This window comes from Suncus etruscus, chromosome 3 (assembly GCF_024139225.1).
Source record: "Suncus etruscus isolate mSunEtr1 chromosome 3, mSunEtr1.pri.cur, whole genome shotgun sequence".
NCBI classification, from domain to species: Eukaryota; Metazoa; Chordata; class Mammalia; order Eulipotyphla; family Soricidae; genus Suncus; species Suncus etruscus.
This window is the reverse complement of record NC_064850.1, coordinates 70,047,789-70,102,410: the sequence shown is the minus strand read 5'-3', so window position 1 is coordinate 70,102,410 and position 54,622 is coordinate 70,047,789. Positions and strand designations below refer to the sequence as shown.

General features: G+C 40.4%; 1 protein-coding gene across 2 annotated transcripts; it reads left to right on the top strand.

Annotated features, from left to right (window-relative positions):
- Positions 1–6,561: 6,561 nt before the first annotated feature.
- On the top strand, positions 6,562–52,502 carry UBQLN1 (ubiquilin 1). Of its 2 annotated transcripts, XM_049770635.1 has the most exons (11): positions 6,562–6,781; positions 15,915–16,066; positions 19,167–19,279; positions 25,428–25,690; positions 29,227–29,385; positions 29,520–29,754; positions 41,611–41,753; positions 46,248–46,331; positions 47,413–47,528; positions 47,787–47,955; positions 50,860–52,502. In XM_049770635.1, exons 1-11 carry the CDS (start codon positions 6,602–6,604, stop codon positions 51,010–51,012), a joined length of 1,767 nt encoding a protein of 588 aa, XP_049626592.1. In that variant the 5' UTR covers positions 6,562–6,601; the 3' UTR covers positions 51,013–52,502. The 2 variants fall into 2 exon arrangements, with proteins under 2 accessions (XP_049626592.1, XP_049626594.1); XM_049770637.1 differs by lacking the exon at positions 46,248–46,331.
- Positions 52,503–54,622: the final 2,120 nt, after the last annotated feature.

The following is a 54,622-nucleotide window of genomic DNA, read 5'->3' as shown; positions in this document are numbered from 1 at the left end:
CTGCTTTGTCCAAGCTAGCCTAGGACGGACTGCAGTTCGATTCCCCGCCGTCCTGTATGGTCCCCCAAGCCAGGAGCGATTTCTGAGCACATAGCCAGGAGTAACCCCTAAGCGTCACTGAGTGTGGCCCAAAAAAACAAACAAAAATAAATGAAGAGGAAGTGAAAAGGCATTTCTCTGAGCAAGACAAATGGATTGCCATTAGACATGAAAAAGTGCTCAGCTATTACTATTAGGTGTTATAGTATTACTATAGCTATTATTATTATTAGGTATTATAGTAACTCAGCTATTACTATTAGGGAAATCCTCATCAAGACAATGAGATAGGGCTGGAGCTATAGCACAATAGTAGGGTGTTTGCCTTGTACACGGTAGACGTGGGATGCACTTGAGTTCAATCCCTGGTATCCCATATGGTCCCCCAAGCTTTCCAGGAGGTGCGATTTCTGAGCACAGAGCCAAGAGTACCCTACCACCACGAGGTGTGGCCCAAAAATCCCCATCCCAAAAAAGAGATAACATCTCACACCAGTTCAAATTGCACATATCAAAAATAACAGGAACAATCTGTACTGGCAGGGATGTGTTGAAAAAACTGATCCACTGCTGGTGAGAAGTTGTCTAGTTCAACCTCTATGAAAATAATATGGCAATTCCTCATTAACCTCAGAATTGAGCTGCCATGTAACTCAGCAACTTCACCCCCAAGACTTAAAAATATTCATTCAAAAGGGTGCATGCACACCATTATTCATTGCTGTACTTAGTATGATAACTAAGATATGACTCAACCTAGTGTCGAATTATAGGTAAATGGATTATGAATTTATATACACAACAGAGTACTATGAAGCATCAAGGAACCATGAAACCATGCAATCTGTTGCAACCTGGTTGGAGCTGGAAGATATGTTGTGTAAAGTAGGCTAGAAGAAAGACAAACACACAGTAATCTCACTTATCTGTGGTATATAGAACTGGATAAGGGAATGTAATGTAGCAAAGGGGAAATGTCAAGATCACCCTTGACTCCGGAGATTAAGGAGAAAAAAGACATTGAAGGAAAAAAACCAAAGTGGGAAGGAAGAAGATGAGGGAAGTAATGGGGGTGGGGGGCATAGGGCTTTGATTATATTCTGATGTGAGAAAGTGGTATAGCTATAAACCTAAAGCAGATTCAACAACACTGAGTGCATGAATCTAAGCAGCAACCACCAAACTTTAACATACCTATCAAAGTGACAGGAAAGTAGGCAGTCAGGGTGGTTATAAAGTTAAGGAGTATGGGAAACTTGTGATGGGAGTTGAAACTAGTGGTGAGATTTGTGATAAAATATATGCTTAAAAAGCAACTATCTATAACTTCGCAAATCATTGTTCTTTAAAAATTTTACTTTTTATTTTTATTTTTATTTGACACCATGACTTACCAAAATGTTCATAATAGTCATTTTAGGCATTAAATGTTCAAACACTAATCCCACCACCAGTCTGACCTTCCTTCAACAATGTCCCCAATCTCCTATCCACCACCATAGCCTGTCTCCAGGCTGGCACAAACTTACTTCATGTTGTTACAACACAAAGACAAATGAAATTATCAAAGCTTTGATCAAGAAGCATCAGTTTTTTTTCCTGCCTTCCACTCCCAAGAAGCATCAATTTTAAATGATAGATCTCCAAGGTGTTACTTTAGTCAGCTTTTAAAGATTTACTGAGCTGCAGTTAAATGCTATTGAAGACTTCTGTGTTACTGTTTAGGCTCAATGAGTTTGGTAGATTCTATAACTTTTCTATCAGATATTCTGTGATATTACTAGATTGACACTACTAAAAATATTGAGGTGTCAGGATTTATAAATCTAAAAATAATTGACAGCATTTTGATAGAGCTGAACTGTTTCTTTCAGAGAGCTTAGGGGGTGCCTTTTCAGCTGCTGTTCATGCAGAAACGTAACGTAAATCTGCCCTTCCCTCCTTTCTGAGAATGCCACACATGTATCAGCCCAACTTTTCCAGTTACCTGGAAAGTATCCATGGCCATTATATCTTTTTTTTTTGGGTTTTGGGCCAAACCGAGTGGCACTCAGGCACTTAGAGATTACTCCTGGCAGGCTTGGGGAAACATGCAATGCTGTGAATGGAACCTTGATTGGCCGTGTGTGAGGCCTTTGTGCTATAGCTGGCTCCGATTATTTTCTTTTGGAGCTTAGTGAAGGAGCGTGGCCATTTTTCTGCTGGGTTTCCAGTGATGGGTGGGTGTGGTGGTGCTTGATCTGTTTCTCCTTTCAAAACTAAAATTCCCAGAGCTGTAAGCCCTGTATTCCAAACTCACCTCCGATTTAGCAGCTCGCATTTTATTTAATTTAGAGCTGAGTGGTTTCTATCAGAGGTTATAAGGTAAGGCAATGGCCTGCTGAAGTTCATGCAGAAAGGGGAATCTGACCCTGTCCCCCATTTCTGAGAATGTCAGAGTTATCAGTCCACTAAGTAAAACAAACAAACAAACAAAAACAAAACTGAGGCTAGAGATAGTTTTCTATCTTAACTATAATGTGTTATGAGTCTATATATAGGATGTCAGAGAACCCCATACATGCATACATATGTACAAATGACTGTATGTTAAAAATAAGAAAACTATATAAGGTTTGTGATTAACATGTCATTTTCCCTTGCTTAATATTACACAACTATTTGTCACCATGGGGGGGGGAATTGAGGGAATCTGAGTAAAGGGCACAAGGAACTCTACAACTTTGGTAGCTTTCAAAGCTGAAGGAATTAGTAGACTTGTAGTCTCGCAGACTGCTTTAGTGCACTGCTGGCCCTTTAACTACACTTAATTACTATGTAGTGCGTGGCCTCAAAGGGTTCATCTTAGCAGCTCCTACTCAAAAGTGTGATTGCATAGGTACATTTACCTGTTCTTCAAGTTTTTTTTGTTTTTGGGCCACACCTGTTGGAGTTCAGGGATGACTCTTGGCTCTGTGCTCAGAAATTACTCCTGGTATGATCGGGGGATCATATGGGACGTTGGGGATTAAACTCAGGTAGGCTTCGTGTAAGGCAAAGGCCCTATCTGCAGTACTATCGCTTTGGCCTCCCGCTCACAAGTTTTAGCTGGAAATTAATTAAAACTGCCTCTTTAGGGCCGGAGAGATAGCATGGAGGTAAGGCGTTTGCCTTTCATGCAGGAGGTCATCAGTTCGAATCCCGGCGTCCCATATGGTCCCCCGTGCCTGCCAGGAGCAATTTCTGAGCCTGGAGCCAGGAATAACCCCTGAGCACTGCCGGGTGTGACCCAAAAACCCAAAACCCCCCCCCAAAAAAAAAACAAAAACAAAAAAAAAAACTGCCTCTTTACCACAACCTCTTCAGTCCCTAGGCAAGAAATTTAACATTTAACCCCCATCCTTTGATCTTGAAGTAGTCTTAAGAGATAACTGTGAATAGTTCTTGAACTCAGGATCAGTCAGATCTTGGTGTGCCAGTTCTTATTTCCCACCACAACATGCTTTCATGACACTGACTCCCTTGACATATTTTTTTCTACAGGTCTGGTTGAAATTACTGCATTCAAAAAGATTTTATGGGTTTGGAGTGATAGATCATGGCACAGGCAATGGCCTCTTGCACTCAGCTGGGAGAGTGTTCCAAAAATGAGTCAAAAAGCTTCACTTTCTAGGTCCCAAGAAGGGAATGTTTTCTTCCCCTGACCATGCATTACAAAGAAAGTCATTTTTAAAGTATGCAATTATGTGTGCACACATGAATGTTAGGAAAGGCAAAGGAGCATAAGATACACTGTTACGCTAAAATAATTCCCTCAGTGAAAAACATGGCAGTTCTGTTCAGCGACAGATACTCTCATGTTAAGAAATTACCTTGGGGGGGGGGGTGGAGAGATAGTATGGAGGTAAGGTGTTTACCTTTCATGCAGAAGGTCGGTGGTTCAAATCCCGGCATCCCAAAGGGTCCCCCGAGTAACCCCTGAGCATTACTGGGTGTGGCCCAAAAACAAAAAAACAAATAAACAAAATAAAAAACAAACAAAAAAAAGAAATTACCTTAGGGGGCCGGAGAGATAGCATGGGGGTAGGGTGTTTGCCTTGCATGCAGAAAGACGGTAGTTCGAATCCCGCGAACCCATATGATCCCCAAGCCTGCCACGATTTCTGAGTGCAGAGCCAGGAGTAACCCGAGTACTGCTGGGTGTGACCCCCCCAAAAAAACCCCCAAAATGAAATTACCTTAGGTGATCAATAGGTAAGACTACTACTCTGCCATTGAAAAATATTAAATCAACGGGGACAAAATGAATGGAATCTGTGGTGAAATTCAGGAAAAAATACTTCAAAGATACTCAGCCTCCTTGGATTGAAAAAAAATCTAAGCATGTTTTTCAAGTTCGAGTTTTTTTTTTGGGGGGGTTTTGGGGCCACACCCGGCGGTGCTCAGGGGTTACTCCTGGCTGTCTGCTCAGAAATAGCTCCTGGCAGGCACGGGGGACCATATGGGACACCGGGATTTGAACCAACCACCTTTGGTCCTGGATTGGCTGCTTGCAAGGCAAACGCCGCTGTGCTATCTCTCCGGGCCCTCAAGTTCAAGTTTTATTGGAGTTTTACTCATGTATTATATATGGTTTTCCTTTACTAAGATAGGGAACTAAATTGCCTATACTTGCCAATAAATTATGTTTCAGGTACTGCGTCATATAAACCAGACTTTTCAAGAAAAATAATATAGACTAGAGCAATTTTATAAGTGCAAAATTATAGTTGTTTCGTTGCCTCATGGCAAGACTTCCTTCCACATCACTTCTAGACACAAATGGGTCAACCTTTGGCACAGCCCTGTGCAGCTGAACAAAAGCTGAACACAGAGCCTTCCTTGCACCAAGCTTGCTCTATGTGCACCTGTGTTTTCAAAACTTTACTTCATTCTTAAGCAACTGTTGTAAGTAATCTGCGCAAGAGAATTCAAAAACACAGCGGCGAGTTTAAAAAAAAGGGGGGGCCTATGTGTCCCCCCCCCAAGTCTCAGATGCCAGCTTTGAGTCAGCACAATAGCGAGTATATATCTCAAGAAGTTATGGCTCCGTGTTGCATACTCTGTAGGGATCATCTTTGAAGACAAACAATAACGTGTCAAAATCGGGAAGCTCTGAGAGGAATCACGTTTGACTTTTGCTCTGATTCCAGTGTAAACAACTGTTGAATGACCGGCCTCCTACGTATATAAATGGCGCAGTTCATTAACGCCACAGGACTTAAAAATGAATACCTCGGCTGCCTTCAACTGTCCGGGTGGTGACCCTTGCACTGACCTATTTTCTGCACTTTGGGCGGTGGCAATGCACCCAAATTCCGGGGTGCTGGGACTGCCTGCGCGGGGCTAGGCTCAGATGGCCTAAGAGTCCGCCCAGCTCCCAACCACCCGAGGGCAGAAAGCGCAGAGTCCAGAGCAAACAAACACGACTCTGGGATTGCGCAGTGTTGGGTTGGGCGTCGACTCCATTTCCCTGTTGTGATTAAATGGACTTTAATCCCGCACACCGTGGTACGAAAATCAAACACCCCACGTTTCCGTAGAAGGAGCAGAGGAAAACATGAAACTGGGAAATGACAAAATTCCCAGTCAATCGCCACCTCCCCTGGGGCCAACTCTTCCCACTCGAGCGCGCGAGGAGCAAAGACTTGCAGAAGCTGAGACAGGCCAGGCACGAGAGCAGAGCGCGCCTGCGCAGAGGAGGCAGCGGCGGCGGCAAGGCGGGGGGCGGAAATACTTGTACCGTAGTACGCAGGCGCAAGAGCCGGCCGTAGCGCCCACTGACCCACACCCTTTCTAGTAATTTCGCTGCTCGTGACGTCATCAAGTCGCGCCGTGACCATGCCGGTCGACGTCGTCAAGGCGCGCCGTGACAATGCCGCCTACTCGCTGAGGTTTTCGTTTTTTAATAAAACAAGAAATAAACTAATTAAAAATAGCAGCACCCCGTTGCTTTGAGACATTAGGCATTAGTCCGCGCCAAAACCTTATTTTACAACTTGTGGCGCAGCAGAGGGGGGAAAGAAACGGCGTGGCGTAGCGTAGCGTAGGAGTCCCGCCCATGCGCCGGCCGAGCATGACTCGGCGACGCTGTTGAGCCGCGCTACCCGGCGTGCCCCGCGCGGCGTCGCGTTGCGTCGCGTGCGTCACGTCACGTCGCGCCGCGCCGCGCCGGCCGAGGGCGTGGGGGAGGGGCGGGAAGGAAGAAGCGGCTGCGGGCTGCGGCTGTCGAGCGAGGCGGCCCCGTGGCGTCTCCACTGTCGGCGGCTGCCCGAGAGTCCGAGCCGGTGCCACCGCTCCGGAGCGCACGAAGCCGGCCAGGGGAGGGCCCCGCGGCCCCTCGGACGCCGCGCCCGGCGAACGCTTCGCCCCGCGGCCCCCCAGGCGGCGCGTTTGTGTGCCGGGGCTCGCGTTGTCGCCGCTTAATCGGACGCGCCGCCCGGCTCCGGCTCCGGCTCCGGCTCTTCCGGGGCCGCCTGGGCAGACTCGCTCTTCGGCCCGTCCGTCCGTTGTGTCTGCACTGCGCGACTGAGTCAGCGCCGCCATGGCCGAGAGCGGGGAAAGCGGCGGCCCGCCGAGCTCCCAGGACGGCGCGGGCGCGGGCGCGGCCGAAGCGCCGGGCCCCGCCGAGGCCTCGGCCGAGCCCAAGATCATGAAAGTCACCGTGAAGACCCCGAAGGAGAAGGAGGAGTTCGCCGTGCCCGAGGACAGCTCGGTGCAGCAGGTGAGGCGGACAAAGGTCGCCGCGCCGCTCGCTCGCTCGCTCGCTCTTCCCGTCTCTGGAGCTTCGCCCCAATCTTCGCGGGGTCTCCCCCCCCCGCCCCTCGAGTCCGCGCTGCGCTCCGGCCCACGGCTGTGGCCTGGCGGCCGGACGCGCCGACGCCCGACGCTCCCGCCAAGGGCAGGGCCTGGCCGCTCTCCGCCTCGGCTCGGCTCGGCTCGGCACAAAGGGCCGCGGCTGGTGGCGGCCGGGTCGGGCCTTCCCTTCCCGGGCCGAATCTCGCCGCCGGAAACAAAGCGGGGCTGGGGTCATTGTTCACCTGCCCGGCGCTAAGTCCGACGCCTTGGAGCTGGCCGGCCCGGGATGGGACGGATGATCGATCCCTGCTGCGTTGCATGGTTGCTTGGTTGAGATTTTTGGGCTTTGGGCTTTTGCCTTTTTTTTTTTTTGGCGTTTTTGAGCGCCGAAATCTTTGTCTTTTAACCGTTCTTTATTCTTTATTAATTATTATTAATTATTATTATTATTATTATTTTGGCTTTGGGTCACATCCAGCAGCGCTCACTTAGGGGTTCCTCCTGGCTCTACACTCAGAAATCGCTCCTGGCAGGCTCAAGGGACCCTATGGGATGTCGGGATTCGAACCACAGTCCTTGTGCATACAAGGCAAACGCCCCACCTCCACGCTCTCCAGCTCCAAGGCTTCATTCTTAAAAAAAAAAAAAACTCCCGTGACGTCGACAATGCAGTCATTCAGTCTCAATTTGAGATTACGGGGTTTATTTTTTCTTTTATAATAAAGGAGACAGACGAGGATGACTTGGATTGATAGATGACTCTCCACCCCCCTTAGATGCCAAATCCGTGCCGTCCGATTGGAGATCGTTGATTCGGGTTTATCAGACGGCGGTCGAAAAATTAAAAAAAAGAGAAGAGAATTTTGAGTGAAATGGGAAACAGCGAATAATTGAACTCAGTTCCGGAATATGAATATTTTTCTCTTTTTGCCGTTGATTTGGAAGCTCGAGTTCAGTTATTGTTGGGCACGGGGGAAGGACGACAGTGTGCCCCTCCCCCCCAGTTACAGGGTCAATATATTGAAATAATTTGGGGGAAACAGGTCTTGAAATTAGTTTGGTCCCCCCACACCCCAAATTGATTTGACATCAATATTCAGCTGTCTTTAACGACATAAAAGGAGTATTCTTTCTGTAAAACATTCTGGAACATTAACTGAAACGCACCAGTTGCTTTCTAAGTGATGTTTTTGTGCTTTCAGCCTTTAACATATCAATTTTAGTCTTTTTTAACAGAAAGATAAAATAGTTGTAAAATGAACCTCTCTCGCTCGCTCTAGGTTTGGTTGCCATACCTAGCTTGCTCAGGTGCTACTCCAGGCTCAGCTTGGGGTGGAACCCGGACCTCCTCCCCTCATCTGGTCGAGCCATCTCTGGCCTAGTACATGATATTTAGGAGGCACTGAAGCGATGTCCATGTTATTTAGCCAAGTTCAGTTTTTTAAAGGTAAACTTGAAATACAAAGCCTTATTAGGAGGTAGAATTCTGCACTGGGAATTCTGTCCATTTTTCCTAACCAGTTCACTCACCACTCCCAACCTCTTGTTTCTCTGTGTGTTATTTTATCTGTTCTAGAACTTCACAAGGGGGAGAGTGGGTTCATAGTGTCTCCGTAAGTTTCCCTTTTCCCCCTTCATAAAGCATGTGTTTTTTAGCATTAAAATATGATTAGTTGTTATTAAAGCTATTTTAGATCATTTTAATGTGCTATGTTTTATTTATTTATTTATTTCGGTGGGGGCTACACCTGATGGCGCTCAGGGGTTACTCTTGGCTTTACGCTCAGAAATCGCTCCTGGTAGGCTACATTTCATATGGGGTGCCAGGGATGGAACCTGGGTCATTCCCGGTAGGCTATGTGCAAGGCAAACACCCTACCTGCTGTGCTTAAGCCTATCATACACGTTTTAAAAGGTATCATTTTATAGTTGGTTCCATTAGTGACAGGTGTATGGGAGTTTTTGTTTCTCAACATTGCTTCTAACATTTGATATGTTAGTATTATTTTAGCTGTTCTTTTGGACATAAAGGCATTGTTAACTTTTGACGATCTTAGATCTCCCCTCTGGGTTTCCAAATTCAGGTTTCTACCCTGCTTTTAGCCAAGATGTTAGAATAAAGCCAGTATTTTAAGTATTTTGCGGAGGCAGGGGTAATGTGTCACACATGTCTGTCCTCTGGGATCACGCCTGGCTGTCTCAGACTACCATATGAAGTTGTGGGAATCAAAATTGGGTTGGTCACTTGCAAGGCAAGCACCTTAACTCCTTACTACCTCCCACCAAATTCAGTATGTTTATTAAATAGAAGTTACATTCAGGAGACTATGGTGTTGTGTTTTACTTTTTATACTGCTTTTAAATCAGCTAGTTTATGGTTTTAGTTATGCTATTGAACACTATATATTCTGTAACCAAATTAAATTTTATTTTATTTAATTTTACAGAGAAATGGCCTGGCATGTGTCTTAGTGATACCACACATGTGAACACAAAATTATGGGAAAATAAAAGAACATTTTTCAGGTGATCTGTATTTGATCTATTTGAAACAGATCTGTCGTTCTGTCACTTAAATTTCGATAATACAGCATTAGCATGGCTGCCTTGCATCAATGATACAGAACACACTCACACACCACCCCATAGTGATCACAGACAGCACACACACCTTGTAGTGTCCCTTAGTGCAGACACTCGCACACTCCCTCTCCCTTCTCTTTTCTCTTTCCCTTCTCTTCCCTCTCTACTTTCTCTTCTCCCTCTCCTCTCCCCTCTCCCTTCCTCTCCCCTCTCCTCTCATCCTTTAGTGCAGATCCTGGTGTCAGCCCTGAGATTAGCGGGTGTGGCCCAAATACACACCCCAGCCCAAAATTGAGGTTAGGGTATATAACACCTACAAAATAATGTTGAAGTTCAGGTTCAGATTTTTATCGGGCAGTCCCTTTCTACAATTTAAAATCTCTTTAGTATCGCTATGGAATACATTATATCGAAATATTTAATATTTGGATGAATCATAAGTCACTGGGCAATTTCCTCCTCTTATAAGATGGTAATTTTTCTGTTTTCCTATTGGTTATTGTTACCTTTAGCCAATAGATAATAGCAAGAAGAATATACTTCAGTATGGTGATTAGTATTATTATAGGCCCTCAGGTTCTTGTTTTCAGGCAGTCAAGATTGAAAGTTAAAAGGACCCTAGATGAGATACTGAATTCAATTGAAACCTCAAGGGAAAAAAGAAACTGGGATAAGGGCTTCCTTAGGTAGAATGCCTAAGAAAGATGTAAGTAGGGATATGGGTGAGCACTTTGTATTGGATAAGACAAAAATATGGGAAAGAGTGGGATGTTCCACATTTTCCTGAGCTTATTTTAATGTTTCATAAAGGGAATTTCTTTAAGGTTATTTTCTTTCTAATATGACCCTACTTTATTTCTTCCTTTTTTGGGGGGGGGGCAGGGGTTTGGGCCACACTGTGTGATTCTCAGGGATTACTCCTGTAATCGCTCCTGACTCCGGGGACAAATAGGACACCAAGGATCAATCCAAGGTCTGTCCTGGATAGCCAGGAGTAACCCCTAAGCGCTGCCAGGTGTGGACTCCCCCCCTCCCCCAAAGGAAAAGAAATTGCTCCTGTCAGGCTTGGGGGACCATATGGGTTGCTGGGATTGAACCCATTTACCTCTGGTCAGCAGCGTGTAAGGCAAACACCCTACTGCTGTGTTATCACTCTAGTCCCAATCTTTACATTCTTTTCTTTTTGGGGGGGGTCACACCTGGCAGCACTCGGGTTACTCCTGGTTCAATGCTCAGAAATCACTCCTGGCAGGCTCGGGGGACCATATAGGATGCTGGGGTTCGAACTGCCGTCCTTCTGCGTGCAAGGCAAATACCTTACCTCCATGCTATCTTTCTGGCCCCAATCTTTACATTCTTGATTGGGAAATTTAGAACAGAAACTTTTTTTTTTTTTGGTTTTTGGGTTTTGGGCCACACCCAGCGGTGCTCAGGGGTTACTCCTGGCTGTCTGCTCAGAAATATCTCCTGGCAGGCAGGGGGGGGGGGGCATATGGGACACCTGGATTTGAAACAACCACCTTAGGTCCTGGATCCGCTGCTTGCAAGGCAAATGCCGCTGTAGAACAGAAACTGTTTTCTCTAAGGTGGTTTTGTTAATATATGCTCGTGATTGCACATGGATTTTTTTAAACCTTGATTTAAAATATATTAATTTATGATTTATTTTCCATAAATGGTCAACCAATCTTTATACATACTGTGGTTGTGTAAAAGTTTCTTAGGTGGAGGGGGTTGCTAGTAGATAGAGTCTTCAGAGATCAGTGGTTTTCAACTTTTTTTTAACTTGTAGCAACTTGTAAACTGACACCAGTAATTGGATATACAGTTGAAAACTACTTGCTCCTAGATTACAGTGTAAATACCTGAAATATTCAGGCAATGTATATATTATAATTTTATCATTTGAAATGTTTAGAAAGCTCTTTATGCTTAAACATGAGTGTCATTTTCACAAATATGCTTGATCGCATGAATCTGGAACTACACTATTTCAGACTATTAAGCATAGCCACATCAAGTCAAATTTTTTGAGTACTTCATTGATGTTCTTTGATGTTACTATAGCTTTTATGTATGTTGCTGGATATGCCATAGGTGTGTATAAATAGCATTTATCACTTGATGGATATTTAGGTTTATAATTAAAAAAATTATTTTAAGAACTCCTGTAACAGAAAATCAAAAAAGAAAGAAGAAAAAAAACACCTGTAAATACTGATAAAATTTTATATAGACACATGTTTTGGGGTGTATACTTATGAAAGAAATTACTGCATGATGTAGCTCCGTGTAAATTTTTGAAGAACTGGCATTTTCCAAATTATTTTATATTCTTACTATCAGTACTTGAGGATTCTAGTTACTCCCATTATCTGTAACACTTGTGATTTTCTGTCTTCAATTATAGCTATCCAATTAGATGGGATGTGATTACTTTCACAGCTAATAAGATTATTTCTGTTTTCTCTTTCTCCTCTCTCTCCTCCCTCCCTCTCCCCTCTCTCTCTGTCTCTCTGTCTCTCTTTCTCTCCCTCCCTCCCCTCCTCCCCCCTCTCTCTCTCTCTCTCTCACACACACACACACACACACACACACACACACACACACACACACACACACTCAGTTATGCTCAGGGATTACTTCTGGCTACACGCTCAGAAATTGCTCTTGGCTTGGGGACCATATGGGACGCCAGGGGATTGAACCGTGGGCCTTCCTAGGCTAGCGCAGGCAAGGCAGGTGCCTTACCCCTTATGCCACCACTTCAGCCCCTTCGTTCTCTCTTTTTTTAAACAACACTTCTTATTGTGATCCTTTAAAATGGATCATGACTGGTGAAGATTGTTATACATTGTATGGTTGTAACTCAGTCATGAACAACTTTATCTGTGGGGGGAAAAACTATTGAGAACAACCGTGTAACCATGGTGTTTAAATTAAAAAAAAAAAAGGATCATGAGATCAAAACTGTTTTTTTTTTGTTTTTGTTTTTGGACACACCCAGTTATGCTCAGGGGTTACACCTGGCTATGTACTCAGAAATCGATTTGCTCCTGGCTGGGGGGGACCATATGGGATGCTGGGGGATCAATGTGCAAGGCAAGTGCCCTACTGCTGCGCCACCAGTCTGGCCCTTTTTTTAAATTATTATTATTATTATTATTGGCAAACCTATTTTCTTAGCAATTCTAAGGTGTTACTTGTAGTCTTCACTTAATTTTAAGTTTCTTAAAAATGAACAAAGTATAAAGATGCATCTTTTTTAAAATGCTATTTTGGAAGGTTTTAAATGTGGTATGTCAAAATGTGTCTTTTTATCTAGTCTTTTTTCATATTCATTTCTTAAAAGTTTCTGAAAAATTATGTATGAATGAAAAAATATGAAAAATTAGGTGTATACCTGAAATGGGAACTAATGGTCCCCATTTTTTACTATCTAACGTGGCTATACAGCCCTGTATAATGTGGTTTTTGTCAGCCTCTCAATTCTACCTTTTCTTGTTGCTCATTTATTGTGTTGACTTCCTAGTTCCTTAAATTGTTAGAACTTTGTTTTTCTTTTCTGACTCAGGACTATAGAACAATTTTTTTTTTAATTCTGCAGAAAAAATTTTCATTCCTAGGTCACTTTTTATTTATTTATTTTTTTTGTTTTGGGGTCACACCCAGCAGTGCTCAGGGGTTACTCCTGGCTCTCTGCTCAGAAATCACTGCTGGCAGTCATGGGGGACCATATGGGATGCCCGGACTCGAACCACCATTGGTCCTGGGTTGGCGCTTGCAAGGCAAACACCCTACCACTGTGCTATCTCTCTGGCCCCCCTAGGTCACTTTCTCTATGAAAAACTGCTGATTTTCTAGTTCAGATGAATACTCTTGTGTTTTCTCTCAATACTCTGTTACTAATTGATATTCACAATTTAAATTTATGTGATTATTTGATTAATGGGCTCAGTAAATATTTCATTTTTGGGGGCGTCACATTCAGAGGTACTCATGGGTTACTCCTGGCAGGCTTGGGGGGGGGGTCATATGGGGTGCCAGGAATCGAACCATCATCAGTCCTGGGTCAGCCTCGTGCAAGGCAACAACTAACGCTGTGCTCTGTCTCCGTCCCCAACATTTCAAATTTATCTAGACTATCACATAGTTACATATGTTTAACAATAATTAATACTAATTAGGCCTTTACTGAGTATATGCATAAGTTCGTGGTTTTGTGCCATTCTGACACTGTACTCCCTTATTTCACTATTCAAGTATATTCTTTGCTGCCTAAGAATTGTGTTGCTTGGAGGACAGTCTTCTGTTTTATTTTACTTATTTTTTTGCTTTTAAACCACACGTGGCAATCCTAGGTTTACTTCTGGTTCTCTGCTCAAGAGGTCCCTTAGGGCTGCTGTTCTCAGAGACCTGTGATGCTAGGAATGAGGCCCAACCCTCCTCTGGTCCACAGTAGAGAAATCCATGTGAAATAAAAAGCAGAAAATGATTTGAAAGACTATTCATGTTCTTAAATGAGGGTCATTACTAGTGCATTGAAATTGCTTTGGAGAGAAGTTACTTTTTTTTTTAACATAGTCTGATATGCTGGTAAATGTCTACTAGCTTTTTTTTCTACTAGTTTAGGAAAGCTAGTAGTATTCTAGTAGTATTCTCTTATTTGCAAGGTGTAAATATGTTCACTGAATGGTGTCTCATCCCATACAAAACTGCTCTGCAAATCTTTTTGCAATTGTAGTATAAATAGGTTTGGTATGATATCTGATGTCTTGTATGGATCATCAGACTTTGGGCCAGATTTACAATTTCTGTTCACTTGAGTATTCAGAATATGTTATAGCCTGCAGAATTGAAAATAATATTGTTGGACTAAAGAGGGAATATGGCAGGTATATGACTGACCACATATGGTCCCCTGCAAATTGCCAGGAGTAGTTCCTACACATAGAGCCAAGAATATATCCTGAGCATCAATGAGTGTGGCCCAAAGCCAAAGCCAAATTTTTTTGTTTGTTTTAAAGGAAATATTTATGATCAGAAATTTGCTCTAAGTTAGGGTATTAAGGCTTATTCTAGATTTTGTGCATTCATCAGAATCCATATCATTAGAGATTTTTTTATCATGATTTAACTGAAATGCCATCCAGTGAGAGAGAGGGGAGAGAGAAAGAGAGAGAGAGAGGGGAGAGAGGAGAGAGAGAGAGGGGAGAGGAGAGAGAGAGAGAGAGAGAGAGAGAGAGAGAGAGAGAGAGAGAGAGAGAGAGAGAGAGAGAGAGAGAGAGTTAGTTAGTTAGTTAGTTAGTTGCTGGATTGTACCTGAGTGCAAGGTATATGCTGTACCATGGCATATGCTGTCTATCGTTCCCATCTTTTATATTTTTACATTGAGTTGGGTTGGGTTTGGTTTGATTTGCTTGGATTCATATCCAGCTGCCCTTTGGAGCTACAACTAAGTCCTTCCTTTGTATAAGGCCCATCAAGGTTTGCTTCCTGAGCCAGGAGTCTGCCTGGTCTATCAGGGTACGACCCCAAAACCAAAAAACAAAGTCTCTGTTGCATTGAATTTGAAAATTTAGAGATTAAAATTGTACCTATTGTTTGATACGAAATTATTAGGCTAGTATTAAGTATAGTTGAAAAGTAAAGGGGGGCCGGAGTGATAGCATGGAGGTAAGGCATTTGCCTTTCATGCAGGTCATTGGTTCGAATCCCGGCATCCCTCCTGTTCCCTCCTCTCAGCACCACTAGTGATTCTTGAGTGAAGAGCCAGAAATACCTTTGACTGTGGCTACAAAACAAAACAAAAATTTAGATTAATGCAGACTTTTTGTTTTGCTTTTTAATTACATTAAATACTTGTGATTCATAATATATTTGGGTATTTTTTTCCAGATAAAAGTTACTCACAATTGAGTTTCAGTTATGCAGTGTTTAAACCCTTCATGAAGGTGATGGGAAATACTGAAGACTTTGTAAGATGTCTATTTAGCTTGAGCTATGTATTAAAAAAAAAACCTCACATAAATAAATTAGAAAGGAATGGTTACACCTTAAAAGGGCCAGAGAGGTAGCACAGTGTAGGGCGTTTGTGTTGCCTTCCATGCAGCTGACCCAGGACATATGCAGGTTTAATCCCCTGCATCCCATATGGTCCCCTGAGCCAGGAGTGATTTCTGAGCGCAGAGCCAGGAGTAACCCCTTAGCTCCACTGGATGTGGCCCAACCTCCCCCCCTCCCCAAATAAAGACTAATACCAGAAGATGTGCACCTATAATAACATTTTGCATTTGAGATAAGTGAAGTGGTAATACTCATTCCTTCTAAGAGCCAGGGATTAATATAGAAGATAACTGTTTGATTGAATTATTGCAACTTTTCTGTTTTGGGGGGAAGGCTAAGGTCTTTTTGGGTTTAGAATAAGTGATGCTGTGCAAATATCCTTAGTACATGTTTATTTTTATTTTATTTAGTTCAAGGAAGAAATCTCTAAACGTTTCAAATCACATACTGACCAACTAGTGTTGATATTTGCTGGAAAAATTTTAAAAGATCAAGATACTTTAAGTCAGCATGGAATTCATGATGGACTTACTGTTCACCTTGTCATCAAAACACAAAACAGGTAAGCTTTTATCAATTTTTTTGCACCAGATCTCATATATACTAAGCATACACAGCTAATCTGACCCCCAAGCAAGCATATCTTTTGAAGATGCACCAAGCTGGGACTAAATCCTTTAAATTAATTTTTTGTTTGTTTTGGGAACAGAACCCCAGCAGTTTTCAAGGCTTTCTGCCTCTCCTCTCAGGGATCACTCCTGGTGGAGTTTGGGGTATCTTATGGGGTTGATTGAACCTGGTTCAGCAGTGTGCAATTGTACATGTTCTCTCACTGTCGCCATCTCTCAATTTCTCTCTGCCCATTTCTCCCTTGTTTTATTCCTTTTGTTTTTTCATCCATACTCAACTATGTTTGAAGTGGTTTCTGATGCTCAGAGCACCAGATGGTATTCAGGGGATCTGGTAGTAAGTGCTAGGAATCAGTCGCACCTAGGATTTTTCTCTTGCAAAGCATGTTCACCATTCCCTTGAGCTATCTCCCAGCCCCCCCCCTTTTTTTAATAACCAATTTTGCCTTTCAATGACTTTCTCCATCATTAGTATTTAAATGAGTTAAATTCATTTGTTACTACTGCAAAGTTTTTTTTTAAGTTCCTGGTGTTTTTTAGAAGCTCAGGGTCCATTCCTGGCCCAACTCTGCAGGCTTTTGTGGGGAGTTCACACCCAACAGTGCTCAGGAGTTACTCCTGGCTTTGCACTTGGGAATTGCACCTGAAGGTGCTTGGGCCATATGGGATGCCTCGATTGAACTCAGGCTGGCTGTGTGCAAGGCAGATGCCTTACCTACTGTACTGCCTCTCCTTCTCACCAGTTGTAGGCTTGATGATTCAATGCTGGAGTAATAGTCATGCCAATTAGGTGGTAAACATAGTGCTGAGTACTAAACTCAGCTTTGCATGTGTAAGGTATGCTCTCCATATCTTTGAGCTTTATCCTCTACCTGACTTCCTCAGTTTTAAAGACACCATTGTTCTTTGCATCACTTCATAAAATTCCAATTAAACTGATACATCTTTTTACTTATTTACTTATTACTTATTTTACTTATTTACTCTATACTTAAAGAGCTATATATATTTATTTGTATTTTGTTATTTTATCCTATTGCTCTTAGGTATACATACAAAGAAAATATGCATGAAATAAATTAGATAAATTCTTCCTTTTAGCCACTGCTATATGGATCTGAACCTGTTGTCTTGGCCTTTGGTGTCTATATATTGTCATACAGGAAGAGAATACTGTCCCTTTTTTCTCCCTCCCCCTTTTACCTTTAGACTCAAGATTAGTAAGCCTGGTCAGTACTGTTTTGGCATATTATGGCAAATACACTGGTTTGCAATATACATGACACTTAAGACCACATGATTGCAATGGGTGTTTCCTGAACCACTGAGTCAATTGTAGGCTCTTACACTCTGGAGATCCCTACTAACATAATGACTTTTGGGATTATCACATTACTTATGGATAGCATTGAGTTTGAATTCTTGGCTTGACACTTGGCTTAAGTAATTGAACCATTGAACTATCTTTAGTCTCATAAGACTACTAATGCATTTTCTACAGAATTCTTCTAAGTTGTTGACATCCTTTTTGTAATACTTTATGCTGCATTTCCTCTAAAAGAAATGCTTCACTGGGGCCGGAGAGATAGCATGGAGGTAGCGCATTTGCCTTGCTCACAGAAGGACGGTGGTTCAAATCCCGGCATCCCATAGGGTCCCCCGAGCCTGCCAGAGGCAATTTCTGAGCATAGAGCCAGGAGTAACCTCTGAGCACTGCCGGGTATGACATCCCCCCAAAAAAGAAATGCTTCACTAATAGAAAATTTATTCTATCTACTCTATGCTTTTGTTATATATACTGATTGTTTTTTTTGTTTGTTTGTTTGGTTTTTGGGTCACACCCAGCAGCACTTGGGTTACTCCTGGCTCTGCACTTAGAAATCGCTCCTGGTAGGCACGGAGGCAGGAGGGGGTGGGGTCGCACACACGGACCACATGGGATGCAGGGATTTGAACCACCATCTGTCCTGAATAAGCTGCGTGCAAGGCAAGCGCCCTACTGCTGTGCTATCTCTCCGGCTCCCTAATGGTATAATAGACTGGTAACTTAACACAGGTACAACAGGGTACTTATTTGGGCCAGAGTGATAACACAGTGGGTAGGATGTTTGCCTTGCACATGGCCTACACGGGTTCGCTAAAAGACAGCTGACTAGGAGAAAATATTTTCATTCGACACATTGGGTAAAGGATTGATATTTAGGATATACAAAATATATCCCTTGTGAAAAAATTAACCTCACAAAACATAAAACCCTTTTTAAAAATGAGAGAGGAAATGTAAGGAATTATGTAGTCAAGCAGTTTGCTGCAACATGGATGGAACTAGAAGATAATTATGTTAACTGAAATAGCTGACGAAGGATAAGTATGGGATGCTGTCACTTATATGTTGTATTTAGAATAACTGCATGAAGTTGTTGAGAATACTCTAGGCCCCAAAGTATAGTGAGGAGAAGGAAAGAAATTGAATGGAGGAGGAAAAGCACAAATATGAAATGACAGGAGGGAGGGGGTAATCTCAGGTGCATTGGTGGTACTAATAAAAAAGGACTAAAGACGTGGAAGCCGGTGTCCGTTTCGTCTTCCTTCCCCCTCCCGACCCGGACCCAGTCCCGTGCTGGTGCGCCTGTCGGGGGAGCCTGTTAAAAAAGAATTAAAGAATTAAAAAAAAAAAAAAGGACTAAAGGATGGACAGAAACTAAATTTCACAACAAGAGTCAGTGATATCATGAGACCCGAACTGTAACAGTTAAAATGGAAAAAAAAAAAAACAGGCCTGTTATAATGGCCGGCTTGGGGTAGGGGAGGTGGCTTGTGATGCACTCTGGGAACATTGGTAGAGGGAGATTGACATTGGTGGTGGGCTTGGTCCTGAAACATGTATCCATAACCGAATTATGAATAACTTTGTAAATCACAATGATTAAGAAATTAAATAAAACCATTTGGGTTGATGTAAAACGGTTATCAAAATATCAGGTTATTTTAAAATTAATTAGCATGCTCTTCACTATCTTTTATTTTCTCTAGGCCTCAGGATCATTCAGCTCAACAAACAAATAGCAGTACAAGCAGTATCTCCTCAACAGCTTCTAATAGTAGCTCTGTATCAGGCTCTACCACTAGCAACACTTTTGGTTTAGGTAAGTATTTATAGTTTTGTTTTATTTTAGGGTTTAGAAAAAAACCTTACTCTTCCCCCAAGATAATTTGAGACCAAATAACAGAATTAAATATTAAACTACTTCAAGTATAGAAAAAACAACTTAAATACCTTCTAGAATTGCTTAAAATTGTATAGGCATTAAGGTAATGGTTGGGAATACAGACATGCTTAGTTTGCTAATGTTAAAAAACATCTTATTAATAATGAGAGATGTAGTTTTGTATACTTGATTTCACCATGACATAATTGAACTCTTAAAGATTACCCATATTTATGAGCATAAGCTCATAAAGCAAGTTTTTTTTTTTTTCCTTACTTGTTTTGGGGACTACTAGCAGTAGCAGTGCTCAGGGCTTACTTCTGGCTCTGCATTCAGGCTTCCTTCTGGCAGGTGCAGGGACCAGATGCTTGGTATCAAACCTGGGTTGCTTATATGCAAGGCATGCATCCTACCCACTGTACGATAGCTCTGGCCCCTATATTAGTAGTTTTCTGTCTGTCCGAAACAGAAAGGGACTGGGATCTAGAAAAAAGACTGCATTGTATTTTTTTTTTTTTTTTTTTTTTTTGGTTTTTGGTTTTTGGTTTTTGGGCCACACCCGTTTGACACTCAGGGGTTACTCCTGGCTATGTGCTCAGAAATCGCCCCTGGCTTGGGGGGACCATATGGGATGCCGGGGGATCGAACCGCGGTCCGTTCTTGGCTAGCGCTTGTAAGGCAGACACCTTACCTCTAGCGCCACCTTCCCGGCCCCAGCATTGTATAATTTTTATTACAATATCTTTACACAGTTGTTCAATTAATTATGTTTTATCATGTATATATATGGGGAAAAATAGATACATGGGGTCTAGAACTATTGGCAGTTTCAGGAATCCACTGGCACTGTTGAGTTTTATTTCTGGGGATAAAGATGAACAATACTCTTGAAAATAATTGGGCTATGGTGTAGGTTTTTTTTTTCTTCAGTATTTGCGGCTCTTTCTGAAACTGATAATGGACTAAATGTAAACGTGTCTTGTGTATTTTAGATGGCAAAAATTACTAGCAATCTAGATTAGAAAGCAATTAGGGGCCAGAGTGATAGGAAGTACATCATTTGCCTTGCATGCAGAAGGACAGTGGTTCGAATTCTGGCATTCCATATGGTCCCCCTGAGCCTGCCAGCAGCAATTTTTTTTTTTTTTGGTTTTTGGGCCACACCCGGCTGTGCTCAGGGGTTACTCCTGGCTGTCTGCTCAGAAATAGCTCCTGGCAGGCACGGGGGACCATATGGGACACCGGGATTCGAACCAACCACCTTTGGTCCTGGATCGGCTGCTTGCAAGGCAAACACCGCTGTGCCATCTCTCCGGGCCCGCCAGCAGCAATTTTTGACCGTAGAGCTCAGGAGCACCCTGAGCACTGCTGGTTGTGACCCAAAAACCAAAAAAAAAAAAAAAAAAATAGAATTGTGCACTTTAGTTTTGCCCACACATACATGCTCACCATTGATGTCATATTCCTAGTCATGTTTTAGTTGCTGTGGTTGATGCATAACAACTGGTTATGACACAGCCAACAGTCACTTGCAGTATTAGGAATCCCAAAACAGCATAGCTGCCAGGCACAAATGGTAGAGTTGCCATTTGCACATCTCTGCAGAGCTGTGGACAGCTCTGGAATTAAATTTGTAGCCTCTTACTTACAAAAGCAAGTACTTTGGCCCCTGATACTATCTCCCGGCCCAGGTTCTGGGCACTCATCCCATACCGCTTCTAAACTCTTTGCCTTAATTCAACACTTTTTCATATTGCTAATGTTCTCTTGTTATTTGAACACTGTCTCTTTTTTTTTTTTACAGTTTGATAAGGTTTTATTCTTTTTTTTTTTAATTTAAACACCTTGATTACATACATGATTGTGTTTGGGTTTCAGTCATGTAAAGAACACCACCTGTCTCTTAAGAAAGCTAAAGGAAAGAGGAAAATTAATGATCTCTTCAATCCGGCACCTTTAGTCTATCAAATCTGTTTGTGTCCTCTCTCTCACCCCATTGCTATTTCCATGGTGCCTTCCCAACTTTTAAAGTCTGTAATATTTGTGCTAAGTAATTTCTGTATTGCTCTTAGGAGAATCTTAAGTAACTTTTCCCTATATATACACATATTTTTTAACTTAGATCAAGTTCTTTTGTTTTGGTTTTGATTTTTTTGAACCACACCTGAATTACTCAGAGCTTACTCCTGCCTCTGATGAAGGGGTTACTTCTGGAGGATCTCAGAGGACCATATGGTGTGCTAGCGATCAAACCCAGGTGTGTACAAATCACACACACTACCTGCTTTTCTATTGTTCTGGCCTATAACTTTTTTTTTCTTTTCTCTTTCTTTTTTTTGTTTTTTTTTTTGTTTGTTTGTTTGTTTCTGGGTCACACCTTTAGCACTCAGGGGTTCCTCCTGGCTCTGCACTCAGAAACTGCTCCTGGCAGGCACGGGTTACCATATAGGATGCCGGGATTCGAACCACCGTCAGACCTGGGTCGGCTGCATTACAAGGCAAACTCCCTACCGCTGTGCTATCTCTCCAGCCCCTATAACTGTTTTTCTTAATATGTTCATCACAACCCCCCAGTATCTAGCTTACACTTAGATATAGTTTAATTAGGACGCACCTTGGTTGATGTGTTAAAATCTTAAAAAGCTGGGCTTTGGGCATGGAAATATAGTACAGGAGTCCATACAGAGGCCAGAGAGATGACTGCAGGAATAGTTAGTTGTTCAAGTGGCAAACCTAATTTGTTCCCTCCTACTCCATATGGTTCCCAAGCACTGCCAGGACCAATCCCAGAGAACAGAGGCAGCAGTAAGCCCAGAGTATTACTGGATATTGTTAATATTGTAGATTTTGTTGGTGAATGAACTCTCCATTTACATTTTCTTCAGGGGTATATAACACTGGAATTCAGCTATTTAAAACATTTTTTTAAATTGAGATTCTATGCTTTACAATGCTGTAAATAATGGGTTGTACACATAATTCCAATACACCACTAATGTACCCCTTCCTTCTCCTGAGAACTTTAAGGCATTTTCTTCCCAAGGGCACCCCAACCCCCAACTCAGTTGTGTGTATTATTCTTCCATTATGTTACTACCCGGTTGTTTATTTGGGGAAAGGGGTTTTTGTTTTTGGGCCACACCCAGCAGCACTCAGGGAGTATTCCTGACTCTGCACTCAAAAATCACCCCTGACAGGCTCAGGGGTCAATCATCTGGGATGCTGAGGATCAAACCAAGGTGGGCTGCATGCAAGGCAAATGCCCTACCTGCTGTGCTATCACTCCAGTCTCAGACTGCTGTGAGTGTTTTGTTGGTTGTTTTTTGTTGTTGTTGTTGTTGTTTATTTTTAATGTTTTGGGCCATACCTGGTGGCACTCTGGTTACTCCTGGCTCTGCACTCAGAAATTAGTCATGGCCTCAAAAAGGAGGGGGAACCAATAATAGAGCAGGTAGCATGTTTGCCTTGCACTCGGCCTACCTGGATTTAATTCCTAGCATCCCATGTGGCCCCCAGAGTTCTCCAGCATTGGTTTCTGAATGTAGTCAGGAGTAATCTTTTGAGTACCACTGAGTACTAATAAAGAATTTACTCCTGGAAGGTTTGGGGACCAAATGGGAACCCTGGTGGGCCACATGCAAAGCAAAGACTGTCCCTCTGTGCTATTGCACTGGCCCCCTTGCTGTTTATTTTTAGGTTTTCATATATGAAGAGATAATTCCGTATCATTTTCTTTCATTGCTATCTGCCATTCCAATCATGACTTTTTGCAGTTTTAAATATATACCATTTATTTCTATGATTTTTGTATATGATACCTATTGTATTTAGTAATAAGTCTTCCCATGTCTTATTTATTTTTATTGATTTATTCTCCAGTCTTATTTTCATCTGTAGTAAAGCAACCATTCTTGAGACTATTATTATTATTATACAGTTGCTTTTCAGGTTTCTTTTGTTAGATTGAGTTGTGAGTTCATAAATTATGTCTTTGCTATCTTATTCCCAGCATGCATCATAGCCACTGATGAAGTGTTTGTATTAATCTAACTACAAAAGATAATCTTATGATGAGTACTTAATTATATCTGCCATCTAGTAGGTTTCTTTGTGGTTTAATGCCTCCAAAGTGACATTTAAGTCACTACATGTCTTAACTTTCAGGAGATCAGTTTCATCCAGAATTTATAGGTGAATGAATCTACTTGGTAGTCTGAAAATAATTATTAAAGGTATAATTTTTTTTTGTTGTTTTGGGGCCCACACCTGGATTGGTGCCCAGATTCTCATTCAGTGGTGTTGGATTTGGTTGTGGTTCCTATTGCTGGGGTTCCAGTCCTTGAACCATCTTCTCAGCCCCACTGCATTTGAGACATTATTTTCTTTTTAATTGGGGCATTTGTTTTTAGTTCCTGTTCTCCATCTGGATGTTACATTTTGAATACTAATTCTGACACTGCCTACCTTTATTAGTGTCAGGTCCCACAGTTAAATGTCCTTTATATAGACTATCTCTACTTACAACTCCAAGTCCCAGGCCACTCATATTTTTCATTGGCATGTTATCAATTAGAAGTTCCTATGCCTTGTTTTCTCAGGGCACTAAGTACTTAAACCTGCTAGATTATCATAAAGTATAAAACTCCAAAATAAATAAAAGCATAGGTTAAAGTATGTTATAGCAGAATTCAGTGTTCAAACTTGCTGTGGGGGTGAAAGGTCAAGACAAGCATTACTGGCACGAAGAAGGTAGTAGTGGAATTGAGTGTTACCCCGGAAGAAATTAAGATGGAACCCAAGGGGCCAGAGAGATAGCATGGAAGTAGGGCATTTGCCTTAAATGTAGAAGGATGGTGGTTCAAATCCCAGCATCCCATATGGTCCCCTGAGCCTGCCAGGAGTGATTTCTGAGCATAGAGCCAGGAATAACCCCCAAGCACTTTTAGGGTGTGACCCTAAAACAAAAAAAGATGAAACCCAAGAAGCTTATTGACCAGAAGACATGCCCTACTGCTTCTGCATGTCTTTTACTTCCAGTAACAGTTGCCACAACAGCATAGATGAGTTCTGCAGGAACATGCTCTTTATACTTCTGTGGATGCAACTTTGAAAAAGTTGACTTGTTTTGTAAAGGATGTTTACCTAGAAAGAAAGGCGCACACTTAAATTTTGCAGTTTTTTTTTAGACCTTAAAAGTCATTACTTTCAAGTAAAGAAAATTGGCAGCATGGTATCTGAGAAGGGGACATATTTATGCAGTTGCAGAAATTCCAGATAGGAAATTAATTTGACATACATAACTATCACCCCTCCAAACCACTTCCCTAAGGACACATAAGACCATATTCTATTTTATTTGTCCTTTTTGGGAGTACTTTCATTCAGTTATGTAAAATAAATTTAATCTTTCCTCATTATTGCCATTAAGTCTTTAAATTTGAAACAAATTGTAACCTTTATTTAGAAGTTAGCTAAAGGGCTGTGCTCTTGTATAGTTATTAATAAAAAGTCTATGTATTAAGTTTTTTTTGTACAGTATGAAAATACTCTTAGCATTTTATATGAAACTATTAAATACATTTTTGTAATCAGAAAAAAGTATGGTATAGCAGAAAAGTATAAACTTCTATACCCTTTTTGTGCTTTTGTCTAGTTAGCCACTTTCATGTATTATCATCATCTCTAGGTCTCTTTTCCTTCTCTTCCAGAAGTTGATGACTTGATTGAAAGTTTTGAGCCATCTTTCCTACTGTCTTTTCTGAGGTTATCTAGAGGGGCCCTTATTCTAAGCACTATGATTGGTATAAATGCATTATTTTTAAAGGGGACTGTGAATCCAACGAAAGATCATTCTTTCTTGGGAAATTGCAATAGTTTATAATGCTGTATACCAGGAACTAAGAACTGAGCTGAAATAAACTTTTATACTACACACTAGAAATATTTATTTAGTTGGTCTTTAAATTTGCTTTAAGATAACTTTCTACAATGGGTTATTCAATTAATCCTTTTGCCTCTATATTAGCAGTCATGTTCATAATAATGCTTATGGCTTTCATTTATGTTTCTTCCTCTTTATTCTTAGGTGGCCTTGGAGGACTTGCAGGTCTAAGTAGTTTGGGTTTGAATACCACAAACTTTTCTGAACTACAAAGCCAGATGCAGCGGCAACTTATGTCCAATCCTGAAATGATGGTCCAGATCATGGAAAATCCTTTTGTCCAGAGCATGCTCTCAAATCCCGACCTTATGAGGCAGTTAATTATGGCCAATCCACAAATGCAGCAGTTGATACAGAGAAATCCAGAAATTAGTCACATGCTGAATAACCCAGATATTATGAGACAAGTATGTGGAACTTTCATTTAATATAGCAAAATATTATATATTTATGTCTTAATTAATTTTTATACTAGCAGTGAAGCTAAGATGGAATAGAAATCCTAATTTTTGTTCAGGAAAATTCAGCTAAGCTGTGGTTTTGAATATTCTGCTTTTGAAATACAGTTGTGGTACATTTGACATAAAACATTCATTTCAGATATTCACCATAGCAATTGATAATTTTATATTTAGCAAAACCCTGTATATAAAAGTTAATTTTTCACATTTCTGCTGTTGATATTACTGGGAGTCTTACATGCATGGTTGTGGTGCTCACACTGTTAGTTGTGTTGTGCTCATTGAATGTAGTACATTTGCTTTTAGTTCTTGCACACATGCTCACTGAGGATGAACACCTTTTCTTGCAGTTCTTGATCTGCACAATTTCATTATCTTTTAATATTTAGTTGATTATTTAATTTTATTTTGGGCAACACCCAGTGATACAAAAGCCCTAATTTCGTATCACACCAGCCCCAGATTCTTAGCAACTTTTCAGCATAAAATTAATTATACTCAAAATGGCATATATTATATCGCTAGGCTTATTTATTTGTGTGAAGTGGAGGGGGTGGGGTAGTGTGTGCCCACACGTGCTCCATACCCAGTGACGCACAGAGCTTATTTCGGAATCACTCCTAGCGGGGTTCGGGAGACTGAATATGGAGTGCTGCGGTTTGAATCCTGGCCAACTGCATGCAAGGCAAGTGAAGTACACTACCTGCTATACTAACACTCTGGCCCAACCAGATATATTTATAAACTGAAAGTTGCATATTTTGAGTGGCATCGATCATTCTCCCTTCCTACTACCGCAGACCCAACTTTCTGGGCAAACATCAATTTTACTCTCTCTGTATGAGATGATAATAATGCTGATAATAATGCTTTGTCTTTCAGTATCTTATTTTGCTTAGAAGAATAACCCCCAAGTTTACTTGTATTGTTACAAGTGCCATTTTATTTCACTCTTAATGTTTACTTCTTTTTCATTTCACTTGTCCATGTCGCATTTCCTTAATTGATTACTGGACAGTTGGCATGGTTCCTTACTTTGGCTATTATAAGTACTGCTGCAGTGAATTTGGAGGTGGATCTGTTGAGTTAGTGTTTTCATTTTCTTCAGGTTAATTTGCAGATACAGAATTTCTGGATATGTGGTATTTTGGTTTTTAATTTTCTGATCAAAAATTAGTATGGGGGTATGTTCGTAGCACCTGCACCAGTAACATTCTCATCAGGTATGGTTTTAATTGCATTTCATTGATGAAATTCTTTTCATGTTTCTGTAAACTTAACCTGTTTTCTTGCGGGGGAAAATGGTTTCATCTGTTTTTAAGCTCTGAATTCTTATGGAATTGTAAGTTTTTAATACAATTTTTGTGCCATACCCATTGGCACTCAGGGGTTATGCCTAGCTCTGCACTCAGAAATTGCTCCTGGCAGGCTTGGGGGACCATATGGGATGCTGGGAATCGAACCTAGGTTCGTCCTGGGTTGGCTGTGTGCGAGGCAAACACCCTACCACTGTACTATCTCTTCGGACCTGTTTATAATATATATTTTTTGTTTGTTTGTTTGTTTGTTGCTGGGTCACACCCGGAGGCATTTGGGTTAATCCTGCCTCTGTGCTCAGAAATCACTCCTGGCAGGCATGGGCTCCCATATGGGAGATGCCGAGGTTTGAACCACTGTCCATCCTGGATCTGCTGCATGCAAGGCAAATGCCCTATCTCTGTGCTATCTCTCCGGCCCCAATTTATAATAAAATTTTGATTTTTGTTTTTGGGTCACACCTCATAGTGCTCAGGGCTTACTCCTGGCTCTGCACTCAGGAATCATTCCTGGAGCTATAGGGTTGGGGGTGGGGGGCTCTATGGGGTACTGAGGAATGGAATCTGGTCGACTGTATGCAAGGCAGTGCCTATGGACTTTATTATCTCTCTGGCCCCTTTTACTGTATTTTTTTATGTTTATGTCTCATGAGATTATTTGTAAATATATTCTCATATTTAGTAAGTTCCCCCCCCCCTTTTTTTTTTTTGCACCTTCCAGGTGCTGTTTAGGAGGCCTAAAGGTCCCACCAGCAATTCTTGGTCCAGAGGTTCAATGCTAGAGCCTGAATAAGCTTGACAGTAATGTGCAAGGGATCTCCAACTGTGTTGTTTGGGGCCTCAAAGGCTGCACCCAGCTGTGCTAAAGAGCATGTAGTGTCAGGAATCAAATCTGGGTTTGGTTATGTGCTAAGCAAACACTCAACTAGTGTAATAGCTCCCAGCCCTTGGTTTTTAATTTTTTTGGTTTCATTTGCTTAGCAGAAACTTTTTAGTATGATATGATTCCACTTAGGGCTTGTGTAACCTTTTTTTTTTTTTTTGGTTTTTGGCTTTTGGGTCACAGTGGTAGTACACAGGCGTTACTTCCGGCAGGCTTGGGGTACCATATGGGATGTCGTGATTTGAACTACCATCCTTCTGCATGGAAGGCAAACACCTTACCTCTATGCTATTTCTCTGGCCCCAGCTTGTGTAATTTTGCTTTTAATGCTAGATTTGGGGGGGGGGGTAGTCACACCCAGTGATGCTCAGGGGTTACTCCTGGCTATGCACTCAGAAATTGCTCCTAGCTTGGTGGGCCATATGGGACTCTGGGGATTGAATCGAGATCTGTCCTAGGTCAAGTCGTGCAAGGCAACCCTGCGCCACCACTCCAGCCCCGAATGCCAGATTTTTTTTTTTTTGAATGCCAGATTTTTAAACATGCTGCCAAGACTAAAATTAAGGAGCTTACTACCTGATAATATCTTTTAACATTTGATAGTTTTGCATTTTAATTTTTAATTAATGTTTGTGTATGGCAAAAGGTATTGCCCCAGTTTTATTATTTTGTATTTTGCTTTCCAGTTTTCTCATCACCAATTTTTGATGAAACTTTCCCCTATGCTGTACCTTGTCTTTCTTTTATATTTAAATTTTAATTTTATTGAAACTATTGTGATTTACAGAGTCCTTCATAGTTGGGTTTTAGATATACAATGAATATTTTGTCTTCTTTCTTATAAGTTAATTGATCATATATGTGGATATATTTCTCAACTCATGTTTGGTGTGCTTTTATTTCAACACCATACTGTATTGATGACCATAACTTTGTGATACAGTTTGAAACCATGGAATAAAAATTGTAGCTTTCCTTTTATATTATAAAGATCTTTGTGTACAGTTAACTTTGCTGATTTAAAAACAAAATTCCAATTCAGGCAATAGGTATTACAAACAAGTATATCTTATTTGTTTTTGTTATTGTTATTTAATGCTAGCTTGGCTTTTGTGGTGAAATCCAATAGAATTTATAGTAAGTAGTCAAGTCTGCTGTTAATTCTTAGAATAAGAAAGCAAAATTGACTTAGGTTAATTTTTAAATTAACACATCTGTATTTCAGTGGGGTCCCCCACCACCTCTTTAAACTCTTTTTGAAAAGAAATTTTTTTTTTTTTAAGACATTAGAACTTGCTAGGAATCCAGCAATGATGCAGGAAATGATGAGAAACCAGGACCGGGCCTTGAGCAACCTAGAAAGCATCCCAGGGGGATACAATGCGTTACGGCGCATGTACACCGATATCCAAGAGCCAATGTTAAGTGCTGCTCAAGAACAGGTGATTATACGTCAAGCCAAGGGATACGGCTGTTTTAACGAATGTGTGGGTGATTGAAGATTGTGATTTTTATTTACCTATGTGGCCTTTAAGACAAAACTCACTTCTTTATAATTTTTTGCCTCTCATTACAGTTTGGTGGTAATCCATTTGCTTCCTTGGTGAGCAATACAACTTCAGGTGAAGGTATTCAACCTTCTCGCACAGAAAACAGAGATCCATTGCCTAATCCATGGGCTCCACAGACTTCCCAGAGTTCATCTACTTCTAGTAGCACCACCAGTGTTGGGGGAGGTACTGGTGGTACTACTACCAGTGCCACTGCTGGGCAGAGCTCTACTACGCCAAATCTGGGGCCTGGAGTAGGAGGTAAGCTCTAAAAACAAGCAGCTTTCTTTGAACAATGAAAGCAATTTTTATACTCTAAGCTTTAAATATATAATGATTGGTACTAATCTCATGTACATATTGGGAATGGTTACGGATACTTTTCTTTTTATTTCTTGCTTTTCTTTTGTTTTTGAGCCATACCTGGCAATGCTCATGGGCAACTCCTGTTCTGCACTCAAGAATTATTTCTGGCATTGTTCGGTGGACCATATTGGTTGGTTGGTTTTTTTTGTTTTGTTTTTTTGGGTCACACCGGCAGCACTCAGGGGTTACTCCTGGCTCTCTGTTCAGAAATCGCTCCTGGCACGCACAGGGGACCATATGGGATGCCGGGATTTGAACCACAGTCCTTCTGTGTCTTAAGGCCTTACCGCTGTGCTATCTCTCTGGCCCAAAGGTCATATCTATATAGACATTGACTTTTTTGTTTGTTTTTGTTTTTGGGTTACACCTGGCAGCGCTCAGGGTTTACTCCTGGCTCTATACTCAGAAATCACTCCTGGCAGGTTCGGGGGACCATATGGGATGCTGGGATTCGAACCACTGTCCTTCATGCAAGGAAAATGCTTTACTTCTATGCTACCTCTCCAGCCCAGGACTATATTGGATGGTCCTGTGTGACTGAACCTGGGCAAGCCACGTGCTAGCCAGGTACCCTACCTACTTTTATTTTCTCTGCTTTGCAGAGAGGCTTTGCAGAAGTAATTTTGTGTCACAGAACGGTTGGTCTTGACACAAAGAAATCTTCTGGGGTCCTTAAAAGGTGTGTACCAGGGTCAGGTAATGGGTAACAGAGGCCAAGGAGTCAAGTTGGGTTCAAGCTCTGTTCCATTTATTCAAGGCATATATAAGTGGAATACTTATATGCAATTTCTTGACAGATCATCTATAAGGCTAATTTACCAAAAAAGGGGCAAGTTTTTCAAGGCATATTTCTGGCACAGGATAGTTTCACTTTTGAGGCTGCTTCTTTGCTATCAGTAGTTTCTTAGTACCAAGATCAGTTGAGAATTGTTTTGGCTTTATGTATACTGAACTGGGCCTGAAATGTTTGTTAACTTACTATGGCTGCACGTAGGCAAAGAGCAAAGTTAGATTTGAAGGTGAGTAATTATTCTGTAAGACTAAATAAAAATACTTGAATCTACACAAATGTTCCTCATAAGGTGTGTTTATATATATGAGTAATTAAGAGAGGCTCTAAGAAAAGAGTAATAATTTTTAGATAAAGAATATTTGAAACCATGTAAATATTAAATCTGAGTAATCTTAGAATGTCAGCTGAAGAAGGTATGTCTCAACTAATATTTATGCTACATCCCTTTATTTCCCAAATGCCTTCTGGACAGGTAACCAAGATTTTTACAGGGCCCTAATACTTGTGAGTACAAGTTATTTTTTCAAGCATCTTTTCTTACAGGTGCTACTTTTTCAAACGTCCTCACTGTGAGTACAGACTGCTTTGAAAAAGCTCCTGTAATAGCAGACAGCTTTTAAAAAACCCTCCCCTTGGCAATTAGAATCTTTATAAACTTGGTGCCTTCCTAAATCTCAGGATTTGTTAATACAGGGGATGTAGCAATTTTGTGTTTTGAGTATTAATAGACCAGATGTTTCCTGATTTTCATCTGATTTTGTATTCTAAATCAGTGTTTTTCAACCAGCAACAATAGGCTACTAAGAACTCCCAGAATGTTCCAATGGAACCACAATCTCATAAAATGAAGGGGAGTGTTTCCACTGCACAAGACTAGCAGATCAACTGGTAAGGGAGGCCACAGAAAGGAAACAAGATTTAATAAAAGGAGACCCAGTCAGATAAAGATTGTGAGGTATTTTTCTGAATCAGTGGATTCTCAGACCTGCTCCAGCCCTATGGGCATATTTATTACTAATAAAGGAAATTAGGATGAGGAGTATAATTTGTGTACACATTGGTATTCTTTAAAGAATGTTGTGGAGGATCAAGAGAGAAAGTACAGCAGGCTGGGCGATTGCTTTGCTTTTGAGTGGCATAGGTTCAGTTATCTGGATCCATATGGCTCTCCGACCCTACCAGAAGCAAGCCCTGAGCACTGTAGTACAGAAACCAAAATGAAAATAAAGAATAAATTGGATATCATGATATTTTTGTTTGTTTATTTTTGGGCTACATCTAGTGATGGTTTTTTTCTTTTTTAAACGATTGATTGATTGTTGGGTCAATCCCAGTGGTGCTCAAGTGTTACTTCTGGCTCTGCATTGAGAAATTGTCCCTCAAAGGCTGGGGGACCATATGGGATGCCAGGAATTGAACTGAGTCCCTCCTGGGTTGGTCGCAAGGCAAACGTCCTACCGCTGTGCTCTCTCTCTGGCCCCTCATGATATTTTATATATACTGTAGGGCCTACAGTATAGGCTTTATAAAAGTTGAGTTAGTACCTTCATAAGGTAAAAGTTTTCTGTTTTATATCTTACTGCTTATTTAATTTTCTTCTGAAAAAATGGTGCTTTATTGAACAAGTCCTAAAACAGAGAGAGCTTGTGAAAGTCTAGAGCAGTATCAGATTTGCTTCTAGCTGTTGATTGACAATTGAGCAACATTAGTCTAGTTTTTGTCAGCAACAACAAAATCAGTGATGCCATTTATTTTTCTAATTTCTAATTTAATTACTTGAAATATTAATATTTATATTTGCCTTTAAAGGAACAAGAAAATAGGGGCCATAGTGGTGGTGCAAGCAGTAGGGCATTTGCCTTGCATGCTCTGAATTAGCACAGACCTTGGTTTGATCCCCCAGCATCCCATATGGCCCCCCCCAAGCCAGGAGTAACCCCCAAGTGCCACCTTTGTGGGCCCCCCCCCCAAAAAAAAGAGAGAAAAGAACAAGAAAGTAGTATAGAGTGGACTTTTTTTACTCTGTGTAAAGTGAAATTTTTATTCTTGTATACAGTAAGAACATACCTTTGAATGCAAGAAAATCATAAACATCATAACATTTTCTCACATCAGCAAATAACTCCTGTAAGAAGCCAGATAATACTTTAGAATTTATAGTGCAAGAGCAAAAGTATTACATATTGATTGTGAAAAATAGATTTCCAGGGTTAATTGATGGAATTGAAAAGAAAAAATATATTTCATTTATGCTAATAAAAGGGTTGAAATTTTTATCAATATATGATACTTGATGTTTCATATGTTTCACCAAAAATCTATTTTACCTCAAATGGATACTGATTTCACATAAGATATGTGGTCATTCTAAATGGATGATTTTTTTGTTTTTGGGTCTCACCGGGTGACGCTCAGGGGTCACTCCTGGGTATGCTCTCAGAAAGTACTCCTGGCTTGGGGGACTGTATGGGACACCAGGAATAGAACCCAGGTCCATCCTGGGTCAGCCATGCACAAGGCAAACACCTTACTGTTGTGCTATTGTGCCGACCTAAAGGATGACTTTTTTTTTTTTTTTTTTTTTTTTTTTTTTTGGTTTTTGGGCCACACCCGTTTGACGCTCAGGGGTTACTCCTGGCTATGTGCTCAGAAATCGCCCCTGGCTTGGGGGGACCATATGGGACGCAGGGGGATCGAACTGCGGTCCTTCCTTGGCTAGCGCTTGCAAGGCAGACACCTTACCTCCAGCGCCACCTACCCGGCCCCAAGGATGACTTTTTATTAAGTGTATTTGCCAACTGAAAAGCATTCATAGAATTTTATTAGTTTGCTTTTTGTATAGTGTTACCGATTAGTCATTTCCCATTGGTTAAGTAGTGCCCCTTAATTGAATTAAGTTTTTAAAAAGTGAAAGATGTTCTTTTATTTACATGGAGGTAAAAACAAAAGCTTCCAAAATGGTCAGAGCTTCGACTATTGTTCTGCATTTTTGTGGGAATGGAGAGCTAGTCTGTTTTTTATAGACCTAGTCTTTATAAAGCTGCTAGATATTGTGTTTCAGGCTTTTTTTTTTTATCAATTTAATTCTGCTATGCATTTTGCATGTAAATATTATTTTGCTTTGAGAACTTTGGGTTGAGTTCATCTACCAAAAGGAAAAATAAACAAAGTCATTGATACTATCAGTGTTTGATACTATGGTTGAATATTTTAAAAGAATGTCTCATTTCTTAACACACTCCCTCCAAAATGGAAAGGGAAATAACATTTTGCCTCTTTTTTAAAAAATTTTTTTTATTTAAAGAAAATGCAAAGAAAAAAGAAAATGCATTATGTAGTTGACATAATACATTTGTTTCAAAATAAGGGAAAGCAAAATTATTGAGAAAAATAGAAAGTAAAACTAAAAAATAAAATGGAAGAGAAGAAAAAAGAGGAAGTTAAGTAGCAAGTATATTTGTGGAAAGTATTGTACCTCCAGTAACATCATTAATACAATAGCAGAAAGTTTACTAATCTCTTCTTTTTTAAAGATAAGAGATTTTTAAAAAGTGCAATTAAAAGGTGTGTGTACGGCAGTTGTTATTTGCATAGGCACAGCAAAATTTGGGGAAATAGAAAGGAAAAACATTTGGCCTAAAAACAGGGAGACCTTACCCATGAAGTTGGCATAAGACCAACTACAGGCTCCAGGCATATGAAGTTGTCTAACCCCAAAGTCTTTCTCTATGGTCTCAGTAAAAGCTCTTCACAATCATGGTTGTTGCTGTCAGGTTTCTGTAGTTAGAGATCCTGGTTTCTGTACAGATCCTATGTTGAAGTCAGGGTGACACAGAGTCTTCTGGTTTTATCTCACCAGATAATCTCACCTGGTGATAATGCAGAGAACCCTACCCAGGTTGTTGCTGTTGTTACCAAGTTATCAGGGTGTCATATGAACCCACTCTGGAATAAATCAATGCCAGGGCAGCAGTAGAGCATTCCCCAATAAAAGTTTGATTCCTTGTGCTGGTGTAGAGAACCGTGCTGTTTCCATAGATTGGGTCCAAGGTTCAGGGATGAATGGTCAATATTCGTTCTTCTGAAGCTTAACCCAAGTCACTATGACACGTGTTCAGGCTGTAAGGCCACTCTGCAGTATAAAATGTATCTGTTCCTATCTCTTGTTAGATAAGAGCTTATTTGCACACATAAGATTCCTCAGGGTTTTGGGGGTATTTTTCCCCCTTGGCTTTTGGGTCATACCTGGTGGTGCTTGGGTTACTCCTGGCTATGTGTTCAGAAATTGCCCCTGGCTTGGAGGACCTTATGGAATGCAGAGGGGTGGGGAGAGGGAAGGGATCGAACCACTGTCTGTTCTAGGATAGCGAAAGCAGACACCTTACGCCCTAATTCACCACTCGGCCTTAGATTTCCCCATTTCAATGCCTATGCTAAAAGGAACAATGCCACATGGCACAACTGGTGCATATGGGAGTAAAAATAACAAGCTAAAAAATCCCTATAACCTGGTTCTAAAATGAACTTAGAACACTAGAGAAACTTATTTACTAGAATTCCCTACTAAATAGATCCCCAAAAATGGGGAAATTGCTGCTACATAAGAAAATAGACAGTAAGGATTATACCTATTAAGGAAATACATCTAAAGAAATATTCAAAGGAGATATACATGTCCCCTTTAAGGTTTTTGAAAAAGTCTGAGGCAGAGGATAAAATCCAGAGCACAGCTTCAGCCTGTGATTTGGTCTTGTGATCTAAAAAATGGCTCTCATTAGTCACATTTCAAGAAATGTCCTCGAGTTAGGGGCTGCTTAGAAACCGTATCTGGTAGGACAGTCCACAACAAAGGGAGGTAGGGAAAAGGGGCCTCAGTGTCAGTGGCAACTTCTTCTCAAGCTGAGACTCTTATCTTTTCTCTTTGGGAGCTGGTTGGCAGCTGGCTGGGATGGGGGGAATGTTCCACTTCCTGAGGAGTTAAGAACTATGGGTAAAAAGGATTAAATGGCAGGGGTGGTGTGGGATAACAGATGGGGAAGAGAGAGAAGGGTTAGAAAAGAATTTGTGAGATGGTAAGTGAAGTGGGGAAGGAAGGGGTTATATATAATGTGGAAGGGCAGTATACAACATATAGACAGACATGTATATTAAGACGGACATTAGACATTGAGGTGCCCAATACATACACTCCTGTGCACATATAGACAGACACTGACCATCGATCCATAGGTTACAATTGAAAAGATGGGGCTGGAGCGGTGGCGCAGTGGTAGAGTGTTTGCCTTACACACGGCCTACCTAGGACGGACCTGGGTTCGATCCCCCAGTGTCCCATATGGTCCCCCAAGCCAGGAGCGATTTCTGAGCGCAAAGCCAGAAGTAACCCCTGAATGTCAGGGAGGGAGGGAGGAAGGAAGGAAGGAAAAGCTGACCCAGGTGAAGTGAAATGGGACATTGTGCTTAAAAAAAAAACATAAAGCCTGATAAGTAAAATGGAAAGGTTTTTCATTTTAGGCCAGTCATGATTGGTGAAGGTAAACTTTACTGAAGAAAGGCTTCATGGTTTAGATTGGGTAAAGAGCATTCTTTATTGGGTGGGGGGGCGGCCATATGGGATGCCGGGATTTGAACCACCGTCCTTCTGCATGCAAGGCAAATGCCCTACCTCTGTGCTCTCTCCGGTCCCTCAGTAAAGAACATTCTTAAAAAACAATGGGCCCGGAGAGATAGCACAGTGGCGTTTGCCTTGCAAGCAGCTGATCCAGGACCAAAGGTGGTTGGTTCGAATCCCGGTGTCCCATGTGGTCCCCCGTGCCTGCCAGGAGCTATTTCTGAGCAGACAGCCAGAAGTAACCCCTGAGCACCGCCGGGTGTGACCCAAAAACTAAAAAAAAAACAAACAAAAAAACAATCATAATTTTTAAGTTTAAAAAACTAAGTGATTCAATGTTAATATGTACCTAAAATACTACTGTGAAAGATATGTAAGCCAATATGATCAAAATAAAAATAAAAAAAAAACCCAAGTGATGATGGTCATGAGCACTGTAAGAGGAGTCCACATTTTCTACCAGTTTTGTCTCCTGACTTCTTTATCACTGCTGCCTTGTAATTTGTCTTCAAGTTCCTCTGTGTAATTCTATTATGGCTTGCCAACATGTTTTTTAATTTCTTAGTTCCATTTGTATGGATTCTTTCATCTAATGAAAGAGTTCTTTGAGTTGGTTGAATTGTTCATCTATAGATTTCTTGATTCCCCAGGCTAGTAACTCCTTCATTTCCATTGCTAAACCATTAAGTGTTGATTTTAAGTCCTCATCGATAAGGTTCAGGCATTTGAATGGGCTTAGAGATTTGCCAGGTTTTCTCTCTGTATCCCTCACTGTAGAAGTTTTTTTTTAGCTTCCCCATTGATCTTTGCATTTAGTGGTTTGGAGTGCTGGAGTATCAGGGTGTTGAAAGAAGAGCTAGATCCAATCTGCCATGAAGCCTATCATATATATTGAAATGAGTTAGTGTGTCCACTCAGTTTGGGAAAATGAGGACTGATGGGAAGGAAGGGGGTTTCAGTAATGGCACTGGAACTCAAAAGGAGACTGAGGGGAGGCTGGAGAGGAGGTCCTCTTAGAGCTTGGTAGAGGGGATTAGGACTAGAGCCTCTCTATTCCCGCTCAGACATGCCTCACTGTCCCCAGGGAATAAAGATTCAGCAATGGCACTGGGACCGGGAAGAATGCTGGGAAAGACCCAAAAAGGCAGCCCCATTTGCATTTCATGGAAGGGATTAATGTGTGAGGCTCCCTATTCCCTCCCTGACACCAACTTGGCTGGCCCCAAAGGGCAGATGATGGCACTGAAACCAGAGAGAGACTGAGGGGAAGCTGGACAGGAGGCCCCAATGAAGTCTTTTGGATAAGATCAAGTGTAATATCTGTTCTTATCAGTTTAACATTTTACCTCCTTAAAAAGAAATAATAAAAACTGTCTCTTGAGTTACAGATGGAGTACAGGAAGTATAGGTGTTTGCCTTAAATGCTGATCCTATTTCATTCTTTGTACTGTACATGATGCCCAGAGCAACTCTAGAAATCACTCCTGAGCATCACTAGGAGTTCCCCAATATTCCCCTCCAAAACAACAACACTGCCTTTTTTTTTTTTCATATTTTTTTTTATTTTAATTATGACAACAAAGATGTAAAGAAGAGGACAGGGTAAAGTTACAGTGGAAGCCCAATCACCCATAAACAGCATTCTCGGTAGTCCCATCGATGATGTCCCAGCCTTGAACTTTCAGCCAAAGAGCATTTAGAAAAACAAAACTGAACCCATGTACAGTACAATTACTTGTCCCTCAGATCCCCAGTTGTAGTACATACTATTTCTTAGCAGCACACAATATAATCTATAGACATTATACTTATGTAGCTCCTTAAACATTGAGGGCAAAGTACATTTCTCTAGTTCCATGTACATATTACCTAGTTTAAGTTAACCTCAAAAGTTTTAGTGGCTTGTTTTTCTTAAGGGTTGGAGTCAAGGGAACATAGTAAAAAATGGTATTCAAGTGGCATTTGTTTGCATAGGCCCACCAAAACATAAGGGACATGGAAAGACAAATTATGGTCTAAATACAAGGAGACCCTAACCCTGAAGTTTCCTGGCACAGGATTGACTCTAGGCTCCAGGCAAATTAGTTTGTTCAATTCAAGTCATCCTCTGTAGTGGCAATACACCTCCATTCCTCACATAGTCTCTGTTGTTGGTATCATGCTTCTGTATTAAAGATCCTGGAGTCTGCATGTCCCATATTGCAGTCAGGATGGTGCATAGCATCCTCTCGTTTCACCTCCCACTTAAGGGGCACTAGAGAGAACCATGTCCTGTAGAGCAGGTCATTGTTGCTATCAAGTCTTCTCGGTGGAAACGGAAGTCTCTTTATAAGAGGTCGATGTCAGACCCTTGGTAGTGTCTTTCCTGGTAGAGGACTGCTTCCCGCTGTTGTTCTAAAAGACCTTGGATGTTTCGTAGATAGCTTGCCTGGTTCCGGCGTGTATGGAGGATGCCCATTCTTCTGAAGCCTGTGCCAGTTCATTATATCAATGTTCAGGGTGTAAGGTACATTGTACTGAGATTTATTAGATAAGAACTTATCTGTATGTATTTTTTTTCCCATTTTAATGTGTCTATGCAAACAAGGATCAATGCCATGGGGCATTATTGGTGCATCTAAAGGCAATAGGGACAAGACCAGAAATTTCCATGACATAGTTCAATCATAGGCATCAAACTGAGGGACAGTTCCACCAACAATCCTTACTTAACAGCTTACAAAGAAAAGATAAGATGAAAAGTGAATAGAAACATCATGGTAGAAGAATATATACAGAGTTACATCAGTTAAAGAAAATACCCATAAAATATTCAAAAGATATGTGTTCAATTTGTGTCCTTCTAAATAGTTCTGGGATTTGTTAGATATACTGTATGTCTTAGATTAGAGATAAGAACTATGTGTTACTGAAGTTAAAGAAGGGTAAATTGGGGGTACTGAAGGTTGGAAGGAGCAAAGGTTTGCAAAATGTAGACTGGTATGAGATTACCAGTGACAAACTGATATAGCTGAGCCCCTCTCTGCCACCCACCAGATCCAGCTCCACCCCCTAAGCCCAACCCTAGGCCAGTGTCCCGGTCCGGCCTGGGGGTGGGGAAAAACCCAGAGTGCCCCGTCAGCTCCTCCCAGAAACCCACCTGGAGATCCGGAGGAATGGGGGAGAGGGAGGTCGTGTGACCCAATTGCGGACCCCCCTGACCCTGGGCTGGACTTAAAGGCCGCTGGCCCATGAGGGGTCTGCCAGCTGGCCGTCCATGCCGGCTAAAATCTTGCTCCGGGAAGGGAGAGAGACCTCCCAAGCCCGAAGTTCAGGGACTGGAGCCCCCCCCCCCCCCCCCCCCGGCCAGTGTCCCGGTCCGGCCTGGGGGTGGGGAAAAACCCAGAGTGCCCCGTCAGCTCCTCCCAGAAACCCACCTGGAGATCCGGAGGAATGGGGGAGAGGGAGGTCGTGTGACCCAATTGCGGACCCCCCTGACCCTGGGCTGGACTTAAAGGCCGCTGGCCCATGAGGGGTCTGCCAGCTGGCCGTCCATGCCGGCTAAAATCTTGCTCCGGGAAGGGAGAGAGACCTCCCAAGCCCGAAGTTCAGGGACTGGAGCCCCCCCCCCCCCCCCCGGCCAGTGTCCCGGTCCCAACACTGCCTTTTTTAAACCATCAAACTTATTTATGCTTGAGGAAGTCAGAATATTTCTGAAAAAAATTCATGGAATTGACTTTGACTATATTAACAAAACTTAATTGATTTTTAGCATTGATAATTCTGCTATTGAATAACAGTTCGGATATTTTCTGTACCTTCTGGTAGAAAAGACAGTTAACTAATCACCCCCTCCCCTTTTTTTGGTTTTTGGTTTTTGGGTCACACCCGGTGGTCCTCAGTGGTAACTCCAGGCTATTGGCTCAGAAATCGCTCCTGGCTTGGGGGACCATATGGGGTGCCAGGGATAGAACCCTAGTCTATCCTGGTCAGCCGCATGCAGTATGGTGAACGCCCTACCACTGCGCTATCATGCTGGCCCAACAATCATATTTTTTAAAGACAAAATTTTTATATTTATCCATTTAATTTCTTTAATCTTTGCCTTTTTCCATGTTCAAATGTTGTACATCTTAACAGACTTTTATTCTTAATTCTTTCTCAACTTTGAAAGTTTTGTCTAAATGTTAACTGATACTACTTCTTAAGTTATTTCAAACTTTGCGTTGATAGTTCAAACAAAAAACATTGGTATTAGTAACATCTAGCTCATGAATGAAAAAATACCACTCAATAATTTTAATTGCTTTTATTTATTTATTTTGCCATATCTGACTTTGCTCAGTGGTTACTCCTGCTCTGTACTCTATATTTCTGGTGGTAATCAAGGAACCATATGGGGAACTGGGATTCAAACCCAATCAGCTGCAAGCAAGGCAAGCATCATCTCTACCCACTGTGCTTTCACTCCAGCCCCTGAATTATTTTTAAACTATTGATGTAGAATTTACTGTCTTAAATCTTTTAATAAACTGTTACTTTGAAATAGTAATGTTCCTTTTGCATGTTTGTTTGCTACAAGATGTAATTGACATGCTTAAATTAATCACTATTGGTTTACTGCTTTCCTTGTAGGAAAAGCATGTGGCCTTTACAAGATCAATGAACTTAAGTTTCAGTAAAAGGTTGTTTATAGACACTGAAGTTTGAATGAATATATTTTACATATTTCATACAAATTTTTTGATCATTTTTAATTAAATTATGCAATCTCGAGTTAACAAGTTTGTTGATGGTTGAGTTTCTTACAATGTTCCTATACATTTGGTGTACATTTTCCACCACCAATATCCCTAGTTTCTCTCTCGTCTTTTCCCTGTCACAGCATATCTCTAAGGCAGGCACTTCTATCTCTCCCTTTCCCCCTACCTTTCCTTTTCCCTCCCATTTTCCTTTTAAGCACTATAGTTTGCAGTAGGCTCAGAGGACCATATGGATGTCAGGGATCAAACCTGAATCAGCTGCCTGTAGGGCAAATACCTTATCCACTATGCTATTCTTTTGGCCCTCTAGATTTTTCAGTAGTAGTTTTGAGTATATCTTGGTTTATCTCTTGACTTTAGTGAACCCACCTTTATATGGACAAAGTTGTCTTTAAAGTAATTAGAATTAAAGTCACAATCCCTTGAGCAGTATTTTGACCAATTGTTGTTGAAGATTTTAGTTTTTGTTGTAGTTATGATAAGTAATGCATATACTAATCTAAATTGCTATAATTATGCGCAGTATATTTAAAAACTCACTTTTAAGGGTACCCTTTCCTTGATAAAATCTTGATAAAATCTTTCTTTTTTAAACAAACTTTTAGCTAGTATGTTCAACACACCAGGAATGCAGAGTCTGCTGCAACAAATAACCGAAAACCCACAGCTTATGCAAAACATGCTGTCTGCTCCTTACATGAGAAGCATGATGCAGTCACTGAGCCAGAACCCTGATCTTGCTGCTCAGGTTAGTAGTAAATGTGTGAAGAAAAACTTCTATGTGATTTGAAAGAGTATAATCAAATAGTTGAGATTTTTGCACATTTGTGTAAGGGGTTTGTGTGTGTACCACCTCTATACACTAGAAAGGGTAATTGCATCTCCAGTTTTGGTGGAACTGTTTCTTTGCAATAAATACAACTTAGTATATAATCAAACAGCCTCATCTACCTGTTCAATAGCTAGAAAAAATGGTTTATGTTCAGGGGTGAATAGAAAATTTGAATAGTTGACTTTCCTTTGGGAGGGATGTTGGATTTTTGGTCACACCTGACCATGCTCAGGAGTTACTCCTGACTCTGCACTCAGGAATCACTCCTGAAGCCACCAGGAACCATATGGGATGCCAGAGATCTGACCCATGTCAATTCTGTGTAAGGCAGAATCCTTATCTAGCTCCAGCCCCGGTTTTCCTTTTTTGTAATATATAATATTGAAGGGTTTTTTGGACCACTTCTGGCAGTGCTCAGGGGTTATACTCAAGAATCACTTCTAGTGCTTTCAGGGACCATATGTGATGCAGGGATGGAACTTGGGCCCTCTTCATGGGAAAAAAAAAAAACTACCTGCTAAGTTATCTCTCCTGCCCCATATTGGAATTTTAACTTAGGTAGTGTTGTCTTTTATGGCTTTGAGGCACAGCTCTCTTTTTAAAATATATTTAGTGAAATGTAAAATTTGAGAGTGATTTAAGACTGTTGTTATGTCTTGAATAATTTAGATCAGGAGTCTCAAACTCAACTTACCTGCGGGCTGCAGGAGGCAAAGTTGGGGTGATCCTTTGATCCTTGAGTGCAAAGTCAGTAAGCCTTGAACATTGGGGGGTGTGACCCAAACAACTAAAACAAAACAAAACAAAAAATAGATTCCTCTAGGGCAGGGCCACAAAATGTTGTATGGAGGGCCCCTGATTTAGATTATTAGACCAAGCAGATGTCTAGGTTCAAAGTGCCTGTTATAAAACAGCCTGTAATTGTATCTTAATAGCAGGAATAAAGGGCCAGAGAGATAGATAACACAGCAATAGGGCATTTGGCTTGCATGGGGCCAACCCAAGTTAGATTTGGGTTCAATTCCTGGTATCCTATATGGTTCTCCCAAGCCTGTCAGGGGCAATTTCTGAGTGCACAGCCAGGAGTAACCCCTGAGCACTGCAGACTCTCAAAAACCTAAATAAATAAAAATTATTTTTAAAAAAGGCAGGAATAGGGGGCTGGAGAGATAGCATGGAGGTAGGGCATTTGCCTTACATGCAGGACAGTGGTTCAAATCCCAGCATCCCATATGGTCCCTGAAACCTGCCAGGAGTGATTTCTGAGTATAGAGCCAGGAGTAACCCCTGAGAGCTGCCGGGTGAGACCCAAAAACCAAAACCAAAAAAAAATTAAATAAACAAATAAATAAATAAATAAATAAATAAATAAATAAATAAATGCAGGAATAAATTTTTAGGAACATTGTTTTAATTTGGGAGGTTCACTTCTGATGAATGCTCAGGGGTTACTCCTGGCTCTGCACTCAGAAGTTAACTCCTGATGGTGCTGGGGACCATATAGGATTGAACCCAGGGCAGCTTGCATGCAAGACAAGTGCCCTACCTACTATACTGTCACTTTGGCCCTTTATAGGAACTTTATTCTTACTTTTTTCCAGTATAGAGTCCCCTTCTCCCCCATTAGTTTACTACAGGGGTCTCAAACTCAATTTACCTGGGGGCTGCAGGAGGCAAAGTTGGGGTGACCGAATATTGGCAATAAAAAATCGCATTAGTAAGAAAAAAAATCGCATTAACATTTGCATGCCCCGAACGGAACTGCTCGGGGTATGCAAATGTTTTAATGTGATTTTTTTCTTACTAATGCAATTTTTATTGCGATTATTCAGTAAACAAATAATCGCGAATACTGCGATATTTGAAGGCCAGCCGCAGGCCACAAAATGTTGTACGGAGGGCCACAAATGGCCTGCGGGCCGCGAGTTTGAGACCCCTGGTTTACTAGTTCTTGATTCATTTTCTTTTTTTTGTTTTTTTTTGTTTGTTTGTTTCTTGTTTTTTGGGTCACATCCAGCATCGCTCAGGAGTTACTCCTGGCTCTATGCTCAGAAATCGCTCCTGGCAGGCTTGGGGGACCATATGAAATGCCAGGATTCGAACTAATGACCTTGTGCATGAAAGGCAAATGCCTTACCCTCCATGCTATCTCTCCGGCCCTATTGATTCATTTTTTAACTAGTTTGTGAAGTGGTTGTACCTAAGAAATTTAGAGTTTTTAACCCTAGGTTAAATAATGAGAATAATGAGATTGTTTTGGAAACGGCTCTTTTAATATGCTTTGGGAGTTCTAAAATAGAATGAAGTTATAATTCTTGGCAGTAGCTTCTTCTCTGTTTAAATTTATGGAATTTGGAGTTTAAAAATATTGGTGGGTTTTGGGGATACACCCAGCTATGCTCAGGTAACTGCTGGCTCTGCACTCAGGTGTTACTCCTGGCAGTGCTTGAGGACCATATGAAATGACGAAGATTAAACCTAGGTTAGCTTTGTATAAGGCAAGCACCCTACTTGCTCTACTGTAACTTCCAACCCCTGAAGGAAAATTACAAGGAAAAAAAAATTTTGTCCCCTTCTGTCCCCTTGAAGTGCTCAGGGTTAACTCCTTGCTCTGCACTCTGGAATCACTCGAGCTTAAGGTGCCATATGTGATGCTGGGGTTTGAACCCTGGTTGACTTTATTTAAGGCAAGTGTGAGACTACTTGCTGTATTATTGCTCCAGCCCCTAAGGAAAATTTTTATATATTGGATGTTTTTCATATTGTAGTCTTCGTAATAAAAATTATTGGCCCTATAGGTAGTAATAATATAATTAAGTGGCACTTTTGCTTAATGTAAAAAACTTGTAGAGTGAACCTATTTGTATTTATGTCAGTTAAAACTTTGTTAGCAAAAACATTTCTAGTCACCTAACAAGTACATTTAATCAGCTCATATAAACTAACAATTTTGCACTTATAAATGTATTACTCTATAAAGCAGAATGTTAATAAGAAGGCTATATATGGTTATCTTTCTTTATAGATATATATATATATATCTAAATTTATAAATTTAGAAATGATTACTGCATTGATGGCAGGTTAAAAGCCTGCTGTTTTTCTATCCTGATTTTGGTTTTTAGATCAAAACAATGAGTGAAAATAACAGGTAAGTTAGAGTAAATATTTTTGATTAAGATACAGTTTTCTAAAAGTGATGAGTAAGTTTAAGCTATAGTACTTTTCAAGTGACGAAGTTTGAAATATAATGTGTTAATAACTTCATTAATATATCCTTAATTAAAAATAATTGAAGAGGCAAAAAAGAAGCACATTTGTTAACTAATGTGATGCCATTGGTCACGTTAGAATAAATACTGTAACTCATGAATTTTCTGACTTGCTGCTTTAGTTTTGTGTTAAAATGCCTTGTATTAACTTGAAAAACTAAAGGGTGACAGGAAGTTTTTTCTTTTTCGGTATTTGCAATAATTATTCTCTCATATTGTTAACTACTTGGGGGCAAGGATTGTTTTTTGATCCCAGACTTTGAACAGGTAAATAGTTATTAATAAGTAAGATACTACTGATACAAAATTTGTCTATTTTGAAGCTATGTGAATTTATTCATTTTGGTTTTGCTTGCTTCTGTCTGATAACCTTAATTTTTGTTATTTAACATCAGATTAATAATGACCTTGACTTTTAAATTTCTAATACCTATTTGGACATTCGGAGACATGCTACTATATTTCATCTCTGATGGTAGTGACGTTAATTTAGATGTTAATCTTGGTGTTCTCAAGTGGATTTTACATCTTTCAGAGGAAAGCATTCATTTTCCCCAGACATCTGTTGGTAGTAGTTCTGGGCTTATATAGCAGCTTAGCAGCTCCATTTCTCTGACAAGTTGGTTGCTGTTCTGTGCTGTTATTTTTCTGGACCTAATACTTGCTGTTTTGTAGGAGATAAAGTAGAGCAGTTCCAGATCAGGATTTGTCTGTGCTTGCCACTTGTGTATTGAGGTGTTTAAGCAAATTATGTATAGTCTCATTTGTTGATGTTTAAGTTTATTCTTTCAGTGTAAGGAGATGTTTCCTCATGAATGATAGCTACTCTTTAAGGCAAATACTTGCCTCTGTTCAAGGAAAAGCCTAAGAAAATACTTTTTTGTATAAAGGATATTGCATGCTATTATCTCAGTCACCATTCTCGTTGGAGAGAAGATGCATCCTTTATTTTTTGTTTACTTTTGTTCTGGAGATTTCTTCTTGTGGATAGTAATTTCCCTTTTCCTTTTGCTCTTGTTCTATCTTCCTTGCTTTTAAGTGCCAGCTTAGGCACTTGAGGGAAGATAGACTATTAAACAAGGTACATTACTTGTTTCAGATATTTCCAGTTAAAATTGTTTGAACACTTGCCCCATAGATGATGCTGAATAATCCCCTATTTGCTGGAAATCCTCAGCTTCAAGAACAAATGAGACAACAGCTCCCAACTTTCCTCCAACAAGTGAGTAAGATAAGATGCTAGCTCTCTTTGGTAATGATTTGCTTGAAAAACAAAAAACAAAACCTTAATCATTTTTCTTGCTCTTTGGCTGATAGCAAAACAGAGTTGAGTTTGATAATGTCTGTTCGTGGAGAATTCAGCTTGATTTTTAACTGAGCCTCATTTCACTGCTGACCTTTTGCTTGTATTTCTTACACATAAATTCTGAGGAAAGGAACATAGGCTTTTGTGGATTTAGGAGTTTGAATGCTTTGTTAATACTATAAACCATTTCCTTTACTAACTTTGAAGGGATTCATTGTGTCTTGTTACACTTCATGGTTTTACTAGTCTCAGGTAACAGGAGTTCCCCTGTCCCGTTTTATAGATTTGGTTTCTTTACAGGGCTTTGATTTCTTCAAAGTAATAGAATGTCTGTTTTCCGCAGTATAGGCCTGATTTTCTCAAACTTAGAATTAAATAGATTAGAATTGTCATTGTTGTCATGTAAGGAAGGTTTTAATATACAAGTTTGAGATCACCATGGTATTTATAAAAAGATAAAAGAAGGCAATTTTGGTGTTTTGAAACTGGTAGTTCAAGGACTTTTAGATATTAGGCAATTAGTCTAAACTGTTACTCAAGATAAGCTGGTGTCCTTGATATAGTATAATGATCTATCTCTTTTTGTCAGTCAGGGGCCGCATAGCTATTTGGTCATTGTAAAACTGAACTCTGGACATACGTATTAACTTCATATTTGGAACTTTTTCTTTAGAGTGTATATTACTGGTAAATTTGTTACATAAACAAAAGGTAACAGAAGGAGTATGTGGTGTTCATCAGCCATTTTGCCATGCTATATAAATTGTCCACTTGGAGGTTGTCTCTTAGAAATAATTTCTTTTCTATTGGAGAAAGGGAAGGGTTGTGGCTTCCAGAAGCGTTGATTATCTTTTGTTTTGAAAAACACTTTCATGGTGGACTTGGAAGGTTTGTACACTAGGTTTCTGGAAGAGTGAAAAGAAAAGAAAACAAAACAAAACATTTTAACTGTGATTGATTTTAACTTCCTCATTAACCTGTTTTTTCTCTTTGTTAGATGCAGAACCCTGACACATTATCAGCAATGTCAAACCCTAGAGCAATGCAGGCCTTGTTGCAGATCCAGCAGGGTTTACAGACACTAGCAACAGAAGCTCCCGGCCTTATCCCAGGGTAGGCTAATTTGGGAACAGTTATAAAGAAGGTGCACTGTAATTCCCTTATGAGAATTTTACTTAATATTCTACTTTTGTGATGAGATTGCTTTTAAAGTTAAAAACACTCAGTTTTTTAAAGGATCCTTTAGCATGTATTGATTGTGCTGTGCTAAAAATAACACATTTTACTATAGGCTTGTTATGGCATCCTTTTTTTTTTTTTTTTTTTTCCCAAAAAATGGAAGGTTTGTTCCTGATTTGTACTTTTCCCTAGGTTTACCCCTAGCGTGGGGGCATTAGGAAATACTGGAGGCTCTTCAGGAACCAACGGATCTAATTCTGCACCCAGTGAAAACACAAGCCCCACAGCAGGAACTACTGAACCTGGACACCAGCAGTTTATCCAACAAATGCTGCAAGCTCTTGCTGGAGTAAATCCTCAAGTAATGGCACTTTTCTATTTGTATTGTATATTTTTTTTATGTTAAAAACTTCCATTCCCTCCCATAAGAAAGAAAAGTGACAGTATATTGATATGTAATGAAAGGCACATATTAGTTTAGTGATCACAAAACAGGTCAAGAATTGTTAAATATGGTATTAAAGGACATTTTATTGTAGACACTAAAGAAAATGTTACAGGTATTGTGAAGAAATGCTACTGCTTAATTTTTAGAGTTGCCTTACAAAATGCATTTTTGGGGTCCAGAGAGATAGCACAACAGTAATGTGTTTGCCTTAGACACAGAAGGATGGTGGTTCGAATCCCAGCATCCCATATGGTCTCCCTAGCGTGCCAGGAGCGATTTCTGAGCATAGAGCCAGGAGTAACTGCCAGGTGTGACCCAAAAAAAACCAAACCAAAAAATGCATTTCTGGTCATCTTCCTTAAACAGTTTATCTTGGGAAAGTTATTTAAAAAGTTTTATAAAAACGTCTTGGGGGGGGGCGCGGAGAGATGGCACAGCGGCGTTTGCCTTGCAAGCAGCCAACCCAGGACCTAAGGTTGTTGGTTCGAATCCTGGCATCCCATATGGTCCCCCGTGCCTGCCACGAGCTATTTCTGAGCAGATAGCCAGGAGTAACACCTGAGCATAGCCAGGTATGGCTCAAAAACAAACAAACGAAAAAAATGTCTCGGGACGAATAGAACTTTGGTTATAACTTTGAGAACACAAATTTAAGTTTATTTGCTTTCGATTTGGGGCACAAAACCCCAATGATATTCAGGGATTGCTGGGTGGACATTTCTAGTGGTACTTGGGACCATGCCTATTGGGATAGACCTCTGCATGCAGCCTGTTGAGTTACTTCTCTGCTCTTTGTATTCTATCTGGTTTATTTGTATTTACAAAGTCCTCACTATTTTTAGCTCTCTCCATCACTTCCTTTGGTAATGTTAAATATTTAAATCAGAGATAAAGCTAAAATTGTGAATTACTTATAATGTTCCAGTATATGAAAATATTTCATTGACTTTACTATAAAATATGCCACTGTACAAAATGCTGACCCATAGGTTGCACCCCTGCATGGTGAAAATAAAATGAAACTTTGAGTTTTAAAGTTTAATTAAACCATTAAATGGGTTGTATTTAATCATTTTTATTTTGATATCCTGTATAGTTAGTGATTCATGAAGTTAATTTTTTTTGCTTTGTTTTTGGGTCACACCCTGTGATGGTCAGGGGTTACTCCTGGCCAGTGGTCAGCAACCTGCAGCTCTCGAGCCACATGTGGCTCTTTCTACTTTTAATTTGGCTATTCTGTGTGCCGGGCAACCACTCCAGGCATCAGGACTCTGCTCCTAACCTCTGTCAGTGCGCGCCCTGTGTGGCTCTCAAAATAAATTTTAATCGTGGTTTTGGCTAGATTTGGCTCAGTTGAAAAAAAAGGTTACCGACCACTGCTCCTGGCTATGCACTTAGAAATCACTCCTGGCTTGGGGGACCAGGGGATTGAGCAAAGGTCCCTCCTAGGTCAGCCACATGCAAGGCAAGCGCCCTGCTGCTGCACCACCGCTCCGGCCCCTCATGAAGTTAATTTTTAAAAATCAGTTATTGGAGGCCAGGGAGATAGCACAGTGGTAGGGTGTTTGCCTTGCAAGCAGCTGACCCAGGACCAATGGTGGTTTGAATCTCGGCAACACATATGGTCCCCCATACCTGCCAGGAGTAACCCCTGAGCACCTCCGGGTGTGGCCCAAAAACAAACAAAAGCACTGTACAGGCTCCACCCCTTCCCCATGTTTGTATGTCTCTTTTGTGCAAGTGCATTCTTGGGTGTACAAAAACCAGAAATACCCAGAATGAGTTACTTCCTATTTCCATTTCTGAAGGAAATTTTGTTTTTTGTTTTTTGTATTTGTTTTTTGGTTTTTGGGTCACATCGGCAGCGCTCAGGGGTTACTCCTGGCTCTATGCTCAGAAATCGCTCCTGGCAGGCTCCGGGGACCATATGGGATGCCGGGATTCGAACCACCATCCTCTGAAGGAAAATTTGATCTTTAATCATCAGGGTAATGAGGATAGTTAATGGGACTAAAAATTGAGCATTTGTGACACCAGTCATAAATTGGTCAATAGCTACATATAATACCCAGTAAATCTATTAGCATATTAATGCTGTCATGTTTCCCTACATGTTCATGAGCTTAGACATGTCTTAATACTTGTATACCAGGGATGGGTTGGATTCTTGCACACAGGAGAGCTTAGGCTCAATCCCCTATAGTGGAATAAAGCATAGTTAAATAATCCTTGAAGCTAGTTAAACAATTTTTTCCCCTTTTTTCTTTGGGTTAACAGCCCTGATATGTGTGTCTTAAGGGGTTTGTGTGGTAAGTGAGCAGGGGTGTCTCGAATCAGTATCAGGATTGAACCTGGGTTTCTTGAATTAAAAGCATATACTCAAACCATGTGTGCATCTCTTAAGTCGCTAGACTTCTTTCCTTTTTGTTTTTGGGCTTCATTTGGCAAGCTTCAGGAATGTGTGGGGTGCCAGGATTGAACAAATTGAATGTTTTCAAGGCACATATCTTACGCAACACATATCTTACTTGCTACACTGTCTCTCTGCCCCGATCTCCTAACTTATTAAGGCTTACATATAACAATGAATTTGACATTGTTTAGGTCTAAATTTAGGCCGTTTGAAATGAGAAAATAATGGACATGTAGACATAATTGAATGTTTCACAAGAAAGACCAGTGCTTTTATAGCTTATTAGGCTGGGATTATGTTTAAAAGCAGTTAAGTTACTTTAATGTTATATTTGTTTTATTTAGAATAATTTTTAACTCTGAAGTAAGGATTTGGCTTTCTTTTTCCTTTTTCCCTTTTAATAGCTTCAGAATCCAGAAGTGAGATTTCAGCAACAACTGGAACAGCTCAGTGCAATGGGATTTTTGAACCGTGAAGCAAACTTACAAGCGCTAATAGCAACAGGAGGTGATATCAATGCAGCTATTGAAAGGTTACTGGGCTCCCAGCCATCATAGCAACATTTCTGTATCTTGAGAAAAAAAAATGTAATTTATTTTTGATAACGGCTCTTAAATCTTTAAAATACCCACTTTATTTCATTTTGACTCTTGGCATTTTTCTGTGTTTAGAAATAAGCCCAATATGATTTTAAGGTGGGGTGCCGTAAGATGTGTGGAGTTTTTTGTTTTGTTTTGTTTTAGAACAGTGGGAATCAATGCTTTTTTCATTTAAGTCTACTGCATGCATCAAACACTTCTGCATTTATTGTAATTTTTAAAGAAAACATCACCTTTTATAGTTGGGTGAACAAATTTTTGTCCTGCATCTGTTCATTTTATTTGCTTTTTAAACATTAGCCTATGGTAGTAATTTATGTAGAATAAAAAGCATTAAAAAGAAGCAAATCACTTGCACTCTATAATTTGTGGTAAAATATTGCTTAATGTGACTTTTGCATGTATTTTTGCAGACAGAATGCTGTAAGATTTATACTACTGAGAGTTTTTGCTTTCTTTGTATACACTATAGTTCTGCACTTTGGGACTGCATTTCTAGAAATAAACTGCAATAGAATATCTGGGCAAAATACCTATAACCAAAAATGAAAATCGGAAAATTCTTTGAAGCTGTGTTTCCTAATTGTATAGAATCTTACAGCATCTTTGATAAACATCTCTCAGCAAAAGTACCAGTTTAAGATTTGTTGAAACATAGGAGAAAAGTTGATTGTCTAAGGCCATTTAATTGTACAAATGACATAATATAATATTGGTTCAGCATTCATACATTGATTGTAAATTACCTACTCTTGATCTTGAGGACAGAAGGAGCACTGTGGAATAACTTAAAAGTGCATTTGCTTAGGACTTTTCAGCTTTTTCTGTAGGTAGTTTAACAAGCATTACAATTTATAATTGAAATGTTGCTTTCACTGAGTGTCTTGATGTGTCAGTTATTTTTAATCGCCATATGAAAATTGAACTATATGAAAATTGTTTGGTTTATTCATTTTCACATACCAGGGAGGTACATGAATGATTTGTGAGCTACTTGTTTTTGAAGTGTGTTGGTAGTTTTATGAAGAAATGTTACATATTGTGCTTTTCAGAGCCTCTGAAAGGGAAATGGGGGTGGGGGGTATGATCTATCCTGGATTGGGCCAGCCTAAAAATACTGGCAACAAGATTTTGTTTAGGGTTGCTGTGCATAGTGTAGTGAAGAAGTATTCAGGGGTGAAAAGAGCCGTTTATACAATATTGAGTACATTTGGCTGTTCTAAGAGCCTTTTGCTCCCATCCCCAAAGATCTGTTTGTCTCTCACACTATTGGGGTAGTACATTCCTTTAGGACCAATTAAAACATGACTTTGGGGTCAATAATCAATTGTCTGACTTTGGTTCAGTATTTTCTTAGCTCATTATATTCTTTGATGTACAGTTACAGGAAATTAAAATGTTGAAGTAACAAAAAATGAGTTCAGACAATAAAATCAAGGAAAACACGAGTTGATTTCCATTATTCTATAATGCTCGCTATTAAAACTGGTGAATAGGTCCAGGTTGCCACCAGCCCATGCAGTTTTGCCACTTTACCATGAGGCAACATTTGAAAGTCAGGGTGGAGGTATGACTACAGAAAGGTGGTATGGATGGTTTTTATGTGTCTGTGCTCTCTCTGCCGTATGCCTCTGTCTGGTTTAAAGAACTTTTGTACTGGCTAATGGTGGTATACTGTGTGGGATAGTGTCATAACCAATTTGGCAATCTATTAATCACAAAATAACAATAAATCTCTAGCTTTTACACTTGGTTTGTCTTGACTCTTTTATAGGAAAACGAGATGTGGTGCTCTTGGAATTGATTGATCCAAATTTATCACAATTAGGTCTGTTATTTTTGTTTGTTTATTTGTTTTGTTTTTGGGTCACATCCAGGTGGCGCTTGGGTTACTCCTGGCTCTTCACTCAGAAATCACTCCTGGAAGGCTCTGGGAACTATAAGGAATGTCTGGAATCGAACTGCGGTTTCCTGTAAGTTGGCTGCATGCAAAGCAAATGCCTTCCTGCTGTGATATCGCTTTGGCCCCATGAGGTCTGTCTTAATGTTTAACCTTTCCCAGTTAAAAAAAGAAATTATTTCATATTTTAAAAAAAGATAGTCAAGAGCACCACCGGGTGTGGGCCCCCCCCCCCAAAAAAAAAAAAGATAGTCATGGGCCAGAGAGATAGCACAGCTGTAAGGTGTTTGTCTTGCAAGCAGCTGATTCAAACAGATGGTGGCTTGAATCCCAGCATCCAATATCGTCCCCCGAGCCTGCCAGGAGCGACTTCTGAGTACAAAGCCAAGAGTAACTCCTGAGCCCTGCCAAGTATGACCCAAAAAAACAAAACAAAACAAAGATAGGTTGTCAGATTAGTGTCTTTTGCTCTGTGGGAATTTTGTTTGGAGTTTTCTTTGTGTGTTGTAATTTGACTTTTGTAAAGAGATTACAACTCCTTTGTAAAATGGATGGTGAGATTTATGCAGCTGCAGGAGTGTGATTTTGATGTTTTTTTTTTTTATTTTTCTTATGTTTGTTTTGAAGATCTGAGTATTTTAAGCAATTAAGAATACCTGGGGCCGGTGAAGTGGTGCTAGAGGTAAGGTGTCTGCCTTGCAAGCTCTAGCCAAGAGGGCCGTGGTTCAATCCCCCGGCATCCCATGTGGTCCCCCCAAGCCAGGGGCAATTTCTGAGCATTTAGCCAGGAGTAACCCCTGAGCATCAAACGGGTGTGGCCCCCCCAAAAAAGTAAAATTAAAAAAAAAAAAGAATACTTAAAGAGCTCTCAAAAGCATTTAAAAGACACTTAACATTAAATTTTATATGTAACTTAAATATAAATAATCTTACTTGGGTATTTATTACAATTTGAACAAAGAATGGCATATTAAACATAAAATTAGCAAAAGAAGGAATGTTGTGGAATCCTAAACAAAGAATAGAAAATAATCATCAGGAAGATGGCAACTAACCTCTGTGTTAGAGTTTCAGCCATGATATAATATACCAATGATGACTCTTTTTAGGAGACAGTACTTTGCATATCACAGCAAAACAGGATTAAATGGGCAAAATATTTTTTAAATAATATATTTATTTAAGCACCATTATTACAAACATTAAGTTGGGTTTCAGTCATAAGAAGAAAACCCCCCTTCACCAGTGCAACATTGCCACCAGCAGTGCCCCATCATCTCCCTCCTTCCCCATCCTCTGCCTGTATTTGAGACAGGCAGTCTGTTTCTCTCTCTCACTCATTAACATTGTCATGACAGTTGTTAGTGCAGTTACTTTCTTAACTGCACTCATCACTCTTTGTGGTCAATTTCATATCATGAGCTAGTCTGTCCAGCACTCATCTTTGTCGTCTTGGGCATTATTACAATGATGTCTTTTATTTTTCTTACAATCCATACATGAGTGAGAATATTATGTGTCTGTCTCCCGCTGACGTATTTCACTCAGCATAAGGATGGTAAGTCCATCCATGTTTAGGGAAAATTTTATGACTTCATCTCTCCTAATGGTTTCATAATATTCCATTGTGTATATGTACCACAGTTTCTTTAGTCATTCATCTGTTGA

What these genes read in the sequence shown, in the direction of transcription:
- UBQLN1 (XM_049770635.1), top strand. Translation starts at nt 6,602, where the DNA reads ATGGCCGAGAGCGGGGAAAGCGGCGGCCCGCCGAGCTCCCAGGACGGC. An exon ending in ACCCTGATCTTGCTGCTCAG is followed by an intron (nt 41,754 to 46,247) that starts GTTAGTAGTAAA and finishes CTTGCCCCATAG; the next exon opens with ATGATGCTGAATAATCCCCT. An exon ending in TTGCTGGAGTAAATCCTCAA is followed by an intron (nt 47,956 to 50,859) that starts GTAATGGCACTT and finishes CCCTTTTAATAG; the next exon opens with CTTCAGAATCCAGAAGTGAG.